This window comes from Acinonyx jubatus, chromosome A1 (genome assembly GCF_027475565.1).
Source record: "Acinonyx jubatus isolate Ajub_Pintada_27869175 chromosome A1, VMU_Ajub_asm_v1.0, whole genome shotgun sequence".
Lineage (NCBI taxonomy): Eukaryota > Metazoa > Chordata > Mammalia > Carnivora > Felidae > Acinonyx > Acinonyx jubatus.
Genome location: NC_069380.1, coordinates 163,083,660 through 163,155,748, shown reverse-complemented (window position 1 = coordinate 163,155,748; position 72,089 = coordinate 163,083,660). Strand labels below are relative to the sequence as shown.

The following is a 72,089-nucleotide window of genomic DNA, read 5'->3' as shown; positions in this document are numbered from 1 at the left end:
AAATCCTTAGTTTTTTGTTTCCTTCAGATGAAATTACCTGGTAACCCATAATCATAATGAACTCAATATATTGCATTTTCCATAGTCACCTCTGTTTGGGTGAGCATTACTTCTGAAAATCACGCATTCAGATTAGGGTCCAAAACATTCAAGACCATTAGGGTTAAACTGACACTCAAAACTTCTCTGCAAATCTATCTTATTTGTCTTTTTTTAAATGTTTATTTATCTTTGAGAGAGAGGCAGAGAATGAGTGGAGGAGGGGCAGAGAGAGAGGGAGACACAGAATTTGCAGCAGGCTCCAGGCTCTGAGCTTTCAGGACAGAGCCCTACTTAGGGCTCGAACTCAAGAACCATGAGATCATGACCTGAGTTAAAGTCAGTTGCTGAACCGACTGAGCTACCCAGGAGCTCCTATCATATTTGACTTTTATTTTTATTTTTTTTTTCTTTAGCAATAGCTATTGTATTTCCTGACAGAATAGAAGCCATCAGACTGGAGAACTCTTACCCTCCTTTCACTCTTTATTAAGGTCTATCTATTCAAAATAAACATATTTTGTTTATATAAAATATATAAATATATTTTGTCTATCTAAACAAAATAAATATATTTTATCAGTACTATTTCAAAAGAAGAAATGTCCCTAGAACTCTCAAAGCCAAAATCTCTAATTGTCCACTGAATCCTATCCTCTTTACCTTAAGCTTTAGATGTCCTTTCTTTCTCCATTTCTAATGTATCAGTTCTATAGATCTAAGAACACATTGTACTATTCAGGTCCTAAAATCAAAACAAAAATCCCAAAATACTCCTACTTGCCTGTCACATCATCAAATTCGTATCTCTACTCTACACAACCATACTTTTTCAAACAATAGTCTATATATACTTTCTCTACCTCTTTATTCCCTCAGTATTCTTAGACATCCTCCAATCTAGGTTATACCTTGATTCAAATTGATCCAGCCAAGGTGACCCACGATTTCATATTGTACAATCCAATAATTTTAACCTCAACTCATTCTATTGGTTGATTTTGATTACTTTAGTTCATTAAGTATTTTCCTCCTTTTCCATCCGTGATAGAATCAAATCTTAAATTTCCCTCTGATATATGATCACCTCATCTCAACCTGTAATGCCTTCTCATACTTTACATGACCAAATGGAAGTATGTATGCCCTCAGAAAACACATGCACAAGTACACGCTCAAACAGATATGTAACCTCACACAGATATGCATATCTCACATACACATTCCCATACACACATTTCATGCATATCCCTGCACATCCATATACATACACAGACACTACTGAAAGATAATCCTATGAATTATGTGTAACCCCCTACACCGTCACTTGTACACTGTCACCCCCTCACCTAAACAGACACACATGCATCTCCCCACACACATTCACATACATGTATACATCCACCACACTTGCTCACTTACATACACAAATGCACATATCCTCCATACAAACATACACACACATGCAAATTTCACATGCAGACACTCATGTACTCTCAAGCATGCACACCATACACACTTCTTTCAGACTTAGAGTGTGTATACTCAAAAAAATGAACTGTGAGGACACAGACTCAAAACTTACAACTTTCAGAAAATGAGTCAGAATCTAAAGTAAGTCTACTCTTTTCTCACAATTGCATCCTCATTTCATCACCTAAAACTCTCCCTTCCTCTAAAAAGTGTACCTAGAATTTGCCTATATATTTCCATTTTGTTTGCCACCCAGCTAGATATACCATCATTGTTTATCTACCTAACATTTTTCAAGTTGCCTATTTTGCCCTGTCTATCCTATATGATTTGAACTGTGTTACTATTTCAGAACATTTGACTGTCTATCAAATTCTATTTTCATTATTAAAATTGGCCTATATTGAATATATAATACTAGAAACAAAATGATAAAATAAATATCATCTATTTTAGGTAACATTTTAAATGGTTTAAAATAGGTATGATAAAACTCATGTAATGTATTTCAAGGTAAAAAAATAGCAATACACCATTTCACATATAATTCCATTTCAGAGACACTATAACAAAATTTTATCAAACACCAAGAAACCATGGACAAAAATACATATTGTGGTATTACTATAATAGGGCTATTCAAAACAACATAAAAATAACACTAAGAAAAAAATAGCACTAGGGGAATAAAGGATGAAGTATCTATTCAACAGGGTATTATATACTCAAGGTATTTTTGAATAGTTTTTTAATGTTTTATTTATTTGAGAGAGAGCAGGAGTGGGAAAGAGGCAGAGAGAGAGGGCAGGACAGAGGATCTGGAGTGGGCTCTGTGCTGACAGCAGTGAGCCAGATGGGAGCCTCAAATTTACAAACTCGTGAGATCATGACCCAATCCAAAGTTGAACACTCAACCGACTGAGCCACTCAGGCACCTCTAGAATAGCTTTTATTTATATAATCAGTGTTCCTAGGAAATTGAAAATGTTTAACTATAAAAGGTATAAAATGGGTTTAAACTTGTACCTACAATCTAATCATAGCTCAATTAAAACTAAAATAAAGAATGCAACTGATTTCTATACATTGATTTCATATACCGCAATTTTGCTGAATTCATGTATCAGTTCTAGTAGACTTTGGGTGGAGTCTATCAAGTTTTCCATGTACAGTATCATGTCATCTGCAAGAAGTGAAAGCTTCACTTCATCTTTGCCAATTTTTATGCCTTTGATTTCCTTTTGTTGTCTGATTGCTGATGCTAGAACTTCCAACACTATGTTAAACAACAGAGGTGAGAGTGGACATCCGTGCTGTGTTCCTGATCTCAGGGGGAAAGCTCCTAGTATTTCCGCACTGAGGATGATATTAGCTGTGGGCTTTTCATAAATGGCTTTTATGATATTTAAGTATGTTCCTTCTATGCCGACTTTCTTGAGGGATTTTATTAAGAAAGGTTGTTTACACTAATAATGAAGCAACAGAAAGACAGATAAAGAAACTGATCCATTCATAATTGCACCAAGAATCATAAGTACCTGGGAATAAACCTAACCAAAGATGTAAAAGATATGTATGCTGAAAACTATAGAAAGCTTATGAAGGAAATTGAAGAAGATATAAAGAAATGAAAAAACATTCCATGCTCATGGATTGGAAGAATAAATATTGTTAAAATGAAAATACTACCCATAGCAATCTACACATTCAATGCAATCCCAATAAAAAGTGCACAAGCATTCTTCTCGAAGCTAGAACAAGCAATCCTAAAATTTGTATGGAACCACAAAAGACCCCAAATAGCCAAAGTAATATAGAAGAAGAAGACCAAGCAGGAGGCATCATAATCCCAGACTTTAGCCTCTACTACAAAGCTGTCATCATCAAGACAGCATGGTATTGGCACAAAAACAGACACATAGACCAATGGAATAGAATAGAGACTCCAGAATTGGACCCACAAAAGTATGGCCAACTAATCTTTGACAAAGCAGGAAAGAATATCCAATGGAAAAAAAGACAGTCTCTTTAACAAATGGTGCTGGGAGAACTGGACAGCAACATGCAGAGGATGAAACTAGACCACTTTCTCACACAATTCACAAAAATAAACTCAAAATGGATAAAGGACCTGAATGTGAGACAGGAAACCATCAAAACCCTAGAAGAGAAAGCAGGGAAAAACCTCTCTGACCTCAGCTGCAGCAATTTCGTAGTTGACACATCTCCAAAGGCAAAGGAATGAAAAGCAAAAATGAACTATTGGAACATCAACAAGATAAAAAGCTTCTGCACTGCAAAGGAAACAATCAACAAAACTAAAAGGCAACCAACGGAATGGGAAAAGATATTTGCAAATGACATATCGGACAAAGGGCTAGTATCCAAAATCTATAAAGAACTCAGCAAACTCCACACCAGAAAAACAAATAATCCAGTGAAGCAATGGGCAGAAAACATGAATAGACACTTCTCTAAAGTAGACAACCAGGTGTCCAGCCACATGAAAAGATGCTCAACGTCACTCCTCATCAGGGAAATACAAATCAAAACCACACTCAGATATCACCTCACGCCAGTCAGAGTGGCCAAAATGAACAAATCAGGAGACTATAGATGCTGGAGAGGATGTGGAGAAACGGGAACCCTCTTGCACTGTTGGTGAGAATGCAAACTGGTGCAGCCGGTCTGGAAAACAGTGTGGAGGTTCCTCAGAAAATTAAAAATAGACCTACCCTATGACCCAGCAATAGCACTGCTAGGAATTTGCCCAAGGGATACAGGAGTGCTGATGCATAGGGACACTTTTACTCCAATATTTATAATAGCACTTTCAACAATAGCCAAATTATGGAAAGAGCCTAAATGTCCATCAACTGATGAATGGATAAAGAAATTGTGGTTTATATACACAATGGAATACTATGTGGCAATGAGAAAGAATGAAATATGGCCTTTTGTAGCAACGTGGATGGAACTGGAGAGTGCTATGGTAAGTGAAATAAGTCATACAGAGAAAGACAGATACCATATGTTTTCACTCTTAGGTGGATCCTGAGAAACTTAACAGAAGACCATGGGGGAGAAGAAGGCAAAAAAAATTAGAGAGAGAGGGAGCCAAACCATTAAAGACTCCTAAAAACTGAGAACATCTCAGGTTTGATGGCAGGTGGGAGGGAGGGGAACATGGGTGATGGGTATTGAGGAGGGCACCTGTAGGGATGAGCACTGGGTGTTGTACGGAAACAAATTTGACAATAAAGTTCATATTAAAAAAAACTAAAACAAAGAAAAATACACAAAAGCACTAATAGAGGTAACAGTTCAGTGATTTAACCATTTTAGCTTACCTCCTCTTTTCTTATCTGCATTTACCATTATGAGAATATATAAAGGAAAAGCCAGTTAACAACAGAATTATTATTTTCCTTTTTCTCTACCCTATGACAAATGGAATAAAAGTAGCTATGGAAATCTCTAGGTCATTAACCTTTTTGTATTCTTTTTGTAAACCTCAGGTTATTAATTTTTACCTAGTCAAGAAAATTAATCTTAGATGCATTATTTATTTATTTCAAAGTGCCTTTTAAATATTGAAAGTATCTTTTATTTATTTATTTGGAAGTGCTTTAATCAACACCCTGACTAGAATGAAAGTTCAAAATCGATGCTATTCAAATGATGGCATAATTAGGATGGATGGCTATTACATAAACTAACTTCAAGGTGTTACTAGAAGTATTAAATGCAAACAGTAAGTATAATACAGCAGCCAAATCCTAAATGCACAATTAAATTAACAATTTTGTTATCCTTCCTTTGTTTCATCATGTAACACGTTATGAGGAAATAACATGGTCATGGTTGGGTTCTTTAGAAGCAGAATGTGATGTTCTAAATTTGGGGGGGCAGACCTAAAGTGCAGTTTTCTCAAAAATACTACCAGTCAGGTGTGAAAAAAGCTTGACCGGACAGAGGAATACTTTGCATTACAGAATATTTGCACCAGCTTCTTGGGCTACCCTAAAAGTGGTTATGGAGCTGGCATGGCTCTTCAGAGTCATCCCCAACTGTGGGAAGGGCACTAACTCTTCATAGCCCTATACTGACCAGTCACTGGCTGTGGGCTACTTCTAAAAAGGGGGGTATAACCTTAGTATAAGTAGCTCTTTTCAACCAGGGTAATTACTAGAAAGGTACAAGATAATAGCCACAACACTCTGAAGAAATAGGAAAAAAAAAAAAGTGCTTCTATCTTCAACAAGGTGTAACAGGTAATAAATAGGAATGTAGTACAGCATGAATTCAAGTTTACTAATTTTACGAGTCTCCTAAAACTGCTATACTAAATATAGTGACTGTTTCCTCAATTCTCTAAGGTTATATTCCTACTTTACAGAAATCACTCCTGTAATAAAGAAAAATTACAAATATATAATGTTATCCTCTCTATTAGTGTTGAGATCATTGAGTATTTTCAAACAATTGTTTTTTGACTTTAGAGGATACAGGAACAACTTACAGAGTATTTGATAAGTAAAAATTCCTTTCACACCACCAGATATTCTGAGTTATATTTTTATAGGTAGTAAGGTAATACATAATTTTAAGTAACATTTTTCTTCTTTGTGTGTTTATTTTTCTTATACTCAAAAAGCATTAATTGCTGGAAAAATAGAGAGGGTATGGTAAAAATTGCACAGAAACAAAGTTGAAAAGTTCTAGAACTACAGTGGCAACAAGCACACCCAGTGACCATGTTTTGGTTTCTATATCCATTATCCAATAAAAGGAAACTGAGCTCCTTGGAAAAAAAGCCCATTTCTATGCAAGGACAGTGAAAACAGAAGATGAGACTAGAGCATCTTGTACCACCAGAAAACAAGAAAATGCTAAATGATGATGATGATGAGGACGATGATGATGATGATGATGGGGATAGTAACGATGATGTTGATGTTGTCATGTTCAAAGAAATGGAAGTCAACATGAAATATTTTCCCAATGTATAAAATTGGAACAATTTAAGCAACAAAATGAATAATGTTGATTGTTGGTTTGGGCCCCAACATTTAAAGAGCTTAGAAGTTCTCATTCTTGTTCTTACAAGGAGAAAAAGCTGAACACTCTACCCATGTATTATTTTTCCTGAAACTATCAGAGAACTGAGGCCATAGGATAGTCATCCCCAAATATGGAGAGAGAGCTTAATACCAAGAATCAAATACCAAGACTCTTAATACCAAGAATCAAAACTTACATCAGCTTATGGATCTGAGAAGGTACAGAAGACATGAACTAGAAGTAACACTTAAATGGCAACTTTTATAAATTGCTGGGGGCTGAGTGTGGATGAGACTGAGAGTAAAAATCTCTAGAAGCCAAAGTCTAGGGAGAGAGGACCACATTTTCAATGGTTTTAACTCTAAAAATCAACCAGATTCTCAAGGTGAAGTGCCAAGAAAGATCCTCTCATGAGTCTAGCAGAGGGGAAAGAAACATAATCCTTGTGAACAATTCCTAGAGTATCCTTCATAACAAAGTCCCACTCTCCAAGGGAGAATTTTCTAGAACCTTACCCCAAATGGAGAAGGGCATTCTTTCTACACCAGCATGCTTTGTCTTCCTACCTCATCTAAAAGAGACAAAAAAAGTTCTGCTGTTGCAATAGCACTTCTGATGGACTCAGCCCTGATGAGGTCCCCACTACAAGACTTAAGATTTAAAGATAAGATTATAGAATGCTTCCTCTACCTAACAACTGAAAAACACACCAAAGGGGCTTCAGTTTAACAGTGAATTATAGCTGAATGAGCAATAAATTGCTCTCTTTGAGGAAGAGGACGTCTATCAAGCAAAGAGCTATAAACAAGGAATCTTCAAATTAGATTAGAGGTTAGAGGTTAGAGACAGCTCCAATAATAATAGATTCCTCTATTTCTCCTTCTATTTCTATTCAGTTTTTAACTTCATCATGTACTGTTCCTGTTTATTCCTGTGAAGTGTCCTTGTTCTGAAGACTTTCTTTTGAAGTACTGCAAATAGGACACAACTACATGCTGTCTACAGGGAACCTCCTTTAAACAAAAAGGATTAGGTAAAAGGAGGGGCGCCTGGGTCTCTCAGTTGGTTAAGTGTCCGACTCTTGATTTCAGCTCACATCATGATCTCATGGTTCATGAGATTGAGCCCCGCGTCAGGCTCCATGATGACAGCTGGGAACCTGCTTAGGATTCTCTCCCTCCCTTTCTCTCTGACCCTCCCCCACTTGTTCTCTCTGTCTCTATCTCAAAATAAATAAACACTTAAAAAAATAATTAGGTAAAAGGAAATAAGGGGGAAATATGTAACATGCTAACACTAATCAAACGCAAGCTGGTATAGCCATATTGATTTTACACAAAGAAAACATCAAAACAAGGAAAAGTATTAAGAATAAAGAGTGTCATTAAATGATGAGAATCAAAAACCATCTTGAGAGTCAAAAACAATGATAGAATTAAAAGGAGAACTAGAGGGATCCACTAATTGTTGTGGGAGATGCCACAGCCCTCTTTCCGTTATAAATAAAGCAGGCAGAAAATCTGGAAGGATACTTTTGACACAAATGGCATCATCAATAAGCTTTATATAAATGACATTCACATAGTACTACAAGAATATCTGAACACTCCTCACAAGCTCTCATGGAATCCTCACCAACATGGACACCACTCTTGGCCATGAGACATGTTTTTAGAAAAGCATAGAAATCAAATAAAAAATGTTCTTAAACATGATAATTAAACTAGTACTATGGTCAAAATGTTTGTTTCCCTCCATAATATATAGGTTGAAATTTTAATCCTTGGTGTAATAGTAATGGGAAGTGGGCCTTTGAGAGTTGCTTAGGTCATGATGATGAAGCGCTCATGAATGGGATTAGTGCTCTTACACAAAAGACTAAAGGTGACCAACTCTTAGTACTTCTCACCATGTGAAAACACAAGAAGTTACTGTCTATGAATCAGGAAGTGGGTCCTCCATATCAAAACAGCTGGCACCATCATCTTGGACTTCCCAGGCTCCAGAATTGTGAGAAGTTAATTTGGTGTTTATAAATCACTAAGCCTCTTTTATTTTGCTATAGCAGCCCAAATGGAAAAAGACAACTAGAAATCACTAACAGAAAGATAGCTAGAAAAATCTCAAATATGTGAATATTCAGCAACATACTTCTAGACAACACATAGGTAAAATCTGAGATAAACTGCAAGTATCTGAAAATAAATGAACAAAATGAACATGAAAATACAATTTACCTAAATTTATAGGATGTAACAAATAGAGTGTTGAGGAAAAATTACAGGATTCAACATATATATTTTAGAAAGAATGTATATCTGACACCAATAACTTAAATTTCTGCCACAGGAAAGTAGAGAAAGAAGAGCAATATAAACCTAAAACAAGCAGAAGAAAACAAATTAAAAATTAGAGAAGTCAGTAAAATTGAAAAAAAGGAGAATAACAGAAAATCAACAAACCCAAAAGCTAGGTCATTTGAAAAAAACAATGAGGAGTTGGATTGCTGAATTGTTAAGCATCTGACTTCAGCTCAGGTCATGATCTTAGGTCATGAGCCTGCATCAGCCTCTCTGTTGTCAGCACAGAGCCCACCTCAGATCCTCTGTCTGCTTCCTCTCTCTGCCCCTCCCCTGCTTTCTTTCTCTAAAATAAATAAACACTTAAAAAATCTTCTTAGAAAGAAAATAACAATGAGATTAATAATTTCTTGCCATGCTAAGAAAAGAGAGAGGACACAAATTACTAAATCATGAAATGAAATCCTCACTACTGATGTCATGGACGTTAGAGAAATAAAGAAAAACTATGAACAAGTCTATGCTCCAAAATTTGATAACTTAGATGAAATGGACCAATTTCTTGAAGATGAAAAACACCAAGATGCACACAATGATAAAAGGATAATTTGAATGGACCTATGTCTTATTAACCTGAATCAATTGAATCAATAATTAATTATCTTCCCCAACAGTAAACAGCAAACCCAGATGGTTTCATGGTGAATTCTACAAAACATTTAAAGGAAATATTATAACAATTCAAGAACAATATTTTAGTTAACTTTTCATTATTCTTTCTTAGAATTAAATTACTTGATCAAGCAGTGTATCATTTGAAATTTATTTGTTTTTGGAAAATGTGTTTTAAAGAAACCATTTACTTCCAATAATATCACTAACAACTTAGAATAACTTTTATATTTTCCTTTTCTAACAATTAATAGCACTGGTCAAAATGGTAACAGAAGCAATATTGCATCCACTTCTCCAAATGCAGGGGTAAACAAGGTGTGCAGCTGTAATCAAATCTCTTTTTACAGAAAATATCTAAATGTTCATGACAAGTTATTTTTACATTTTCTGTTTGTTAAGCTATGATGGAACTAAGTTTTGACTTACTCTAAGTTTTACTGTTATGATAGCACTTAATAAATTATTCCTAATAAATGATTCCTAATTAGGATCAGATTTTAACATTTAGAGTTTAAAGCTGTAATTTTATTTCCTTAAAAAATTTTATCATCATGGTAACAGATTAGGGCCCACCATCCAGTGAAAAATCAGATTTATCACTAGGGTCAAGTTTGGAGACCATACCATGGCAAGAGTGGATGGAAATGGCAGAACTCTAAGAAAAAAAAAATAGAAAGAAAGAAAGAAAGAAAGAAAGAAAGAAAGAAAGAAAGAAAGAAAGAAAGAAAGAAGGAAAGAAGGAAAGAAAGAAAGAAAAAGAAACGTTCAATAATGTAATCTATAATGCTTCAAACCACGGACCAATATTAATAATTATAACCATAATTACATTTTACTGGAATTAAGGGCAAACTATGTTCCTTTTGAGCAAAATTGTGTGAAGGGCTAAGCATTGTTGGTGATTCTAAAATGAGTGGCAGCTCCTGGAACTAGCAGGACAATTGCTCCTAGGAGGAGAGGCATAGTATGCTTGTGTGTGTGAAGAATTTTTGTACCATTCTACCAAATATTTTGCTCCCAATTTACAGATTCTGTATCAATACAAATGTGATTACTTAGTACAAATATATCATACAGAGATTTATCAAGATCTTAAGAAGGCCTTAGTGGCCTAGTCGGTTAAGCTTCTGACTCTTGATCGTGACTCAGGTCATGGTCTTGCAGTTTGTGGGTTCTAGGCCCTACTCAAGAACCTGCTTGAGATTCTGTCTCTCCCTCTCTTGGACCTTCCCCACCCATGATCTCTCTTTCTCAAAATAAATAAATAATCTTAAAAAAAAATAAAGAAAATCTTGGAAACATTCTACTGATGGTAATGTACAATGTAACAAAAACAATCCTCATTCAATGAAAATCTTCCAAAGGGAATTTTCCTTGGATCATTCACACATCCCAAATGATTTAATTATTGTACATTTATTAACTCCAATCACAAATTTCCACTGTATTGTAACTGCCTGCTTTAAGGATCCTTAATATAGGCAATAAGTGCATGTGATATGTTATTTTATACTAGTAGTTTTAGTTTCATTTATTGAAATTATACTATTTTAACATTGTCATTGATTCATCATGTGAAAATCATTTTATCCTGTATCTCTCATGTTTTCCAGGTTGTAAATCCAAACTATAGTCTTTACTCTTCTACCAGAGAAGAGTATTTTCTTCTAATATAACCACCAAATAATTATGTATAGACAATGTTTATATTAATGAGTTCTTTCTCTATCAATCTTTAGCAAGCACCTTTGGAAAAAGAAGAAACATTATTTAAACATTTACATTAAAAACCTTGAGATACCTAACTATCCAGGGGCCCTGGTTGGCTCGGTCAGTTAAACTTCCCTACCTTGGCTCAGGTTGTGATCTCACCACTCAGCTAGTGAGTTGAAGCCCCATCTCGGACTCTGTGCTGACAGCTCAGAGCCTGGAGCCTGCTTGGGATTCTGTGTGTCTGTCTTTCTCTGTCTCTCCCCCACTCATGCTATCTCTTTCTCTCTCTCTCTCTCTCTCAGAAATAATAAACATTAATTTTTTTTAAATCTGTCCATTTTCAATTTATATTTTTACTAATTAGTATTTATTTTATTAAAGGGAATTTGGCAAGATGTTTTCACTTATAACAACATGAATAGTTTATCTATATTGAAGTCTTTTCAGAATGCTTACTTTTGAAAATGACAGTTACAGGAAAGAAAAAAAAAACATTTGTCTTAGAAAGCAGTACCAAATTTGGTGAGTAGAGGGAAAAAGGGACATAGTGGGGTCACAAAAAATTAATTTGATTAGGATAAAAATATTCATTTTTCTAATTATATATTCTTAAATCCTACGTACGAATTTCATTCCAGCCCATTTATAAACAATTGTAGAAGTAAATTTTACTTTTCTTGAAATGGTTGAGATAAACATACAAATGTGTGCAGTAAAGGACAACAGAAATCCCATAAAACTGATCAAAGTGTTTTCCCAAAATATAATACCTCTAGCACAGTTAGTTGCAAATAGCATGAATCAGCAATAATTATTGGGTTCATCTGGGATTTGATTTTGTCTCTAAGCATAATACTAATTCTAGTTATTTAAATGAATACTTGACCAATTTTACTTACACGGCATCATAATAACCATGCGTATCATTAAATCTTAGATTAACTTTGTAATTACATTTAATTAAGACCTTAAACTCTATTTAGATATGTCCCACCTTTGTCAAACTTTGGCAGAAACCACAGTGGTAGGCAGGTAGGTGTGGTCAAGATGTTGGGATAGCTCAGGAATAAAAAAAGCAGCACTGATGCTGTGAAGGCTTTGGATCCATCATTGGACACGTACATGGTTGTTTCTTTAAGACAAATACCTCCAAGTGGACTTGCTAAATGCGAAGATATCCAATTTGTAATTTTGACAGAAAATGACGAATCTCCCTCCAGTGCTTTTTTTCCTTACATCCCCAATACCATTTATCACCAATATTTATCAACTTGAAAGATGGAAATGCACCCCTAATTTTAAGATTTTTTTATGCTAAAGGAATGAGCACATGCCTACATGTTTATTGCTTATGTTTCTTATCTTTTGCCAATTTTCTATGCTTTTCTAAATTACCTATTGAGTTTTAAAACCTTATTTGCATTAAGTAGCACAATGCACTAATATGGTAATAGCATTAAACCATACTTACTGTTTTTGTGTACTGAAATGTTTTTTTCAGATTTATAGGTTTTTCAAATTTTTGGTGCAAATATGCCAAACAGATATTTTAAATAACATAATTTACAATCTTTGCTTTTATGGAATTGCTTAAGTTGTATTTCCTAAAAAATGTCTTCTCTTGCACAAATATCCATATATTAAGCATAAAAGGCAAAATCCAAATTTATCCTTTAACTTTATATTTATATTAATATAAACCATTAAATCCAAATTGCAGAGAAAGATGTAAAGCAGGAGGATTCTGAGCTCTCACTTCCTCTCATAAACACACCAAGGCTGCAAATGCATTTATTTGCAATATATACTATTATATTATGTGTGTATATATATATATATATATATATGCATAAATATGTTATACATTATATGTACAATGCCCAAAGTACATTCAAAAATGATCTCAAGACTAGCAGAACACCTTTCACACTGCTATGGAAATAAACAAAAAGCCATACAGGACAGGAGGGGCAGGCATGCAGTTAGTAACCAAACCCCTGATGGAATGACCCACAGAAGCGAGTGGTATCACAGGCATAGAGATATTCCTTGAGGAGCAACGAGGTCAGGTCTTGAAGTGGGCAACTTAGCCCTAGGAATCTGCCCAGGAAGACACCCCCCATAACATCTGGCTTTAAAAATCTGCAGAGCTTAACTCCAGGGGAGACACAGGGCTATAGGAAACTGAAACCCTTCTCTTAAAGGCTCATGAATGTCAAGATGCAGCATTAAATCATAAACCCATTAACTAACTGTAATATAAACTGTACCACTGTAATAGTTTTGTAGCCACTGCCTGTTGCTATTGTGATGAGCTCATGTGTTGCTAGTATCCATTTAAAACACCAGGTGATGCTAATCATCTCCACAGTACAATTTGTCTCTCCAATAACTGTATCACAGTAAAAAGAGACATCTCACAGTTCTTATATATTTTTCACTGAGTTTAGTACAATGCATAAAAGTTTAATAACACCATGGGACCCACGTGAAATGTAACTAGTGATGTTGGAAATGCTCCCCAAAGTAGAAAGAGGTCATGACATTACAACAAAAGGTTGAAATGCTGGATGTGAACGATATATTGAGGTCTGCAGCTGTGGTTGCCCGCCATTTCAGGATAAACGAATCCAGCATAGGGACCATTGTCAAAAAAAAAAAAAAAAAAAAAAAAAAGGAAATTTGTTAGGCTCTCCCTACAGCTACCCTAACAGGCATAAAAACGTTGTTCTTTTTGCAAAATTTGCAAAATACCTTTTTATCTCCTGTTGAAAATGTAGCTTTTATGTGGGTACAGGATTGCTATAAGAAAGGTATATACAGACTCTAACTGGTTTTGGAGAAAAAAGCCAAGTCATTACACGACAACGTAAAGCAAAAGGAAGGTGAAGCATCTAAAGATGGAGAACTTAATGCCAGCAAAGGATGGTTTGATAATTTTGTAAAGAGTATTGGCCATGACAAAACAGATACTAGACGATGTAGCCAAACGGTTCCGATAATTCACAAGCTTTTGACTTCTTTGATGACATGGAAACACACTGAGAACAAAGGAAGAGGTGGAATGATGAGTATAATGTAGAAACCTTCTTAGAGAAAGAAAAAATGAAACAGACAGAAATTACAATGTATTTCTGTCAAGTTATCTAGTGTGCCTGCTGCTCTGCCTCCCGTTTCCACTGCCTCCACCATCACTTTGACAGGCCAACCATCCCTCATCCTCCTCAGCTACTCAAGGTGACAACGTGGTTGAAGACCTTTAGGATGATCCCCTTCCACTTAATAATTATGCTTTACAGTTAATAAACTTATGTGATTGTCTTCATGTCAAATTGAGTTATTGTACAAGAACTGGAAGAGACTTTTTTGGGTCATCACCACCTCAGTTTCCATTGTGTATGACATCATGTGCAAGACTTGTATGGAAGTCAGTAGCCTATCTTAGGCGTTGAGATAATTAATATACAATTAATGTTAGTTTTCTTACTGTTTTTAACTTTGCTTTGAGAAGAATGACATTACCGTATAGTACACCTCTCTATAAAGAAACTACATACCAGTCTTTCATGTGTCAGTGGTGTTTTTTTTTAATTAACAATGTTTCTAACACTGTATTGTGAGTATGACAATAACACTCCGTCATAAAAATTTTATAATTTTATATTTATTCATTAGTGTATATTTATAATTTTATATTTATTCTTTAGTGTATAGGCAAGGCTACTGTCAAATAATCTAATTGATTGCCTTAGGCTACCATAGAATATCATAGTGGAATTTCTTCATTATCAGTGCATGACTCATTATACCTACACATTTCTTTTTCATATTACCTTTTCATTTTTTTATATATAGTGTTAATAATCTTGATAAGTTCTTTAGCGTTTTTATCCTGTGAGACATATTGACTTAGTGACAGATAATTCATCTTATCAAGAGAGGATAGAATACTTACATTGTCAATGAATAAGTACCGTAAATGTGCTTTCTTTATAATTTTATTAATATTTTCTTTGTCTAGCTTTACTGTAAAAATATACTATATAGTATATATAACATACAAAATATATTTTAATCAACTGGTTTTGTTATCAGTAATGCTCTGACCACTAGTAGGCTATCAGTAGTTAAGTTGTGGATGAGTCAAATTTCTATGTGGATTTTCTACTGCATGAGAAGTTGGTGTTCCTAACCTCCATGTTGTTCAAGTGTTAAGTGTACAGCCAAAAATACTGTAGTAACTTTGTGTGTTTACAGATAATAACTACGCATATCATGGTGAACATTTCACATATGTATCATTGCCAAATTATTCTGTTGTATACCTGAAACTAATAAAATATTGTAAGTGAATTATACTTCAATTAAACATAAAATTTTAAAGTATTATTCATCCTTCACTATGAAACAAAATACCATCTACATAGAAGTTTTTCTTAACTTTTTTTAATGTTTATATTTTGAGAGAGAGAAAGAAAGAAAGAGAGAGAGAGAGAGAGAGAGAGAGAGAGAGCGTGCGCTAACATGAGCAGGAGACAGGCAGAGAGAGACAGAGACACAGAATCTGAAGCAGGCTCCAGGCTCTAAGCTGTCAGCATTGAGCCAGACACGGGGCTTGAACCCATGGACACAAGATCATGACCTGAGCTGAAGTTGGACATTCAGCCGAATGAGCCACCCAGGCTCCTGTAAAGCTACATGTTATTTTATAACATATTCTTATTTTTATATAAAACACTTTATGTATTAACATCATACATGAAGTAAAAATACATTAAGTAATGTATAATACTGAAAATTAGTATTTGGTTTGATGCCACATTTAGACACATGATAATTATTTAAAATTTAAAAGTGCAACAGTCTTCTATTTAGAGAAACATACTGGACCTTCAGAGTCTTCAAATTTTATTCATCCCTACTGCTGAATATATGTGAAATACAGTATTCAACTAGTCCAACACTTTCATTTAACCATGAAGAAATTGGAAGAAATTGCATCCAAGGGAGCTTATTGGACATATCGGAGACCTCACAGATAACAGTGGAAGAATGAACAAGATTTAGGATCTGCTTATATTCTTTATGTCAGCTCATCACGATATGTACTGTCATCTCCTTACAATAGTAATTGGTATGACTAGTAGGATGTCAAGGAAATGAACAATGAATTAAATAGATTTGAATTAAATGCTTTCATATTTTCCCCCCAAATGCCTCTTTAGAATCCCTGAGCAACACCTGTGATGCTATCCTGGAAATATATATGAATTTCATTTCGAAATAAAGAGATAAAGTTTATTTTACTATTAAACATGTTCTCTTGAATTGATTTACATATATCTAGAGATCCAGTAAAACTCAATACAATATTTTAAGATCTTTTAGAGGTAAAGAATTATGAAAATTAAAGATGCTGGAGTTTAAAAGAACTAATTCATAAAAAAGACGACTTACGCTTGTGAATATAGAGAGCATCAGGCTTACCTTCTCAAAGCTTTTAAATATTACACTTAATGCTACATGACTTCATGAAAATTTTACAATGAAACACATTCTAAAATCTGAGATTAAATGCACCCTTTTTATATTCACAGTTATTCATAGTTCATGGTTTATCAGTGTTATTATGGAAGTTTGTCCTAATAGGCATCCTTTTTATTGAAAACTATAAAAAACGAATCAACATAGAAAGGCATTTTAAGGCACAAACATGTTTCTGTATGAAATGATCCTTAAAAAACAAACTCTGGAAGGAGAATACTTAAATTGGATTACAAAATAAATTGATTCATGCCTTCATATGTAAGACATAAATGCATCTAAATCTACAGTAAAGTTAATTAGATATTTCTATTTCTTATATAAAGTAGTTGTATACAGTTATTATATAGGTTATAATGACTGATTTAATGCCTAAGAATGATTTTAAAGAGAAATGTATGTTGTATTTAGAAAATTTCAAGCCATCGCTCATTAAATGAGTTAAATATAATTGAAATATATTTTGATTCATGTAGTCAAACCATATTCACAGCAAAACTGTGTAAAGAAAATATTTTCTTCAAGTCCTCTTTCTTCTTCCTCTCAAAGTCTAAGATTTACCAACCACTCTTCAATTTCAGCTCATATTATGTCTATACCCATTTACAAAGTCTGACAAAAAAATAGTTTGGAAAAATCAGAGTTTCTTTGGATATAAACAGTATTTCCATTTTCTAATTAGAAGTCATTACATTTCTGTTCTATAGCCTGTCCTCTGAATATAATGTAGTGTTCTTTTTTCACTTCTGTCAGATATAGGTATAAATACTCCTGATTTATAAATATAGAGAATCTGGGGGGGGTGGTGAGTGGGACTTGGGAAGAAGCACATACTATCATTTCTATTTCACTCCTTCATTTTCCCTTACAAGAACTTTTTACCTATATGCTTCAGTGGAGATTTACACACATTATAAGCAGATTTAATTGATAAACATTCAAATTTGCTTACAGATTTTTAATAGAAATCAGTAAAAGAATGAATCATTGTGCCTATTTGATTGAAGAGGGCCCAAATTTGAGAGACAATCAAGTTTAGTGCTCATAATTAAATAGCATGAAATTATTTTTTTTAAAGTGTAATAAAACAAAAACTCAGTATAGTAAGAAAAAGTAGTCTCAGAGGATCAACTGTAGTTTGTTCCTAAAGGGTCTCCCAATGCCAAGGACAGTTTTATTGAAAGAAGCCTGTTCTTTACTTTTTAATAACATGTTTACTGTAGTCTACAGTTTAATAAAAGTTTTTGGAGTTTCAAATCCTTTAAGCATGCTTAACGGTGTCTCAAGAACAAGGTGCACTGGTGGCTAAGATAACTTTTGATACAAAAATAACACTTCATAGATCTTTTTATTTAGTTATTGACCCACTCCACACCTGCACATTTTTTTGTTGCCACAAGGTTAAAGACCCAAGCTATTCAATATATACAACAATTGAAATTGGCAATTTTTGTACCTGCTGAAAAATTATTTATTTTGCAAATACTCTTCTTAAATTTCATAGATTGTATTTTCCTTAACTGTGCCCAAATTCATACATAATTTTTGTTAATATCATACTGGCAAAGCTTTTGCAGTGAAATTCAAGCTCTCAAATTTTGCTTGATACTTATCCTGTACTCAAGTATCTTGCTTATGAAATATTATAGATATCAACATTCATTTTTTAAATTTTATTTATTTATTTTGAGAGAGAGGGAGAGAGAAGAGAGAATGAGTAGGGAAGGGGCAGAGAAAGGGAGAGAGAATCCAAGCAGGCTCCATGCAGTCAGCACAGAGCCCGATGTGGAGCTTGAACTCACTATGAGATCATGACCTGAGCCTAAATCAAGAGCTGGATGCTTAACCAACTAAGCCACCCAGGCGCTCTGATAGTAACATTCATTTTTAATAGCATTTTTTTCTCATGTTTCAGTTTTGCTGCACATTTAATTGTTCATTTTCATTGGGAGTTGGGTTCAAGCCTATGATACTACAGCAGCAATTTATTAAGAACTGGCACTTTTAAGGTTCTGTATTGAAAGATTAACAGTGAATTATAGTACTGACTGAACATTAAACTACCATCTTGTGCAACAAATGTTACAGATAATCTGCTACCTGAAATATTGGTATTTTACGGCTTTGGAGATTACATTAATTACAGTCACTTTAATAATGCAATAATTAGAATGTTTTATGGTAGTCACTAAGGTCAGTTTATACAAGTAATTATTCACCTGCTACAAAGCTTTGTGAAAGCATTAAGTAAGCAAAAATATATACATATATTCTCTTTGTGTGGGGCTCTCACGAGTTGTGATGTTTAGGAAGTGTAATACTAGTGAATGGTGTTTCTGTGACAAAAAAAAAGCATTTGAAATAAAAATGGGTAATCTCTGGCATTACATTTAAGAAATAAGATATAATGCCTACACATTAAAGTCTGTATTAACTAATAGTATTTTACTATGTATTAATAAACTATGCTGACAGAAAAATTTTTCATCAAAAATTTCTGGAAAATAACCCATTTTTACTAACAAAAAGGGTAAGGTACTATAATATTTATCTCAATAACTTACCCATCAATTGTATAGAAAAATACCAGTATTAATTTTGGCATAATTCACGTATATTACATTTCTAATTTTATGTTTATCAAAAAACTAACATGGGATACATGGGAGCACTATATATTTAAAAAAGAAAGATACATTGAATGAATATAATAAGCATTATAGATGGGAAATATAACATTAAATAAGAAATATTGCTACTGATAGGTGTTACAAACATTTAAAGCTTGAGCTACAATCACTGTTAAGAAAATGACCCAGGTGTACAGTATTATAACAGTGAACAAACCTAAATTCTCAAAATATTTTCAACTGCCATGGTTCTACTATACTTTATGTAGTCTGACTACAGCTTTTGAGCCATTATCACTAGGAGTTCAAGAGAACATTTAGGTCTTAGAACCTCATCCGTCAATTAACAAATTAGTAAGCACGTATGGTATGTCAGGACCTAGACAAAGCGTTTAAAATACACACAAGAAAAATGTAAACACATATTTTCCACACAAACTTTTCTGTCCCCACTTTCTATTTCCTCGCTTTCAAGAATTTGGCCCCCACTTTCTACTTCCTCCCTATGTTTAATGTTTCAACATAGTATTCCATCATTAGAATATACTCCAGGTACTGGATGTTTAAATTACCCATTCCCTCACCAACAGAAACGTGTATTGTTCTTAACTAGGCCGAAGAATCGGAAATAGAAAACCATTATCTAAACTTAGTTTTTCCTTGTAATTTACCTTCTCTAATAGTTCTAATGTATTGTAGGAAAGAATGACGGTATCCCCAGTTCATACAATTTTTTTCAGGAATCACATTATGTTCCTCTTCAGGCCTCTTCTGTCCATAATGAACACTGACATGTTTACTGAATAATTTTTCTGCTCCAGGATTTTTTGGTAATATGTGTATCAAATTAGTATTTCCTCAAATTATGCTAATACCAAATGTTTGTATCTTTGAAGACAAAGACTCCATGATAAAAGACCACACTGTTTAACACATAGAAGATAGTACTAAAATATTCACAGTTCTAATAGCAAGGTATGTTGACAGAAAACAAATTACATATGATTGTTGTCATTTACTTGGAAAATTCAAATGGCTCCTTCCATTCTAAAAGAAGTAACCTCGAAGTAACTACAATCAGTGCAAAATTAAGCAAAAGAATTGGTATAAATAGGAAATGGAGGCTATTCTTACATTCAGTAAGAACATAACTGACCAAGGAGGGTAACATGAATGTTGTGCAGAAAGCAAAGAGAAAAGATAAATAAAAGAAATACCATGTCATGAAAGGCTGCAGACATTTTCTGAGAAGGTAAAAATCACTTTTATGGAAAGATTTGTGATTAAAATATGAATTGGTTGATTTAGGCTAAAAGTTCTACATACAAGTAATTTGTAGCACTGTATTTAACTATTTGGTAAAGGAATTTTTATTGAATGAAGTTGTAATTATTTTTTTTCTCTTCATGTAGAGATGCCTAACTATAAAAATCTTACAATGGAAAAAAGACTTTTCATATGTGTGAATACTTTGATCACTTAAATTTTTTGTTTACTGAGTCAAAAGTTGTCCCTAAACTCATTCCAGTTCGCAACCTTTCCATTATATGGTTGTTTTCAGAAATGATTGTGGAGAATTTCAGATGAAAAGAGGAAACATTTTTCTATCAACACTGTAACAGTCTGATAAGTTAAAGGAAATAGGATCTTACTTTTAAAAGAAATGCTTTAAGGACACTATAATTATAACAGATTATCATACATACCTCAAGTTTAAAATGTTTGAATGACTTATTACTGCAAGATCTTTCACAGACGCTATAATTAGGCCCATGGATGGAGGTCTTAGGGAGCATAGTATTAACTATAGACAGCTGCATTAAAACAAATGCTCATGTGTTGTTGGATATATCACATGGCTTGTATCATCCAGTTCAAGTATTTTTTTTTGATATAAACTTAACTGGCCTTTAGTTTCATATTTAACAGCTTATCATTACAGCTGTGTACTTTGTACTTAAGAATATACCCAACACCTCTAACAGGCTTTTTGGCTTTCAGTCATTTTTCTCTAATCAATTCTACAGTTTTTCGTAAGCCTTCTTCCAGAAGTACAATTAGATCACATTAATCCCTAGCTCAGAACACAATCAATAATGCCCCATTGCCTACAGTATTAAACCCTTACACCTGAGTATCAGATCCCCTTATAATCTGGTCTAAACTTCAATTTCCAAAAGCATGCCCCATCTCTCTTTTGCTCCTGCTGTGTTCTCTAGCAGCATATTTAAATAGGAAAATGTTCACATCTGATAAATGATAAATTGTTCAGCTTGGTAAAGCAGGGTTTTTTTCTTTTTCAACCTGCATTTTGAAGAAAATTAATAATTACTTCTCACTAGAAGGGAGTCGGTTTTGGAGGGGAGGTGAATATTAGGAATAATGGAGAGGACACCTGACAGCGATCCACATCTCCTTTTGGTCCATGCTCTCACAGTGTTTTTCTTTTCATGTATCCCTACTTCCACATTTGTACAGTTTTTTATATTTTATTTATAACACTAACTGCCAACCTTAGGTATGTGGTTATTTGCATATAAAATGTGTCTCTTTTATAGAGGAGAGAAAATGTGTTAACTTTTGGATCTGTTTCTTGAAATCTTCAATAGTTTCTCTCTACAAGTGGGTGAGAGCTAGAGATTCATCGCCTGGCTTGACCAACTTAAGAACACAAGAATCTCTCCTCTCTATCAGACTTCAGGCTAGAAACTATCTTCCCATTGCTTAAAAACGAGAGTTTCCTCCCTGCTCAGGTAAAGCTATGATTAAACAATCAACCAAATGCAATCTCAACCTGAGGCCGCACAAAACATCTGCATGCAATAACCACTTATCTTATTAAAGGAGCATGAAAACCTGAAAAGTAAGAAACTAATGTAACTGAAATGGTTGATAGCCAGAGAAGTGGGCAGTACAAACATGAAACTACCCAAATCACCACATGAGTATGCTTTAAAGCCCAAAACACACAGGCATGCCATAGTAACCAACACTTTAAATAAATAAGCTGGGCCTTGTTTCAGGGTTAGAAACAGGGTTTTGGAAGCCACCACTCAATCTCTACAACAAGCAAAACAAAACAAAACAAAAAAACTGAAAAACCAACAGCTCTTCTTGGATCCATAAGAGGAGGGAATACACAGGACAAACCGCTGTCTCCAAATTTGGATAGTCAGGTGAATAGAGGGAGTCACCACTTACCAGAATGAACATTCCTTTGCAGAAATTAGTGCCAGCGTAGCAAAACTTGAACTGTAGTTGATGATTTACTGGAGGCTCATTGTGGACATATCTAGGAGTTAAAAACTCCACAGGGATCCAGGTATAGAGGGGCCACCACACTACTCACACTTCTTTGAGTTTTACCTCCAGGAGGTGGACTAGGTTTTCAGAGTAAACACCGGAGAAAAAACCTCTTTATGCTCTGACAGGGGTAGAAGAAGAGGAACCATTTTAAATACTCCAGAGCACCTGGTTCTTCTTAACAAGGCCTGCCCTCAGGAGAAACTATTTAACTAGAGCCTAAACTGCTGTGGTTTAATCAAACCCATATTGGCCTTTGGGAAACAAAATATCCAACTCCAGCCACACTTAGCCTTTCACTTGGGAAAAGGGAAATGCCCAACTGCAGCTCACTTTAACCATTCTGTTAAATTCCTCCAATTCAAAGGGGGAGATGAGAGAACTGGGAGGCATGTGTGAAGTTCACAGTCCAAAGGTACAGGCTCACTAAAACACTGAGTCCTGACTATAGGCCTATGGAATTCTTCCCATTCCCCCAACCAATTTACCCCAGATCACTAAAGGCCTGTTTACAACACATGTTTTTACCTACGACATCTTATCTGGATATCCAGAAAAACTTACAAGAAATACCGAAAGGCAGCAAACACAATTAGAGGAGACGGGGCAAGCATAAGAAGCAGACATGATAAGGATGTTGGAATTACCTGACTGGCAGTTGAAAACAAGTCTGATGAACATGCTAAGGGCTCCAATGGATAAAGTAGATGGCATTTAAGAAAAGATGGGCCATATTTCCTTTGCTGTGCAGAAGCTTTTTATCTTGATGAGGTCCCAAAAGTTCATTTTTGCTTTTGTTTTCCTTGCCTCTGGAGACATGCTAAGTAAGAAGTTGCTGTGGCTGAGGTCAAAGAGGTTGCTGCCTGTTTTCTCCTGTAGGGTTTTGATGGTTTCCTGTCTCACATTTCACCCATTTTGAATTTATTTTGGTATAGGGTTCAAGAAAGTGGTCCAGGTTCATTCTTGTGCATGTCGCTGTCCAGTTCTCCCAGCACCACTTGCTGAAGAGACTGTCTCTTCTCCATTGGATACTCTTTCCTACTTAGTCAAAGATTACTTGGCCACATATTTGTGGGTCCATTTCTCGGTTCTCTATTCTGTTGCATGATCCAGGTGTCTGTTTTTGTCCCAGTACCATACTGTCTTGATGATTACAGCTTTGCAATACAGCTTGACGTCCAGAATTGTGACGCCTCCAGCACTGGTTCTCTTTTTCAGTGTTACTTTGGCTATTTGGGGCCTTTTCTGGTTCCATACAATTTTAGGATTGTTTGTTCTAGCTCTGTGAAGAATGCTGGTGTTATTTTTATAGGGATTGCATTGAATGTGTAGATTGCTTTGGGTAGTATAGACATTTTAACATTTGTTCTTCCAACACACATCGTATGGTGTTTGATGCAATTTTGGATGGGATTGATTCCTTGGTATCTCTGCTGCTTCATTAATGGTCTATAGAAATGCAACCAATTTCTGTATGTTGATTTTATATCCTGTGACTTTGATGAATTAATGTATCAGGTCTAGAAATTTTGTTGGTGGAATCTTTCAGATTTTCCACATAGAGTATTATATCATGCAAAGAGTAAAACAACAAAACTTAAAGAATGGGAAAAGTTATTTGCAAATGATATATCAGATAAAGTGTTAGACTCCAAAATGTATAAAGAACTTATCAAACTCAACACTCAAAAAATAAAAAATCCAGTGAAGAAATAGGCAAAACACATGAATAGACACTTTACCAAAGAAGATATCCACAGGCATAACGGGTACATGACTCATCACTCATTATTAGGGAAATACAAATTAAAGTCACAATGAGATATCACCTCACACTTGCCAAAATGGCTAAAATTAAGAATTCAGGAAACAACAGATGTTGGCAAGGATGTGGAGAAAGGGGAACACTTTTCACAGCTGGTGGGAATGCAAACTGGTTTAGCCACTCTGGAAAACAGTATGGAGGTTATTCAAAAAATTTAAAAATAAAATTATCCTATGATCCAGCAATTACACTACTTGGTATTTATCCAAAGGATACAAAAATGCTAATTCAAAGGGGCACATGTCCCCCATTGTTTACAGCAGTGCTATCAACAATAGCCAAAATATGGAAACAGCCCAAATTCCTCTACTGATGAATAGATAAAGAAGATGTGGTGTATTTATATTATATTATATTATATTATATTATATTATATTATATTATATATATAACATATATAATACTACATATATATTGCAACAATGTGGATGGAACTAGAATGTATTATGCTAAGCAAAATAAGTCAGAAAAAGATAAGTATCATATGATTTCACTCATATGTGGAATTTAAGAAACACAACAGATGAACATAGGGGAAGGGAAGGAAAAATAATATAAAAACAGAGAGGGAGGCAAACTATAAGAGACTCTTAAATACAGAGAACAAATTGAGTGTTGCTGGAGGGGATTTAGGTGGGGAGATAGGCTAAATGAGCGTTGGCATTAAGGAGGGCACTTGTTGGGAGGAGCATTCAGTGTTATATGTAAGTGATGAATCACTGGGCTCTACTCCAGAAACCAATACTACACTGTATGTTAACTAAATTGCAGTAAGTTAGATAAAGTAAAAAAAAAAAAAAAAGTTGGCCAATGTAAGCAGAAATATGGAAATCTTTTGAAATAACCAAAAAGAAATGCCAGAGATCAAAAACTGTAACAGAAATGAAGAATGCCTATGACAAAGTTATTAGTTGACTAGATTTGGCTGGGGAAATAATCTCTGAGCTAGGGCACATGTCAATCAATAGAAACCTCCACTATGGAAAAGCAAAAAGAACAAGATTGAAAGAAAAAAAAAGGCAGAACAGAACAGAATATCCAAGGACTGTGGGACAACTACAAAAGCTGTAACATACACATAATAAGAATACTAAAAGGAAAAGAGAGAAGGGAACAGAAGAAATATCTTAAAAAATATTGACTGAGAATTTATCCAAATTAATGTCAGAAAGCAAATCATAGATCCAAGAAGCTCAGAGAATACCAAATGGAATATATGCAAACAAAATAAAACAAAACAAAAACCCCACTATGTTGGCATATCATTATCAAATACAGAAATAAAAAAATAAACAAAAATTCCCGAGGAAGCCAGAGAGCAGAAAACATCTTACCTGTAGAGAAGCAGAAATAAGAATTGCATCTGACTTTTTTTTTTCCAGAAACTGTTTATTTTCCATCTGTTTATTTGCCTCTGTAGAAGAGCAGCTTAAGACCACTCAGTGGTTGTTCCTACCCAATCAGTGGCCTAAGTAGAGCGAGCTGCAGACGAGTCTTCAGTGGCAGGCTGAGTGCTCCAATATTCAGTAGGGAACTGCTGAAAGGCACAGAGGGCACCTGCACACCTTCAGAACCAGTCTGCGACTTCAGGTTGAGTAGCGATTAGCTCAGGAGCTGCAGCAGTCCATTCACCCTGAAATTCCTCTTTGGTCACGGCCTTTTCAGCAGCAGTCTGCTCTTCCTTTTCAATCTCTTCAGGATCTCTGTAGACAGATTAGGCATGACTTCCCCTGGGTGTTCACAGGAAATGGTGCAGAACTTCCCAGGCCATCATCCACCACATTAGACCCACTGCATGAGCAACTGTGTTGTTGAAAGGATGGCAATGTCCACACAGTGCAGAGGAGAGTCTGTATTACACAGAGCAATGGTAGGCAGGTTTATATAAGACATCAGGCTGGTGGTCAGCCCTAGGATCAGTAACCACCAGAAGCCTTGGCTCCCAGAAGGATACCTGGATCTGGTTAGTGAAGATGCCAGGAGTGAAGTGGTCAGCAATAGTGGTGGCTCCAGTAGCAGCAGCAAACTTGGGCACAGCTCACTGGCCAGTATTCCTGGATGATAAGACATTGACATCAGCTGAGTTTTCAATGGCAACAATGGCACGAGCTACCAACTGAAGCTTCTCCCAGCTTCTCTTCAGATTTCTGATAGAGATACCATCACTTTTCCTTTTGTAGATGTACTGTTTTATTTAGAGGTCAAGTGGGTTCCTGCTACAAGAAATTTGAGGACATCCTCCTCCTTCATTTGCTGGACATCAAGGGCTTCAGACACTGTGAAAATTTCCCTTTAAGTTACGATGAAAATGCAAAACAACTGTATGGACCCCCCGACTGGAAAAGCAAGAACTGCATATGACTTCTTAAACCCTGTACAGGCCAGAAGAGAATGGGATGAAAATATTTAAAGAGTAGACATAAAAAAACCAACAAGCTGGAATTCTGTACCCTGAATAATTATCCTTCCAAAATGAAGTAGAAATAGACTTTTTCAAACAAAAATTGAGGGAATCTCCTGTCAGCAGATAGTGTTGGGAGACATGTTAGAAATTCTTTAGAGAGAAGATAAATAATATAGGTCAGAAACTCAGATTAAGAGGAAGACTACTGAAGAAAGAATACCGAAGGTAAAATAAAACTTTTTTTTTAATTTTTAATTGCTCTAACAGATAAGCTTGTTCAAGACAATGATAGCCACAATGTATTCAATTATGTAATCTTTTGTATATATCTTATGTGTATATATGTATGCTTACTTGTAAGTGAGATAACTGAGCAAGTGGGAAGGTTAAATCAGGATTATTTGCTTGGTATAAGGTACTCACACTACCTATGAAGGTATTTTGTTTAGCTAAAGAAAAACAAACAAAAAGGTCATGACCAGAGTTTGAAAACTTCATGAGTTTGTAATCCCTTTGAGAGAGAGTTTAGAAGATGGAATGAAGTGGAGAATTTATACTCCACTAGTTAAAAATAACATTATAGGGGTGCCTGTGTGGCTCAATTGGTTAAGTATATAGGGCACTGGCAAATCTCTGAGATTAAAGTAAGAACAGAGATATGGTTGGAGAAGGACCCTGAGATCTGGGATAAGAAGAATATCTGCATTGACATTTGGTACAACTTTCTGGCCTATAGTATTGAACACAGAAAAAAATGGATGAATAAAAAAAATGTATCTGGAATTATAGAACCTTTAAGCCCATGGAGCTGAATCTAATATTCTTAAAGTGTATTGCAGAAAAATTAGATCAAATGCACGTCGATGTCATACCTGGAATCACACTACCATAATTATAAAATAGAGATTAGTGAGCAATTTAGATTTTATTGATCCTGTGTTTTAAAATAGTCTTCCACTCAAGATGCTGAAAGTTAATCTTCATAGGTTTATTGAAATTATTACTACAATGTCCTTGTAAGAGCCCTGCTCTGTGTAGAAATTCTAGAGTGATACATATTGAGAGACATTTGTTTTGACTATTAAAACTCTGTGTGACACATGCAGGAGTACTCACATGCATGAGTACACTAAATGACCTGGGATTTGAATGGAGTACAGGGCATGGAGCAGTTATGCTCCCCAGAGCCAATCACCTCTCTTGACTCTGAACTTTGCCAGATGACCTCTACTTTGGAAATGACGCAAAGTGCTGACTGAGACTGTATGCCAAAATCACTGCCATTGGTCAATGCATGGCTGCTCTCTCCAGGATACATAATGTTAGTCATGTTGCTTCTATGGGATCATTCAGGAAGGCATTCATATTGTGGAGAAATTCAAACTTGTAAGCTCACTTAAATTAGTTCTATTATATCAGGCCTCATGTACTTAAAATTTAAGAAAAATGACTTTATAACCTACATTAAGAGAAAATTACATCGTGAGGAGAAAGTGGATTTTGTTTAGCTTTTTACAATTTAGAATTGCAGACTATCTGATCATAATTTGCAGTTTATTTCCTCTCACTTCTTCACTTTCCTTATGCAGCTACAGCTTAAACAATGGATTTTATTTTGAGGAATAAAAGTAATAAAATTGGAAATATTGGTTCACCTGGGTAACCTTATAACTGCTATAGGCCAAAGTATTGTGGTTGTCAATTTTAAATAATACTATGATTTTTAAAAAATGTTTGTTTATTTTTGCAAGTGTGAGCTTGAGCGGGGGAGGGGCAGGGAGCAGGACGGATGAGGATCCAAAACAGACTCCAGGCTGATGTGGGGCTTAAGCTCACGAAATGTGAAACTCTTGAACCATGAACTCACTAGCCATGTGATTATGACCTGAGCCAAAGTCAGATGCTCAACTGACTGGGCCACCTAGGTGCCCCAACTGATGCTATGATTTAACCCTTTAGGATAGGCAGTGTTAGAAAGAGTATCAGTCATCTGGTTTGCTTTCTACCTCCACCACTTAAAGTATCTGTGACTTTAAATAACTGCTTTGTAATCTCTGATTAGCAAGTATTTTTCTTTAAAACATCTATAAGAATGTCTACTTCCCATAAATTCTGTCAGCGTTTATTAAGATAACTATGTAAAAATACTCCTTTGCTTATAGTGGTGCTAAATGAATATGGCATATATACACAAATATTCTCTGCCTCGCTTTTCATGTAATGGGGCAGTGATCTATATAACTGGACATTCTAAGTTTATTGATTCTTAAATGAAACTATATGTAACCATAAAGGACAATCTATAAATAATATCAATTTATATGTATGATTTATCAGTGTGTTTTATATATGTATATACATGTAATGCATATAATACACAATATATGTGTGTGTTGTATATATAGGCATGTGTGTACATTTTGCAAGATGAACCATTGGACGAAGGATTGTTTTGTTCCATGAATGATCTGGGGATCATTGAATATCTATATACCAAAAAAAGTGTTTTATATACACTTCACAGCATATACAAAAATAAACTCAAAATGTTTTGTAATTCCAAACATTTTACAAAATGTTTTGTAAAATTTCTAGAAGAAAACATAGGAGAAGACCTTTGTAATCTATTAAATGACATCAATTTCTGCAACACCAAAAGCACAGTCCATAAAAAAAGAAGTTGACAAATTTGTTTTCATCAAAATTAAAATGTATGTTGTCCAAAAACAAAACAAAACAAAACAAAACAACAACAACAACAACAACAAAACCACCAAGGGAATGGAAAGACAAAACAGGGATTGGGAGAAAATATTTGTAAATTGTGTATATCCAAAATATCTCAAGTCTACTCAAAACTTAACAAGGAAACAACAACAAAAAATTAAAATTGGAAAAATACTTTAACATTTTATCAAATAATATATATAGATAGGAAATAAGCATGTGAAAAGATGCGACAGATCCTCAGTCATTTGGGAAGTACAAATTAAAACAATGAGAGAATACTATATATCTATTAGAATGGATACATTTAAACCATATCAAGTGCTGGAAAAGATATGAAGCAAGTCTTTTACATTTCTGGAAGGAATTCACAGTGGTAGACCACTTAGAAAAAATGTCAACTGCCTTAAAAAATGAACTGTACACCTACCATGAACTATTTACTCAAGAAAACTGAATGCATATAGAAATATTCATATAAATACTTCAAAGAACAAATACAACCCAACACCCAAAAAACTAAACCAATTTAAAAATGGGCAGAAGACATGAACAGACATTTCTCCAAAGAAGACTTACAGATATCCAAAAGACACATGAAAAGATGCTCAACAAATGAAAACTACAATGATAGAGCACCTTGCACCTGTCAGTATGGCTAAAATCCACAACACAAGACATTAGACATCTTAATGAAGATACAGTAAAAAAGAAACCTCTCTCTTGCATTGTTGGTGGGAATGAAAACTGGTGCAGCCACTGTGGAAAACAGTATGAAGAACATTCTTCAAATAGTTAAAAACAGAACCACCTTATGATCCAACAATTGCACTACTAGATATTTACCCAAAAAATAGAAAATTCAAAGGGATACACACACCCCTATGTTTATAGCAGCATTATTTACAATAGCCAAGATATGAAAGCAGCCCAAGTGTCTACTGACAAATGAATAAAGAAGACACACACACACGCACACACACGCACACACACGCACACACACGCACACACACACACACACACACACACATAATGGGGTATTATTCAGCCATAAAAAATGATTTCTTGTCATTTGCAACAACATGGATGGAGCTAGAGAGTATAATGCTAAGCAAAATAAGTCAACTAGAGAAAAACAAATACCATATGATCTCATTCATATGTAGAATTTTAGAAACAAAACAAACAAGCAAAGAGAGACAGAGAGAGAGAGAGAAAGAGAGAGAGAAACCCAAAAAACAGATTATTAGCTCTAGAACAAACTGATGGTTACCAGAAGAGGGGGTGGGTCAGAAGGTGAGTTAAACAGGTGATGGGGACTAAAGAGTACCATTATCATGTAGGAAAAAAATAATAAAATAAAAACAAGTAAATAAAGTATAAACTGACTATAAAACAAGAAAATAAAATATTACCTAGAAATCAGGAAATAAACCTCGTTAATTCTGTTAGTTATTACTAGTTATGTTGCAATGGATAATACTTTGGTGTAACCAAATAGTGCTTCATTAAGAGTGCATTTCTACTCTACAAACATTTGAATTCTCTTGTTTCTTACAAGCTTTATACCTCTCAAAACACCTCCACTATACAAATCTATGAGTGGTTGCTTTGGTACAACATCTTAATGTGTTTAGCTATGAAGAGTTCAAATATAGATTTAAAATGAGTTATAAATATGACTTGGTTCATTTCATTGTTGTGTTAATAATTTGGGTGTTCTTAACAGTATATATGTATATTAAAGATTATAAAAGTCCAAATATTTCATAATATCATTGGAGAATGTAAATTTCTCCGTTACCTAACAAGATGGGTTATATAATACAACTTACTTTTGGGATAAATGCATGTTTTTAACCTCACCAGAAAAACACAAATCTGTATGTGGCTTTTATGAGTTACATGGAATGTACAGAAAATGTACCCCCCCTTTTTTATGCTTCCTTTATAAAGTGACATAATGACTTAATTTGAGGATTTGAAAGGTACCTCCACCCCTCTCTTTAAGAAAATGAGTGAGTGATGGAATTAGAAGCTAACTGGAAAGGCTGTGCAGAAGTTGGAACCTGGTCTTTGTATTTCTGAGGTATGCATTCCAAAGAGGTACCTTATCCCTCAACTAAGAAAGTGAACAGTCTCGACCACTGCAGGTCAGAAGTTTAAAGTGAAAGGAAAATGTCTGGAACTGGACTCATGCATATAACAAAATCTGAACCCAAAAGAAAGCCAATTGCATAGTTTGACAGTGACCCTGGAGGAGGCAAATCCAATTAATTGGGAAAAGGATTAGTTTGAAGAGACCCCTCAAGTGGAGCTTGCCAGAAACGATCTATCTCAGTAGCACATTTGAAGAACAGCCATCAAGTCAGGTGGATTATCAGTGCCCCTGTGCTAATCCCCAGTCAGAAATTGAGATAGTTCATCTGCATTTTTTAGAAGCTGTCTTCCAATTAAAAGCTGATTTGTAAAAACAATGCCTTGTGTACTCTTAAGCCCAAAATACCCTGAGAAACCAATAGCAAAAAAAAAAACAAAAACCCAAAACAAAATACAAGGAATATTAGCTACAAGTTACTTTCACCAGCAGAAGGAGCTTATGTACCAATACTATGGGGATGGTCTAAAGCAAATTAATGCAGGCTCAGCTATAAAAAGAGCAGACGGAGCCCTCTGTTAAATAAAATTTAAATTCCAAAGATAACATTTCATAAGAAGGAGAAAGCAATGAAAGCATTCTTAAGCTAAAAATAAGATTTTTCATTTGTTTGAAGAAGAAAAAGAAATTCACAGTGGTTTAGTTTACCAAGAAATAGAATTATTAACCTTAGTCTTCTGCTTTTGAGATTGTCATTAATGCAATGAAGACATTACATTACCTTCCTTCGAAGGTACATAAATGGAAATCACATTTTGAATCCATCAAAAAGATATAAGGTTAATTGTTTGTACTTTGGGCTTCGCTTTTCACTTATAATATTTATTTAACAATTAAATGTACCAGACATTGTGTTAGATTTCATGAATTCACGAGTTAATAAGAGCTAACCGTTCTCAATAAACTTATCTTAGAAGTTTAATTGGGTGAAGGAAAGAACACTAACAAAATAATTAGCAGTAGGTACTGAAGAGATGTATCTGTAACTGTTAATATCATTTTAACTTTTTAGAAGGAGAAGTTTTAAAATCATAGAATATGTGTTGCTTATGATACGGGTAATAAAATTTTATAATCCAATTTTTTTAAGTCATCTGTGTAATTTCCTTCTGATTCTTGATCCTATCAACTATACTCATCAAAAGCCTTTTGTGAAATACTAGGACCAGTCATGTCACTAGTCAAGGTCAGTGTAAGGAATATTAGATATATGACTGTATGACAAACCGTAATACAAGCACTAGTGATTTTTTAAAGGTATTAATTTCTCAAATAATTATTTAGTGTTATGAATTGAACAGCATTATTATTATAGAGATATAATAGTGAGAGAGTTGCTAAGTCCTTCTAATGGAAACTGATACTTTCCTGAAGAAGACACATAATAAATAAATGAATATATAAACAGGTAAACGGATACTGTCATATGATACAGTAACAAATTATGTGAGGCAAAGTTAAGCTTTTGCTTAAAAGTCAAAATTAAAAGTAAGAAATAAAGATTGATGGGAAGGAGGGGTATTGTGGATAGGTGGCAAAAAAACAAAAAACAAAAAGCCAATCTGAGAAGTCTTCATTAAACAGAGAATTGGAGTGAGGAAGATACTGAGTGGAAGAATATCAAAAGCATCTAATTTGAACTGTCAGCCCAGAGCCTGACTCGGGGGCTTGAAATCATGAACCACGAGATAATAAATGACCTGAGCTGAAGTTGGACGCCTGACGGACTGAGCCACCCAGGCGCCCTGATAATTTGACGTTAAATTCACAAAAACAATTATGGTTTGCTACATTTAAACTTGACTCATTAGACTCTAGGAATTACCTAAGTGCTTGAGAGAGTTCATTTGGTTATTCAGACAATTTAAGGACTTAAAAAGAACATGAATTATTAAAATTATAAATGCCGGTATCATTTAAACATGTTAAGTGACAAAATTATAAGTCTTTTCAATAGTGATAATTAAATTGTACTAGTTTATAAGATATCATATATGCTCAATCTGTTTTTTTTTCATATATTAAGTCAACAAATTAAATTAGCAATTTAAAAAATCAAATTGCTCCAAATGAGGTGGTTTTTTTGGTTTACAAAGATCACCACAAGTATACCATAGAACTTTGAGAATACATATTACTTTCTCAAGAAATATTTATTAAATAATCAATGAATAATTGGCTTTTCAGTACTTTTAGGATCATTTCCTTTATTAACCACGTTTTAGAATCATCTATGATAATTGTTAAACAATACAGACTTGCAGAGTTTCCCCCACTTATAACTACTGATTGAGTAGGTATTGGTGTAGTCTAGAAATCTGTTTTTCACTAATGTCTCTTTTGACTCTCAGCAATAGGCAAAGTTGTACTACACTGCCCTAAAGCACATTTCTAATTTGCTTCCTATCCAGTCTAGGCAGTTTTTTGACTAAGTCCCATGTCTGATGCCATCAACCTTTCTGATACAAACTTTCTCTGCATGGATGTGTATCAGTGCAAGTTATGGCTCCTCTTTACTAGCTGGGATGCCTACCTGCCTCCAGATCACATGTATCCTGGGCTAAGAATCCTGGATAATGTGTTCTGATCCATCAGCAAGCTGCTTACTAATCTCATTTCATAATAATTCTTTTCACTTTATGACAGCCTGCTCATGTCAGAAATAGGCATGAAAATAGCAAATTTGGATGGCAACGCACAGTAGAGCTTAACTACTTTTATGTTCCTTTCAGAAAAGCAACTCAGTTATTATGAATGTTTATTTGAATATGTTAAGATTACACTAAGGCTCTTGAGTGACACTTTTCTTTCTTCCTTTCTTTTTTGACATTATCCTAAAAATGACTCAGTTTTTGCTATTTGTAATAAAATCAAATATGTTATTCAATTGCAAATGCAGAAAATAACCTTCCAGTTTGATCTATTCCTAGGATGTACTATTTGAACATTAATAATTCCTTTTATAATTCATGGATCCTTAGCTTGCTATGAAATGATACTCTTTCCTGTGTAAAATCACGGTAAACATGCTCATTCAATAACTACCAACCATAGAGTTTACTCAGACAATGGAAGATTGGTTCTTAAAGTTATTGAAATCTATGCCATTTTCTACTGTCACTTTATATTCAAAATACTTCATCTGAATAAGATCTGTGATTATTGAGGACTGTCTCTTACATCCTATTGTCTGCCAGCAGAATTACTTGGGCTGAGATGAATTTTTTCAGTCTACTGCATTTTTTCTAAAAAAAATAATGCATAAACCTATCATCTAAGTAAGGTACATGAGTTATCTAGTTCCCATTGGATAAAAAAGAAAAAAAACAAAAACAAAAACATTGCTACCCATGCAATCTTACAATGACAAAAACGTGGCAGCATACTATGTTACAAATCACCCTAAATTAAATTCACTCATATTTATCCTTATTTTCACTTTCTTTTTTTTTGTAAATTGAAAGCACAATTCAGTCTTTTTCATACTAAAAATAAGAATACCTTTTGTTAGTCATGTCATTTCTTAATTGCAGACAGAGAGATCAAGAAAGTGGTGTTTTGCAGGATCACTGTAGCTGCAAATTTGTAGCACAGTAATTGCCCAGCATGTGCTAACAAACTGTTCAGCTCATCCAGGCACACTCAGTCAAAGAGTGCAAGCAGGTAAAGAGAAGAAAGATAATCAATGGTAATCATTTCTGTATTTTTTCACTTCCCTTCAAATGCCATTGTCATCTCATTTATGTGAGAAAAACAAAAAGCAATTTAGAAAGTTACCAAAATTAAAAGGAGAAAAGTGCAATTTAGAGACAGGAAATATCCATGTGAATTGAAAGAAGGCTGGGTTCCTTCAACATTGAATGAGTACACTTTTGCAACAAAAAAAAGGATAACAGTATGTTGTTGTTCTAGTGATAACAGCCATCACGAGGAAAATCCAGAAGTATTGCATGATGAATTGAATTATGCTGTGCATATCAACAGGAGATAAGTAGATAAATGAATTACTGATTTTAGTGACATACAGTGTGGTCCACAGTATTTTAGATTTTGAACATAATCAATGAAAAATGAGTACCCCAGTACTCTAAATGTATAGTTAACTGTCAATAGTTCCTATACAAATATGGCTGATCATATTCATAAACTACCTGGCATACTTTTCTAGTGTGCAGATTTGTAGTGACCATTGTTATGGCAAGAAAAAAACGAGCTCTAAGTCTTTATCATTCCATATCTTTCCATATTCATTTGCATATATGTATATTTTCAGGCCTAGCCTCAATCTGAATAAAGACATGCATTTAAAGTGATTTAAAATTGACATTTCACTCAAAATGCCTGAAACATGTTCAAATTACAAAATTTGATTTTGTGATATCCTTATATCACCTAGGCATAATAAGAAACTCAAATGGATGCACTAATATATTTCAATTTCAATACTTGGATGTCTTTCCTTGTTTGGGGTTAAATAAGTTTTAAGTAAGTGTCTGATTTAAAATATTTGCAGAAAGTATGATTATTCAGATTTTTATTTCTCTGGTTCAGGGTTTTCTTGCTCATAATTCATGATGAATATCAAATCTTATATTTACATTTGGTGGGAGATCATCAAGTCACGTTTTACACCTACTAACGTTTACTTTATGGTGATAAGCTTAGAATCACTCTGCTGTTATGATAGTTCTTATTCCTAATTTCAGGTTTAATGGCAGGAGGAATGGGGGTAAAGAGCAACACATCTAAAGAAAATGACCCAATTGTTTCCCGTTTTTTAAAAAATATTTTTAAATTTAAATCCAAGTTAGTTAACATACACTGTAATAATGACTTCAGGAATAGAATTTAATGATTCATCACTTACATTTAACACCCAGTGCTCATCCCGACAAGAGTCCTCTTCAATGCCCCTCGCCCATTTAGCCCATCCCCCAACTCAACACCCCACCAGCAACCCTCAGTGTGTTCTATATATTTAAGAGTCTTTAATGGTTTGTCTCCCTCTCTGTTTTTTATCTTATTTTTCCTTCCCTTCCCTTCCCTTCATCTGTTTTGTTTCTTAAATTCCCCATTATGAGTGAAATCATATGACATTTGTCTTTCTCTGATTTATTTTGCTTAGCATAATACACTCTAGTTCCATGCACATTGTTGCAAATGGCAAGATTTCATTCTTTTTGATCACCAAGTAATATTCCATTGTGTGTGTGTGTGTGTGTGTGTGTGTGTGTGTGTACATCTTTTTTATACATTCACCTGTCTATGGACATTTGGGCTCTTTCCATACTTTGGCTATTTTCAATAGTGCTGCTATAAACATTGGGGTGCATGTGCCCCTTTGAATCAGCATTCCTGTATTCTTTGGATAAATACCTACTAGTGCAATTGCTGGGTTGTAGGGTAGTTCTATTTTTAATTTTCTGAGGAATCTCCATACTTTTTTCCAGAGTTGCTGTACCACTTTGTATTCCCATCGACGGTGTAAAAGGGTTCCTCTTTCTCCACATCTTTGCCAAAATCTGTTGTTTCCTGAGTTGTAGTTTTAGCAATTTTGACAGATGTGAGGTGGTATCTCATTGTGGTTTTGGTATGGATTTCCCTGATGATGAGTGATGTTAAGCATTTTTTCATGTGTCTGCTAGGCATCTGGATGTCTTCTTTGGAAAAGTGTTTATTCATGTCTTTGCCCATTTCTTTACTGGATTATTTGTGTTTGGGTTGTTGAGTTTGATAAATTCGTTATAGCTTTTTGATACTAACCTTTTATCCGATAAGTCATTTACAAATATCTTCTCCATTCTGTTGGATGCCTCTTAGTTTTGCTGATTGTTTCCTTCACTGTGCAGAAGCTGTTTATCTTGATGAGGTCTGAATAGTTCATTTTTTGCTTTTGTTTCCCTTGCCTCCAGAGACATATGAAATAAGAAGTTGCTGTGGCTGAGGTCAAAGAGGTTGTTGCCTGTTTTCTCCTCTAGGATTTTGATGGCTTCCTGTCTTATGTTTAGGTCTTTCATCCTTTTTGAGTTTATTTTTGTGTATGGTGTAAGAAAGTCTGACCCTGTTCTTAACTAACCTTAGGATTTACATCTCACTTGCTGCCTTTTATTTAATTTACAAAGTTATTTGCCTTCTCATACAAGCCCCATATTTAAGCCTATCAATCTGGATAACGTCTACAAAACGTTTTCAGATGTCCTGCTCACATATACAGTTATCACCAGGATTACTGGGTAACTAGTTTTCTAAAGTTAAAACTACTTTTTAGCAAACATTTTCGTGATTGATTACAACTCATGAGTAATCATAATTCAGTATGTTTACCACTTAGATAATATAACCCACCATGAATCTGCAGCAAATTATGAGTCAATCAGGCAGGAATCTATTTTATATTGCTGAAATTATCACATGTGGTCTATTCCCTGTCCTTTTAGGTCAATTCTGCAGATGAGAGTTACAACTTATTTCCTTAAAGCTATAAGAGTGCCTGTGTATCAGGCTGTCTTTAATTTTGTCCAAAACACTTGTATCATTTCTGTATATGCCCCCCTCCTGTTGAAGTGAAATATAAGTCTTTACCTCTATAACTATCTCTTTCTGTTTCTAGCATCTTGCAGTTTTAAGCTCTGGATTCTGTGGTGACAACACTTATTTTTATTTTTAATAAAAGCTTTATTCCAGAATAGTTTTAGATTTACAGAAAAGTTAAAATAGTAGCATGCCCCACATGTACCCACAAGTGCCATATCCATCAAGCCCAGATTTTCCTATTATTAACATCTTACATTACTACAATATGTTTGTCACAATTAATAAATGTTGAAACATTATTATCAACAAAAGTTCATAATATTTCCAGATTTCCTTACTTTATACCTAATGTTCTTTTTTCTGTTCCAGAATCCCACCCAGGGAACATTACATTAATCTTCATGTAATCTTCATTAGGTTCCTCCTTCTGTAAAAGTTTATCAGACCTCCTCTGTATTCAATAATCTTGAAAATTTTTTTCAGACAGGTAAGAATAGATATTTATTCCATGAAAGAAAATATATTAAAATAGGAACGGAGAACTAGAAACCCTCTGAGAAAATAGAAATATGGTATCAAACCTTTTTTAATTTTTAAATTTTATTTAAATCCAAGTTAGTTAACATATAGTACAATAATAATTTCAGGTATGGAATTTAGTGATCATCACTTACCTATAACACCAGTGCTCATCACAACAAGTGCCCTCCTTAGTACCCATTACCCATTTAGCCCAGGCCCATATACAACACCCCTCTAGCAACCCTCAATACTAGTCAGATAATTTATAGAACACCCCTTAATTGGAATTTATCTAATATTCTTCTTTTGATAAGGTTGTGGTTATGGGCTTTTTGGGGGAAGAACACAGAGGAGGGCATTTTCACACATCCATATCTAGGGTATATGATATCAACATTACTCATCACTGTTGCTATTAATTTTGCTCATTTGGCTGAGGTAGTGTTTGTCAGGATTCTTCACTGTAAAGTCAATCTTGTTTTGCTTTTCTCATACTGTACTCTTTGGAGGGAAGTGACTATGCAGAGCTCACTTACAGTGTAAGGACTTATGCTCCATCCCCTTGAAGGATATTTGGACATAAAACATTACACTCCTAAATAATACATGAGCCAAAGGATAAACTCAAAAGAAATTAAGAAATATTTTGAACTAAATTAAAGTGGAAACACAATTTACCAAAATTTTGGGGATAAAGCAAAAGCAGTGTGTAGAGATAAGTTTATAGTATTGAACACATATTAGAAAAAAAAAATCTAAAATCAATAATCTAAGTTTTTAGATCTAAAAATCTTTTTCTAAAGGACTGGAAAAAGAAGAGCAAACTAAATCCCGGCAAACAGAAGAAAAAAATAAGAATTAGAACAGAAAATAAACTAGAAAACAGGAAAAATATGCAGAAATTAATGAAACCAAAAGCTGTTTAAAAAAAAATCAATAAAAGCAATAAGCCTTAGCCAGGAAACTAAGAAAAAAAAAGAGAGAGAGAGAGAGAGAGAAAGGACACAAACTACTAACATTAGAAATGAAAGAGGAGACATCACTACAAATCCAATGAACATTAAAAGTATAATACAGGCATGTTATGAACAATTCTATATCCACAAATTTGAGAACCTAGATGAATGAATATCAACTCCTTGAAAGACAAAAGCTGCCACAACTCATAGGAGAAGAAATAGACAATCCTAATAGGCTTATGTAGATTAAAGAAACTGGAAGAGTTTGGGTATCATGATGATATTTTAGATACCAAAGATGCAACCCGTGAAAAAAAAATAATTGATAAGCTGGACTTAATTAAAATTACAAACTTCAGGGGCATCTGGGTGACTCAGTCGGTTGAGCATCAGACTCTTGGTTGCAGCTCAGGTCATGATCCCAGGGTCTTAGGATAGAGCCCTGTGTTGGGCTCTGTGCTGAGCCTGGAGACTGCTTAAGATTCTCTCTCCCTCTTCCTCTGCCCCTCTCCCCATTACTTACTCTCTCTCTCTCTCTCTCTCAGATAAACAAAACAAAATAAAACAAGAAAACCCACTTTTGCTCTGCAAAAGACCCTGACAGAGAATGAAAAGATAAGCTACAGACTGGGAGAAAATATTTGCAAAAGACACATACAATAAAAAAAAAAAGAAAATCCTGCGATCCAAAATATACAAAGAATAAGAAAACAAACAAACCAATTTAAAAATATTTCCAAAAGCTGGGGTGCCTGGGTGGCTCAGTCGATTAAGCGTCCGACTTCAGCTCAGGTCATGATCTCACGGTCCGTGAGTTCGAGCCCCGCATCGGGCTCTGTGCTGACAGCTCAGAGCCTGGAGTCTGTTTCAGATTCTGTGTCTCCCTCTCTCTCTGCCCCTCTCCTGTTGATGCTCTGTCTCTCTCTGTCTTAAAAATAAATAAACGTTAAAAAAATTAAAAAAATATATATTTCCAAAAGCCAGAACACTGGGTGCCTGGGTGGCTCTGTGGGTTAAGTGTCCAACTATTGGTTTCAGGTCAGGTCATGATCTCACAGTTTGTGAGTTCAAGCCCACATCAGGCTCTGAGCTGACAGTGCAGGGCTTGCTTGGGATTCTCTCTCTTCCTCTCTCTCTCCCTCTCTCTCTCTCTGCCCTTCCCCCACTCACTGTCTCTGCCTCTCTCTCAAAAATAAAGAAATAAACTAAAAAAAATTTTTTTAAATGCCCAAAAGCCAGAACAGACACATTACCAAAGAGGACATATAGATGGCAAATTAGCATATGAAAAGATGCTCAACATCATTTTGTCAATAGGCAAATGCAAATTAAAACAACACTGAAATGCTACTTATTAGAATGGGCAAAATCCAGAACACTCACAACTCCAAATGGTAACAAGAATGTGGTAAAGGTGTAGAGTAATAGGAACTCTCCTTCATTACCAGTGGGAATGGAAATGGCATAGATATGGCACTTTGGCACTTTGGAAGATGGCTTGGTGGTTTCTTACAAAACTAGACATACTCTTACCATATGATCCAGCAATTATATTCCTTGGTGTTTATCAAAGGAGTTCAAAGCTAATGCCCATCCAAAACCTGCACTAAGATATATAGCAGTGTTATCTATAATGCCAAAACTTGGAATCACTGAAGATGTCCTTCAGTAGGTGAATGGATACATAAACTGTGGTACCTCCAGACAATGGAATATTATTCAATGCTAAAAAGAGATGAGCTATCAAGACAGGAAAAGACATAAGAGAAACTTAAATGCATATTACAAAGTGAAATAAGCCAATCTGAAAGGACTATATATTGTGGTGATTTAACAATATGGCATGCTAGAAAAGGCAAAATTGGAAATCAGAAACTATTAGTGGGGTGACAATCAATACGTGTAATGATTTTTAGGGCATCAAAAATACCTTGTATGATACTATGATGATGGATACATGACATTATACATTTTTGCAAATCTACAGAAGAGAAAACCCCAAGAGTGGACTCTGATGTAAACTTTGGATGATTATGATGTGTTAATGTAGGTTTATCAGTTATAACAAATGTACCACTCTAGCGGAAGATGTTGACAATGAAGGAGGCAATGCACGTGTTGGGGCCAGGGTATGTAGGAAATCTCTGTATTTTCCTCTCAATTTTGCTGTAAAACTAAAACTGCTTTAAAAAATAGAGTCTAAAAAATTTTCCATTAGAGTCTTCAAAGCTTTTGCTGAGACTTTTCAATCATTTGTTTGTTTCAAATGTTTTGTAATTGCTTCTTGAAGCATTTTATGATTATGAGTTAAAATCCTTGTCAGATAATTCTATAATCTGTGCCATTTCAATTTTGGCATATGCCGCCTTTTTTTTATTCACCTTGAGCTTTTCCTGATTTTTTGCAACAGAGAAAAGGAGGCGACACCAATTATTTACTTCCAAATGGGATTGTAAGTCTAGCTTTCCCACTCAGCTTCTGTTGATACCTAGTGGGGAGGTTTTCCTGCTTTCTCAGGGCACGAGTGGGAATAATGGCTACCCAATAAGGTCTTCATTTACAGCACATTGGCTGAGAAGGTGATTCCTACTTGGCCTCTGTGGGAGTACTTTCCTTCTAATAGGAAATGGTCAAAGTCCTGACTCTCCCCTAGGTCCCTCTGATGCCATCTCAACATAGATGGAAAGGGAGCTTCATCTCTGGGTAGGAGTGGAAATTCAGGCTTTCTGTATGGTCACTGATAGGGGTGGGTAGGTTGTGGCTCAGTACCGCAGGACAGTGATGAAGGTACCTACTCAATATCATGTCTTGTTTGACACCTCATCAGCAGGGGTTGGTGTGGAATTAGGTCTCCTGATTACAAGCTGGTGCAACTGAAGTCTAGACAGCTGTCAGTGGTAGAGATTTGACAGCATTTTTTCTGTGGTTTTTCTTTCCTGTGGAGTAGTATGATCATTGTTTAAAAGATTGCTGTCTTGCCAGCTGTCCCTTTTCTGGTCTGTTGTCTTAAGGGAGTAAGTTTTTTAAGGCCTTTTTTGGTCTGTATCTGTTGGTGTTTCCAGGTTGCCAGCCTCTCCAGGCTTTGTCTGTATATATAAAGCAAAAAGAAAACCGAGGAAATTCACCTTTCATTGAGCCCTGAGGGCCCAAGCTTGTTTGCGTTCTTGCTGCCTTTCAGAGTATTATTTTTGTAACATTTATGTTTAGATGATCAGTTTCCCACTGGGAGGGTGGAACAGGAAGAAGTACATATATTCTACCTCTTTGGAGTTCTAGGCTTATTGAAGCTTTTTATATATGAAAATGGTATGATTAGGCTTACACTTTAAAGAGAAGAATCTTCTGTGGGGACATAGTTACAAGGTACAGAAACACAAGGCAAGAAATGATGTAAAGAAGAACTGAACACTGGCTGTACCATTAGAAGAGGGAACACAAATACAAAAATAAAGAAATGAAGAGGCTAAGATTGTGGTTGTTTGTGATGAGTTGTTTGATAGAAAACATCACCCAGTAAACGTTTAAAATGTATAATATTGATGATACCTCTAGAAACTTATTCCCCATACATTAAACACTCTATGGTTCTGAAGACTTTTTTTTCATTTACAGAACTCTAATTGATATTTTAATATATAAAGAAAGAACCACATTCTAAAACATGGGGAATTATAAGGAAAAATATGTTTTAATCAAGGGCAAGAAAGTGCATGGTAGAGCAGAATAACATATTTATAGTAGCTACATTCCTTACTACATACAATGACTTACTGGAGAGTAAGGTTATATAATAAGAAACATCAGAAATTTTATAATCCTATGTTTGAATACTAGAAAACACTAAAAACAAGATTCTAGTGAAAATGATTCTTCAAATTAACACTTTAAATGGTAAAAATATTATATAACTCCTATTAAGAATGAAATATATCAAAAAGAAAAGAATCAGATTAAAAATTAAATTTTTAAAGCAAATCATTAAAGACTGGTAGTAAACATGTTAAGCTTATATATTCATATATTGGGAATATGTATGTGCATACACTCACACATATATGCACACACATACACATGTATACATACAAACACACAAATGCAAACTAGTTGTAAAATCTCAGAACCCTTCTTCTTTATTTTTTAAACATGTTTGTAATACAGGTTTTGATTTTAAAAAGGATAGCAATGGTTTCACATCTGGAAAAAAAATAAATTCATTAGGAAATCTGAAGTTAAAATGACTTCAATGAATACAAAATCTCAAAACTATGTGTTCAATATTGCTGATGAAACTTCACAACCTGACTTTTATTATATATTTAGCACTTTTGACAAGTTTTTTCAGGTCCTAAATATCCTTATAAATTTTACGAACAAAATTTAATACAGCAGTCATATAAAGCCAAGCGATTGTTTATCTATCTTTCTTCTCAGAAACATTATCATTTTGACTTTATAAGATGCTCATCATGATAATAAAGTGATATAAATAGCTAATATTTACTGACACTTAACCCTGAATCAGGCATTATAATAAATGCTTTATGTGCAATCTCATTATAGTTAACAGATTCATCTGGGTAGTTGTTCAAAATTATACCAAGTAAGGAGCAAGAGCAATATTCAAACTCAAAACTTCTCTATAGGATGTGTACTTAATCCCCATTACATTATCCTGAATTTGTATATAATTACATTTTCTTTTACAATGAAAGCTGGTGCAGCCACTCTGGAAAACAGTATGGAAGTTCCTCAAAAAAACTAAAAATATAACTACCCTATGACCCAGCAATTGCACTACTAGGCATTTATCCATGGGATACAGGTGTGCTGTTTTGAAGGGACACATGCACCCCCATGTTTATAGCAGCACTATCAACAATAGACAAAGTATGGGAATAGCCCAAATGTCCACCGATGGATGAATGGATAAAGAAGATGTGGTATATATATATATATATATATATATATATATATATATATATATATATACAATGGAGTATTAATCAGCAGTCAAAAAGAATGAAATCTCACCATTTGCAACTACGTGGATGGAACTGGAGGGTATTATGCTAAGTGAAATTAGTCAGAGAAAGACAAAAATCATATGACTTCACTCATATGAGGACTTTAAGAGACAAAACAGATGAACATAAGGGAAGGGAAACAAAAATAATATAAAAACAGGGAGGGGGACAAAACAGAAAAGACTCATATATATGGAGAACAAACTGAGGGTTACTGGAGGGATTGTGGGAGGGGGATGGGCTAAATGGGTAAGGGGCATTAAGGAATCTACTCCTGAAATCATTGTTTCACTCTAGGCTAACTAATTTGGATGTAATTTTTTTTAAATAAAAAAATTAAATTAAAATCTTTGTGGGTAAGGGGAGAGTAAACAAAATATGTTACCCAAAATAATTGTACCAATGTGAAATTTTTGACATCTAAAAAAGATAAAATTACCATAAGCGTAAGGCAAAAATCCTTTAGCTTGCAATTGAAAAAAATAATACTTTAGCTAATAGTTGGACAAAAAGTAATCTGCTGTTCCAGATATAAACAACATACCATTTATCTTTAGAAGGCCAAGGAAAATTTACAAATACCTCAACCATAATATATTTACTAAGATCTATTAGTATCTTTATAGATTTTGCTGAGCCTGTGGAGGACATCAGTTACTACCCTATTTTTACCACCCCTTTAAGCCACTCACAGAGATTACATTCTAAAAAGATTAAGGGGCACATGGGTGGTCCAGTGGGTTAAGTGTCTAACTCTTGATTTCAGCTCAGGTTATGATCTCATGGTTGTGAGATCCAGCCCGGCATCAGGCTCTGCACTGAGGAGGGAGCCTGCTTGGGATTTTCTCTTTCCTTCTCTCTCTGCCCCTCCCTACTCACACTCTCTCAAAATAAATAAACATTTAAAAAAAACCCAGAAAATAAAAAAATAAAAATATTGAAAGACTCTCTAATACAACATAACAATTCTTATTTTTAATACTAGTAGTTAGCACATAGTGGGTTTTTTAATCCTCAATTTTGATTACTTGAATAGCATACCGTCAGGCTCAGCCTCATGTGTAGCACCTGCAGCTTTGCTCAGTTGACTTTGAACTGTGCATCCAGGAACATACAACTGAGATTTATCATAGATAAAGGACGTTTACCAATAGAGAATGAAATGGTCAAGCTTTTCCACAAGGAAGGATAAAACAAGTTGTACTTTTAACAGTTTTCATATATAACCTCAAATCCTGTTTATCCTTTTACCTGTAGCTGATTTCACAATCAATTTTAATTCTAAAGATCAAATGAAGAATAAAAAGGAGAATATATTTTATATTTTGAAAATCAATTCTGAAAAGCAACTCTGCACCAGCTTTCAAAACTTTGCTTAAGAATTAGTTGAGTAGCATTCTGACAGCTACCAAGCCACTCTCATGGCCAGTGGTCTCTGCAGCCCATCAGGCTGGTAAGAGTCACCAGGTGCTAGGTCGGGCAGGCACACAGGGATCATGCATGCAGGTATGCATAGGGTTCATGGACATATCAGCTGCTGCATCAACTGCAACATAAAAGGCCCCACATGGAGGGCTATGTAATCACCCTGATGGAATCTGAGCAAGTGGCTTGGAGGCTGTGCTGAGCCTACAGCATCCTAGATGTCTGAGTTGATGACCACTTGGTCCATATGCATGATTTGCAACTATTAAAAAGTGTATATACTGTATTTCAAAAATAAAAAAAAAATTATTTGAGTAAAATAAACACCTATATTCTGAAATAATATTTCCCAGAACGGGCAGTACACTTTTAAGGATTATTTCATGTGTATTGACTTCCTATTTGGCAGTCAATAAATTGACAAAGAGAAAGATGTTAAATACAACTTACTCAAGTAGTCCCAAATATGTGTATTGAGCAAAAGTACTTAAAACTGTATAAATTCCAGTTCTTTGCAAAGTCATTCAACACACACACACACACACACACACACACCCCTAGACTGCTACACTTGGAACAGTACCTGAACTAACACTGAAAACAAATAATTTTCTACATAGTACACTTTTGTGGATTTTGACAGCAGACAAGGAAAATAAATGTTTCATCCCCAAACCCTCCAGCTTTAAGTCAATGTTGTACCTTCTTGTTTTCCCCCACCTTTAATGCTTTCTAACACCCCAGGTGAAAGATGAAGGGTTATCTGTAACCTCAGGTTCTATCATTTTGAAGTGGAGTGATTGCAAACTCTCAAAATCAGGAAAATTGAACATTTTAAACGTGAGCTTTCAGCTTCATTCCTGAGTTTTTGATCCTATACAGTTAATTTTGTATGATATTGGGGATAAGTAAGCTACTAATGTCACTGGAGGTGTAATGATGTTAAGCAGACATCACATCACAGTCACAGATGTCAGGATAAAATTAGCTTATTCTATCAGAAGACATCAAACCTCAATTTTCATAAATAGAATACATGGATGGCACTGATTAAAGCAAAACAATAATTACAGTTAAAGGAAAGAAAACTATAGCTTCACAGAGTCACAGCCAATGTTTTTCTAAGCATTTTAGATGGAATCAAAGCCAATCCTAAAAACAATTGACTAAGCCTGCATAAAGATTGTTCTTTAGGCAAATTAATAAACAATGACTAAATCTTAGTAATGATAGTCCTGAAGCAAAATGCACATATCTATGTATAATCTCCCATTATAGAGTATAGAATATATTAAAGGGAGACAAAAAGAACCATGATTGTCCATGACTGTATTTAGATAGTTGGATTCAAAGAATTCTTTTTAATCATTACCTAGGAGATTATATTTGGAAAGAAAAAGTTAGTCTCATTTAAAGATATATTCCTCAATTAGATTCTGTGGTAAGGAGAATTCTAGATGACCCTGAAGGTTCAAATGCACCAGTATACATGTCTCTACAAACTCTCCCTCTGACTATTGGAAGAACTCCTGAATACGATGTGATATAAAGCCAGGTATTTTACATGACAAAATATTTTCAGATGTAATTAAAGCCCTTAATCAGTTGTGTTTGACTTAATAAAGGGGAGGTTACCCTAGAGGACTTGATCTAATCAGGTAAAAGAAAGACTAGAGCCTTCATGGAGATCAGATATGTTCTCCTGCTGGCTGCTTTGAAAACATGAACCAAAAAGTCAAAGTGTCAAGGCAGAGCAAAGGGCAAAGAACTGAACCTAGTGTTAGTCTCCAACAGCTAGCAAGAAAAGGGGACCTAAGGCGGACTTGGGTGGCTCAGTCAGTTGAGCGTCTGACTTTGGTTCAGGTCTTCATCTCACAGCTTGTGAGTTCAAGTTCCCTCTGTACTTACATCTCAGAGCCTGGAGCCTGTTTTGGATTCTGTGTCTCCATCTCTCTCTGCCCCTCTCCTGCTGGCACTCTGTCTTTCTTTCTCTCAAAAATAAATAAACATTAAAAAAGAAAAAAAAAAAAAGAAGGAAAATGGGACCTTCATCATATAGCCGCAAGGAACTGAACTCTACTAAAAACCATAGGCTTTGGAAGAGGGCCTCAAGCAGCAGAAAGGAACACAACGTGGAAACCATTTTGATTTCATCCTTGTGAGAGACCCTGAGAGGAGAATCCAGTGAAGACATGCCCAGATCCCTGACACATGGAAACTGTGAGACCATACATGTATGTTGTTTTACATGGTTTAGTTTTTGGTAACTTGTTACATAGTCACAGAAAGTGACTCTTAACCTCAGAGTAAACTCTAGTTCCTACCAAGAGAACCAACATAAGCTTCATCTATTTTTATTATAATCACATATTGCTTAATTCAAGTCAAATCACATTTTTCCAAAAAAAATTATATATTTTTTGTCAAGAATATATTTCACACACAAATACCCCATATATTCCTCAGGGACTATATTTTCTTCATTTATACATAGGTATAATTTGAAAGAATTAAGTTCTACTTTTTACTCTCAAGCAGGCCCAAACTATTCATATTTCACTGATTAAAGCATGTTTAATTGTGGAACCCTAAATTAACCCTCAGAATTGAAAACATAAATGCCTTATGATGCATGTGGCTGCAAAACTTATAGAGCATATTGATCCAATACATAGAGTTGCAGAAATATGTAATCATGTACAAGTATAGCTATTTGAGGAAGAAATTAATTGCTGAGGTAAGTTTTAGTTTGCTGTGTTTTGTAATGACACACAAAATAAGTAGTATTTTTAGTAAAAAGCAAAATATATTGTTATCTTTAATATTCATCACATTTGCTTGTAAAGGTTATTTGGCCAACAGTCATGAATGTACCAACTATTCACAAAGCATTCTCCAATGTGCTCCTAGGGATGCCTAGATTGCTATCTGCTCACAGAGGACTTAGACTTAAGACTCTTAGTTGATGCTAATGTTTTCCCTTCTCAGAAATAGTTAACTCCTGATTCAAAATGTTTATCAGTAAGGATAGATCATTAGAATAATTCTATAACATGGATTTTTATCTGTTTTTACATTGTGGGAAATCATGACACTTCAAAAAAAGTAACCATTCTTCATATGCTGTCACTCTGTATGACTAGAAAAGGGTATGATGGACTATTCCCGACCCCCTGCTAATAAATCTTCCCAAATAACTTTAACAACTTATTAAATGATTGCAATGGGTAAGCCTGCTGTGCAGTATCTTGCATTTCTTATAGAACACCTAAAAGATTTTAACCCTAAATGCAAAGGCTAAAGCTTAGCAACTTACTCTGAGGTCACAGCCAATGGAAGCCAAGCAGAGATGCTAACCATCTATCTCATTCCGGAGCCACTTTTCTTTCCCAATTCAAATGACTCTCCATCTTGTCTATATCTATCCTATCACTAGCCACCAAATAAATTGGTTTCCCCTCCTTGACTTCCTCAAAGAGCATCCTAAGCTTCATTGCTCTGAATCACCCAATTCTGAAGCCACAGTAAACAAGGAGAAAAAACAAGATGGAGAATATTAAAAAGGATCATGTTCTTCCTTTTATAGGCTTCCATTCTGAGGCTGGTAAAATGACTGAACACAGAGGCAACTTAGAGTTTGTATTCGTCTATGGGACTAAACAATCTTATTTCTGAATCGCTGAAATTAAAGGGGATTTCTGGACGGTTTATATAATATGCAGTAAAATCACCATCCTGCTAGAATTTTCATCTGGGTCAGGGAAATTTACACTGAATGAATAAAATTTAAGGGAGCAGTGGAAGATAAGTTGTGCTTGCTCCCAGCTAAAGTTGGAGCATTTTCTTACCCCTATTTGCTTTAATACTGCTCTCACTCAAATAGATTTAGCTTTTATAATTAACTATTTTGGTGACAGAAAAATCAGTGCAAACTGGCTTACAACAATGGAATATACTGACTCATAAGCACAAACCCCAATGATGGCACTGGCTTGTGCTATCTTTCTACATTCTTCAATTGGTTAACTTCATTCTGTGGCCGTGCATATTGGCAAGATATGTGGATACAATAGACACCTCCTTGTTAAAGTCCAGTGGAAAGGAGATCTTTTCTGAAGTGATCTGAAAAGCCTGGAGAGTCACTCTGATCAGAGTGGCTTGGATTATGTGCTCACCCTAATTGAATTATGTGGTCAGGAATTGTTACCCAAGGATGGGTGTAGGCTTGGTTCATAGGCCCCTTACTTATTGCTAGAGTGAAGCCTGTTTCAGGCCACACAGACTGGGATTAAGGGAAGGATAGAACTGCAAATGAAGAGCCAGGGCTGTCACAAGAAGAAAGAGTGGACACCGGGCAAGCAAGTAACCATCTACTGAGAATAATCTTTGTAAAAGTTCTGTTCCAGGAGGATTTATTTATTTCTGAATATTCCAAGCATTGTACCAGATTTTAAGAACCAGATCCATTTAATTTAAGCCTTTTTTTTCCCACAAACTGCAGTCTTCATACTTTTATACATTAGCTTTTTACATCTTTGACTATTATCCCCATCTGCAGGTGTTCAGCCCTGAGTTAAAATAAGAATCGTTCAGAGCCTGTGTTCCAGAAGCTTGATGACAGTCTTTCTCTCTTGTCCCATTGTCAAAGATGGGTTCAAGTGCTGCTCATAAATGTTTAAGAAGAAGATGAAATGTCTAAATCAGCCAAATGAATAGCCAAGTGTGATTTTCAGTCTGTAGCTTTTACTTGATGCTAAGTTATTGAAATTTTCTCAGAAAGACTCCAGAACTACAATTTTTCTAGAATTTCTTTGTCAGAACCCTCGTTGAGTTTGAAAAGCTGCATTGCAATGATGAAGCCATATAATGGCCTTCAATTCCATAGCCATTTGCTCCCACTTGCACATTTAAATTTGTAGCAGAAATCCAAATGTTTAGCTTAATTGCCCTACTATGAAATACAGAGATTTATGAAAAGATGCTAACAGCCTGTCCCCGTGCCATCATTGAAAAGGCTCACTGGGTATTCAATAATAGGAAAGAAAAAAAGCATAAGTATAAAGAGGCAAAAATTACATTTAAATCAACATGGCAAAAGGTTTCCATGGTACAAAGAAAAATTAAATCAAACAGTGGGGTTCTTTTCAATTGAGGCCTTTAAGGAAACGGGAAAGATGTAATGTTCTTTATTTGTCAGACAAGTGACACAGTTAATCAGTGCTAATTGCCCAGGATTGGCCTCTCAGTTATGTCAGTTAATTAAAGTACATTCTCATATGTACTGACCAAACCCCTGTATGTGGTGGGTAGACAGAGAAATGAAAGGCATAGATAGTGGGTCCCTCTGTCACTTGGAAAAAGAAATCAATACTGATTTAGTTGTAGCAGAATTGAGCTATTTTGTCTGCAGTCTTTTTATCTTCAAGGCCCCCTGGCCATCAGTGTGGGAAAACATTCATGGAACGAATGCATTTAGCAGGAGTAATCATCATCATCGTGAAGTGCTTATCAGAAATGAAGACAAAATGCAATTAGGCTAGATTTACAGTTGGACCAATAATTACCACTCAGATGTTTCAGCTGAATGGAAAATACATGATTCCCAACCATGACATTTGTGTTCGATTGCTTTCTCCTCCTTTCTCTTGTGATCTCTAACCCTCCTCCATTTTCTTTTCTTCTTTATTTTTTCACTTATAAAATATGTCAGTCATGATGTAGCACAGCTGAATAATTGTCATAGAGTCAAATGCTTGCAGGTGGTTAATGGAAACAGAAAATTAAATGAACAGCAGTAAAGAAACTCATACAAAATTAAAGAACTCTATTGCAAATTTAAAGGGTCATTTGGTTTCATCAAAAATCAAATAATATGAATATGTTATCCTCTGCATGAAAAAGACTATGTTAAATTGTTTTGAGAGCTGAAAAATGAGCAATCAATGGTGTGCTAATGAAATTTGTGAAAAAATCATGCACTATTGAAATATGCTGTAAATTGTCATTTAGTCCCTGCAGATGAAGGCCTACTTTGAGGGATCAATTTTTTTTTCTTGAACTTATTGTTTACCTAAATTATTGAATTGAAGATATGACTTAAAAAAAGTTAAGACTGTTACTAAAAAGAAATCAGAGTAGGATTAAACTAAGCAGACCTTTCTATCTTTCTTAGATGCACAAAAACAAAACAAAACAAAAAAATAAAATAAAATAAATCCACCAAACTAGTTACTCCTTCAAAAATGTCTTGTCTGAGACCTTTTCTCTTCATGTGACAGAAACCCAGCAATTCATAACACATTCACGATATGTCCAAAGAACTGAATCAATGGCCCCATTGACCTGCAAGGACTTAAGATGGTTTAGATCAACTAAGCTCTCATCTGCCTGGCAGTTTTGAAATATATAATTGATAAAACTTTTGTGAAAAGAAAAGCTGTCTTTCTGGTGAAGAATTAGATATGATGTTGTATGGTGTCATTCAGAAGTGGATTTCAGTTACAGATTCTTCAAGAATAGATTTCAAGATTACAAAGCATTACATTCTTTATTCACTCCTTTTTATTTTTCATTATGCTCTTCATTCTCTGGGAAACCCAGAAGTCAATATGAAATGTCTTTTGTCCATCATAGAAATGATTTTCTTCTTTGCTGGTTGCTCATATCAAAGGGAAAGAAAAATGAAGACATATAATTGAGTCTTCATTGAAAATAACTCAGACATTTGTGACATTGCCTTGAATGGCTATCTCGTAGCTGAATATTTTTAACGACTAACAAAATCTTAGAGGGTGTTTGAAAGTGAATCAGTTTTTCACATAAAAAAACAAGACTTAAAAATAAATATTCTTAAAAGAACAGCTTTAAAAAGGTTGAAATAAAGCATGTTTTTTAAACAATATAAATCCCTTAAGATGATTCATAGCCTTTTCAAATGCAAAACAAAATGTATCTTATCGTGTGCTAATGAGAAAGAAATAATATAAACACACAGTTATTTTCTTTTCAATTATCCTTGTTGATTTAAACCATTAAAAGTATCTTTGATAGTTTTTTCCCCCTCTGTCAAACTTATGAGTTGTCAGTGGATTATATATATAAAAGTGATGCACAGGTGAAAATATTGATTCAACCTTTTTCTGAATGAGTATCAAATACTTTTATTTTAATAATACCTAGCAAAGGTAAAGTTTAGTTGCTTGTTATTTCATGTTAAAGTAATATAAAAACCAAAATACCTCAAAGAATCTGACTAGTTTGCATGAAAAATATAATGAAATGCCCAATTTTTTGAGTTAAAGCATTTTTTCTTTATATTTTTCAAACATTACTTCAATTTTAAAATTGTTCTGCCCTTTTTCTTTTTTTAAATGTTTTATTTATTTATTTATTTATTTATGTATGTATGTATGTATGTATGTATGTATTTATTTAGAGACAGAGACAGAGTGCAAGTGGAGGAGGGGCAGAGAGAGAGAGAGGGAGACACAGAATCAGAAGCAGGCTCCAGACTCTGAGCTGTCAGTGCAGAGTTCGATATGGAGCTCCTAGCCATGAACCAAACCATGAGATTATGACCTGAGCTGAAGTCAGATGCTTAACTTGACTGAGCCACCCAGGCACCCCTGAAATTTTTCTGCCCTTTTTCTAACTGAAGCCCTTTAAAGCCCCCATATTTATATAACAGTAATATTGTTGTCATTTAAATCCAGCCATCTAAATACTAAGTGTAGAAACATTACAATTTTCAAAATGGTACTCTTTGAAGACTCACTACTATGAAAAAAATGACAGATGAAATTCATAGCAGGGACATTGCCATTATTCCCATTTAACATCATCACTTTTCTGCTGTCACAGACTAGAAGTCTGGAGTTCTCTCTTGTCCAGCAAGAGACCAGACACAGAATTGAATACAAGAGAGGCTATGTCCAGGTGGAGACAAGAGCTCCGAACAGGGGTTTCTTCTCTGTATTTATTGAGCTCACAAGATATTACCCACATGATGAATGTGAAGAAAATAAGATCTTACACAGATGAACATGGAGAAAACAATCAGACTGTAATCATTAACTTGTGTGTGTAAGAAGCAAATGGTCTGAGGGGCATGTGGTGTTTGTGATCAAGGTACGTTGGCACCAGACGGAAAGTAATTTCCTGTAGGTGATATAACCAGTTACTTGTGATCCTATTAAAATATCTGGCTAGCTAACTTCAGGCGCTTTGCTTCCTGGTGGCGGCTTTCTGCCCTAAGCTTTTTCCTAATCCATGTATGTAAGTGGAACCATTTTCCCACATTCTGCCTTTCTTAAAGGCAGAATTAAAATTAAATTAAAATTTTAACTTTTTTTTTACCTTTCAAATAAAATGTAGGAAAATTTTATGCCAGAGACAAACATCTTTATTTTCATGTATTACACTGAAATTTTTATATATATCCCAGCCCCACTAAAGACCTGTATTCAAGATTTCCGTTCAGTACAAAGGACATTTCATACAGATAGAATACAGTGTATAGATGAGTCTGAAACATTATATATCTTGATAAATACATTCCCTTTTGATAATTCTATTCCGTTAAATTAATACATATCAAGGCTAGAAGTTTGAGCGGAAAATATAAAACATCTATGCTAGTATTAAGAGTGCCTAAGTTCAGGATGGCACTAGAGGCTAGGAAAGATGTTTTCTCAGCAGTCTGAGATTCTGTGGATGAGACTAGTCTAACAAATATGAAATAAATACAAAAATAAGTTTAAGTTCATTGTAATTTTCTAGAGCTGTCAAGGTAAAAAAAAAAAAATTAAGGAAAACCAGAGTGGAAAGTGTTAACCCTGCTCAGGCCCACCTTCATAAATAGGGCGCTCATTATCCCAGCCACCAAGAATGTTTGCCACTGACAGCCCAGAGCTGAGTTCCTCTCCTGGAACTACACCTCACCTACTGCTACTGCCTTGAAAACTTGCTTGCCTTCACTTCATTCTGCATCTGGTGATTTATGTCAGTACAAAGGTTGCACCCTTGCCTCAATTCCACACATGTCTAAAAGGCCACTCTTTTCAACAATCCCCATGGGATCAGATAAAACCATTGTTATTACCTCCTTAATTTGTGCAGTACTGCTTCCCTTATATCATCGTCATTGTGGGTTTCTTCAGAGCAAGCCTCAAGAAACTTTTGCACACAGATCTTCATCTCGGAATTGGGTTTCCAGTAACACAAAGAGAGAGACCTTCATTTGTCCTTGAGTGATAGGAAGCATTTGGATAATTGGAGAGATGAAGGGAAAGCATCATAGCCTGGTGTGGTATGGAACACACAAACTGGGGTGAAAAGTGCAAATGACTCACTATGATCCTAAGATGGTGAAGAGCCCCTGGTCTGACGATCTGAGAGATTTTCAGGGAATTACTTAAAATGAGAAGGGAGAAGATAGGTGTTGGTAGAATGTGAAAGATATTAAACGTCATGTAAAGGATTTGGATTTTATTGAGTAGATGTTTGCAAGTCACTCTAAGACTAGAGTTAAAGTGCAATGCTTAAGGAAGCTTGGTTAAGGAAGGATATGCAGGATGGAATAGAATCAGGAATGGCAGCACAAGTCCATGTCTTAGAGAGTAAAAGCCTGCAGAGGGACAACAGAAAGAATAAACAAATTTCTCTTTCCACTTTCTGTCTCTCTCTCTCTCTCTCTCTCTCTCTGTGTGTGTGTGTGTGTGTGTGTGTGTGTGTGTTGTGTTGAAAAAGAGAAAAAAAAAAATCTGACATATACTTTCTAAGGAAACCCTGGAAGGAATAAATAGGTCTTTTGATGAATCCTTTTACGAACTGTTACTTCCAAATCTACCATCAGAGAGAAATAACCTGGTATATTTTTCCTTCCATTATGTGTTTCCTATTTCTGTTTTGTAGAGATACTCATGAAAACTAAAACAAACATGGAAGAAAGCCAGAAGAAGAAGGGGGATAATCAAAGGATCTGGATAATGGTACATAAACTAAATAATTGCCTTCTGGCATACCTGAAAATTGTTTTTCTTTAACTCAGCCTGCACTCTGTGTTCAAATCATCTCCCTAGGATACAAGGTGAATGATAAAAGACCTGAAGGAAATAGTCAAATTTCTTAAAATTTAATTACATTTTTGTCAACCTTGGATAAGGCACTAGGTGCTCATCACACACCTTGTTGTCCAGTACCGTTTTCGATATTGTTCTTTCCCTTTCAGAGCACTTTGAATTTGTCTTTGAACATGACAACATCTATCATCCTTCAGTGAATTAGCAAGTATATCAGTAGGTTATCATTAATATCCAAATAAAGATCCTAAATGCAAATTCCTGGCAGTCTTATCATTACTCTCAAGTACTCATGCTATTTCTATTATTTATTTCTAATTTTTTCACAATTAAGAAGATGTCCAATTTAGATTATCTTGCAATATCTCCTCACACACAGATGAATAAACAATTAAGAAGGTAAATATTATTTCAGGTAATAACTATTACACTTGTTCCTTAGAAAAAACTGAGGCTACCGTAACAGATTCATAGAGCATTTTGCTGACTCTAGCCTAGGAGCCCTTGGAATAAAAACAAATACTATATTGCTATGGGTTCCTCTAAATTTCTGTCTTCCTAAGAAAGGAGTTATCCAAATTTGTTGGTTTAAAGACTTCAGTATAATAGTATTTGAATCTAAATGGTTCCCCTTCATTTTGATTTTACATTCTTAAATAATCAAATATAGGCCCAACATCTAAATTCCTCCAAGTAATGGTGAGGAAAAGGAGGCTAGAATAGGATACCTACTTTAAACTTCAACCACACATTAAATTTCCATCAAATTAACTTAGTAGTTCTAATTTTCTATTTTCTAGATTTCTATTTTCTAGAAATTCCTCCTTGCCTGATTATGGAAAGTTGAGTTCTGACAAAAATCCTTTATTTAAAAAATTCAAAAGGACAAGATTTTTTTTCACAGGTCACTGACTCTTATAAATATTGCCAAATAGCAGTGATATTTTGCCATGCTTAGCAAAACATAGGCATTTAATACTGAACAATAATGTACTTTGTTGTTCTTTCTGCCTAGTTTTTTAAGAGTGTACTTTGACTTGATTTTGTAATGAAGCAGAGGGAACTGTATCTATGTTTTTCTCTTCTATTTCTATTTTGTCATAATAGTCCAAATTATCTTGAATAAAATGACAATAGGACATCTTATAACATCTTGAATTTGTTCATATAATTCTGGTATTGCTCTGGCCACACTAAAGCTGAAACTGCATTTTGGCATACATTGCTAATTGAAGATTCAAGTTTGACTATCAGAATTCAAGGTGGGCAACCAGTGCCTGAAAATCTCTGGAATCCTACAGAACTCTCTTAATACCAGTCCCTGCATCACCACTATTGATGTAGACAGAGGTTATGCAGGAAGGGCGAAGGGAATTAGCAAACTTTTTAAAGTCACTTGCCAACAAAGTGAGGGGAAAGAGTTCTTGGAATCTAAGTCAAAGGAAACGAGGTTTATCAAATGGAATAGGTGACAGTGATTTTCTTCAATTTACATCATTTTGATTGTGCTACTGAATGTCACAGATAGCTTAGCAAGAAAACAGTAGTAACATTTCCAGAAGTATTTTTGTTTCACGTAATTAAGGACTTGTATACTCAAAAAGTAATTAAATAATGGAACAAAATTATGTGGAGCTGTGGACATTTAATAATATAATGAAGGGTTAGGGACCCAAACTGTTTGCTTACTTAGATGATTACAGCAGATGATTTACATTGAGAATCAATCAGTGTTTTTCAGGTGTTTCAAATTATTCCAATCAAAGTGTCATCTGCTTAATTTTGCAAACAAAGTTTTTATCTTATTTTTTCTACTTGTGATTGGACTAAAATGTTCAAGACTACTGAAAGTTAAGTGAATAACTTCATAATTGGCTAATTTTTACTTGGGAATTAAAATGCAGACAAAATACAGGTCCAACAATTGTTTGGGGGCATTTTAGGCTATGGCAATTTAATAATGAGAATAAATAATAACAGCAATGAAAATTATCATTCACAGGGAAATTTCTATGTTCAAGGCACAGTTTGAATCATATTTTACATTATATCAACTCATTCACTCATTTAATATAATCTCAAGTAGCCCTACATGTCTTAGATCTTTTTAGCCATGCCTCAATTTCCCTTCTTACAGACATTTTCTTGAGTTCTGCAATAAAGTTATGGAAATATTCTATAAATTTCTTATTTAATTCTAACCATGACTTTGTGGAAGAGATTCTGTACTTGACATTTATAGCAAACAGAAAGTTCTGTCTTTGGCTGTTCATGATTCAGCAGATACTTGCCAAATGGAGTTATGGCAAATTACAGATTTTGAGTATGATAGCAAGTTTAGCATTAAGGTAGCTTGTAGTTTAGAAGTTTTATGTTCTAAATCTTGGAACATACGACCTTCGATCATTAATAATAGCTCTGGGAAGATGTAATTCAAGACAAGTGAGTTTCCCTGAACTTTTAGGGAAAGGATTTCAAAAGATAGCAGAGACTCTGGGTGGTGAGTGATGCCTCAATGTCAGAAAACACATCCCATTAGCTTGCAAATGAAAGCAAAGGACAATTCTGTGGGAAAGAGTGCCAGAGAAAAATATCTAACACTTCTGCCAACGTCGTGTATGGACAGGTTGGTAGGCACCTGAAACCAGAGCAACACAACTTTCAAGTTGTCTTTCCGTAGGGAGCCCCTGGTCACTAACTGTAGCCTTGCTGCCATCTCAACAGCACTAGTTCTACTCCCCTGCCATCTCAATTCAAACAAGTAATAAATGGCTCTCCAGATACAGAAAGTATTTCTAGGGCAACCCCATCTTAAGGCAACTGCAATTATTAGCAGCCATCAAAATATGTCACAGTTTGGATTTAGAAATCTAAAATATTAGTGACGGAACATAATTACCATGAATCTCAAAAACCAGTATTTGCTTGATCTCCTAAGAGAGAAAAATGTTGTCCATAAACACGAACCTGTGGATATATTTAATTTAACTTACAAACTCTTAAAACCTATCTCTTTATGGCTAAGGCAACCTATTGTGTACCACAAAATTTCCTTCACAAAAATACAGCTGCCAAAGTGTCAGGGCTTAAAGTCATCGTGTGGTGTGGTGGTTTCCCCAATTCAAGTTGGGAGATATCTTTAGTTAAAATTGTTTCTTGAAATAAGTCCTCAACACAAAGGATTGTTCATATCAATTCTTTTTGAAGATTTCTTTGACTAGTCTTATTTGTTTCATCATACTGGCAAATTGTAGGCAGATCTATGAGTTTTCCAATACCAAGTCTACTGAAACTTCAGATTTAAATTTCTTTACACACTAGTATTGCAATATGTTTAAAAATAAGCCCTAAAAATGCCTTAAGGGTACCTAAATATTATTTACTCAGAATATAGTAGATGATAGAAATAACTTTAGGCTACATTCCAGGGAAATCTTCTTCACTATCTGTCATTAAGGAGCTTGAATGCATTGAAGAAGAGTCTAATAGTTCTTTAGAAGGGCTATCCACTGAAGATGCAATAGAGAATATGTTTTAAAGGGACAAAAAAATTTCTGTAGTGTTGGATGTTTTTACAGACCTAGTGTAAAGTTTTACAAGTCTTTATGTTTTTCATAGTTTTTTTATGAATAAGAAACTGACCAGCATTCGAGACAGAGGGGAAAACAACTTTTCATCTTGAATTAACTGCTTGTTAAAGTGAAAACTAGTACAATATATTTACTACGTAAGCTCAAGGAGTACAAAAATGTCTTGAGTTATTTTATTATAAACAAAGACATATTATCAACATTCTTGTCCTACATACTAGAAGAAATGCTACACTGAAAAGATTTATCTTACCACTTTCAACTGACATCTGACTGCCTGAAATTGGTCATGCATGTGTCATTTTTATGGAATCCAAGGAACTTACAAATTGTAAAGAAATATAAAATGAACTTTAAAAAATCCCATATTGTAGCATGAATCTACATCCATGCAAAATTCTATTGACTGATAACTATACAAAATATAACCTAAATCTATGAATTTGTTTATCTAAGGAATAGAAAACATAATTATTAAATAGTCCTATAACTAATTACTGTGAAATAATACAGTGGGTATCTATTGTTTTCTACTGCTCAGCTAATTATTATCTTCCACACTAGCATCCAGATTTCCGGTTATAAAACCACCCCTTCTTCTCGATCAGTAATTCTCTGTATGTGAGGTTGACCCTAACTTGTCATTCTTTGAGTGGGCATGAGTATCATATCACCCTGGCCATAAAGACTGCTCGGGGATGGGCAGATTACTTATATTCAGTTTACTGAATGAAAAGAGCAATTGGCTGTATACATTTTACTATAAATTTCAGAATGAAAAAAATCTCCTTTTGCACTGGGATCATCAAGCTGGAGCTCTGGCAACTATTTGATTATCAATTTCGAGAAAACTACCTGAGAATAAAAACAAACACAAGGAAGTGCAACTAAGATAAAAAAGGAATGGATTTCTGATGATGTCATCTGAGAGCCAATATCCTTTCATGTTTGATGCTAGATTGAACACTTAGTATCTTTTTGCCAGAGCCAGCTTCTACTGGGTTTCTGTAATGTAAGATTTACAGAGTCCTGACCCACATAATTACACTCATAATTAGAGAGATGAAATAATCTTAATGTATTAATAAAAAAATCAGCAAACTCTTCAGATATGTGAATCTGTGGTCTTAAGGCATGATACACATGGCTGACTGACTCACTCTATCCTTTCCAACCCATTTGCAGATGAGTTACTTTCTCAATCTCAATCTGTTTACGAATTCTAATGGGAATCTTGTTAAAATGCAGATGGTGAGTCAATAGGTTTGGGATGAGACTTGAGAGTCTGCATTTCCAATTAGTTCCCAGATGATTAGAGACCACTGTAGTGGAAGGAACTTGAAGAAATAAAAAGTCACTGCATGCTAGAAGTTGGAAATCCAAAGAATACACTCCTCAGCTTTCTTTAGCTTGGATTTGGATTGTGGCTCCGTTCCTACTAAGCAGACATACAGCAGGAGATTTAGAGGAAATTTATGGGGTGGAGAATGTTCCTATTCTTCAGCTGATCCTCGTGTTGGGAAGGTCTACCATGGCACGGGATATCCTTTTTGCTGATAAAGATTATGGCTAAAGTAGTGTGGGCCTGGATGTAATAGTTTTGGAAGTAGCTTTCTGGTCCTCAGGTAACAACCAGGGCCATGTGGTTCACAAGCTAGCAGTTACAGCAGCAAGTTCCTGGCTCTTTAGGTTTCTAACCATAGTGCAGCTCCCTCAGGAGCAAGTTCTGGTTGTGCTTTTTCTAGGAGGCAGAGCCTAGGGTCTTCTCAAGTCCTTACCTAACCTGGATAACCAGTAATTCACCATGTTCAATCCCTTTCACTAAAAACTAACAAAAATATTTTTTATATGCTGAAGTTAAAAAGTATAAATTAGGAGCACCTGGGTGGCTCAGTCTGGTTAAGCCTCTGACTTTGGCTAAGGTCTTGATCTCATGATTCCTGAGTTCAAACACTGCATCAGCCTCTGTGCTGACAGCTCAGAGCCTGGAGCCTGCTGCAGATTCTGTGTCTCCCTGTCTCTCTGCCCCTCTCCCACTCTCTCTCTCTCTCTCTCTCTCTCTCTCTCTCTCTCAAAAATAAATAACAATAAAAAATGTAATATTTTTTAAAGTACAAATTAAATACCTTCTTAGGGTATAAAAAAAAGGGGAAAAATGTATGATGAAATGGAAGGATAAAAGGAATACTTCTAATAGCAAAGCAGTGACATGACCTCCTGAGGAAACTGAGCATTCTCCTTCTTGTGAGCTTTCTATATCTTACCAAAGAGTTTGTCTGGGCCACATCACATGAGGCAACATGATGGCAGCATGGCTAGAGTGGTTATATGGTGTTCAAAAATCTGGATGCTTTTACGGGTTTAACAGTGACAAATGTCTGTGAGGAGCAGGAAGGTGGCACAAGTGATGGAAACATATTGGGTACATTTTAAATAGGTAGAGACCATGTAATCTTTTGCAAGTATGGATATCAATCCAGGCAGATCGAACAATTAGTGTTCAAAATATTACAAACTAATATTATCCTGATTTTTAAATATATATAATTACTGTTTTATCAAATGCTATGTTGGCTAAATAGCATATATTTCCTAGGATATGTTCACAATCATTTAGAAACTTCATTGCTATTCCTTTCAATTATTATTTCACAAACTTGAGGCTTAGTATATTTCTGTATATGTATCATGTAAATAAAGCTTGGTGTACAGTAAGAAATCAATAAAGCATTTCTATTACTATTCTTAGCTGTCTTTGTACTTCATAGAAATATGGAAAACCATGAAAATAAGAAGCACATGACTTACAATTAGTTAGGTTATATAAATGTGCAGCATTAGTTTAGACAAAAATTCTGTTTTATAAGAAAATTAAATGTCAATAACACTGTAAAGCAGGTTACAGAACTACTCAAAATAGGTGTGTATTGACTTTGATATATGGAACAAAGACTCAAAACTCTCCTCTGATGAGTAGAAAGTACGTTCTATATTTTTAATTGATTTATTTTCACTCTCACATGATCAACAGCAAGTCATAAATAATATACCCCAATATAAACTATGGGTCTATACTGTATACTCAGTAGAGGATACACATTTCAGGAACTAAAAGCTCATCTATCTGCAGGCTTCTGGTTATGGAATGAATAAGTCACAGGAATAAAAGGCACAGCATAAGGAATACAGTAAATGATATTGTACCAGGACACATGGTAGCTGCACTTACAGGGAGCATAGCGTAAAATATGAATTTGTTGAATCACTATATTGTACACCTGAAACTAATGTAACATTGTATATCAACCATACTCAGATTATAAAAAATTAATTAATTAACTAATTAATTAAAAATTTATCTATGAATGATGCACCTACTTGACTCATTATAGATTAATTATTGATAAAAAATTAGTTCAGCACGTGCTTCCTTTAATTAGATTATAAAATTCATGGCAATGGTGAGACTAATCTAAGCCCCCCAAAATGGAATATGCATTAATCAGTGAGATTAAGGATTGGGAGATTGGATTTTAAAATATTTTTCCAAAATGAGTCATTTAAGTTTTATTTCAATAATATCAATCATATAAATTTTAAAAACTAAAATAGAGACAGCATATATGGATTTGAATGCACATCTCCAATCTTAAAATAAAAATCAACTTGCTAATGAATTTTTTGACAAAAACAGGGACTTTCTGTTTTATTTTCCTCTTATGTTTACTTCAGCTTCTCCCTAATAAATGATGTAGAATTCGACTAGTTCATCATTCCTTAACAAATATGATATTTTCAAATTTGATGCCTTTTAAATCCTTTTTAATAATTTGACTATTACTTTTTGAGATGTATTATACCAAAGTTTGGGTATTTATTTTGTAATTAATTATATATATGTACTTACATACTTGCATATATACACTCTATGAACATGTACATTCTATATATCACATATATAACACTTTTGAGCCTTAAAATGTTAGCTGCCACAGTAAACTTCTTTTATTTATGTATTTATTAATTAAGAAATACAACTTATTTTCCAAAAAGATCTGAAATTTATATATATATGCTTTTGTTGTTTCAATCTACAGGCACTACAGTGTTTGAACAGAGAATAGAAAATTATTTACCATAGAAATAACTATACCAAGGATCTGGAATACATTGTAAAGCACAGTGGAATGTGAAGTGAAATTTGCTTTGAAGGATGATTACTGTTCTGTTTCAAATCGGGGTTGGGGGGAAAGACACAGAGAATACTACTTCTTCTACAGTACAGAAGCAATAAACAGTACAGAAGCAAAGAGCAGGGATTTACGCAGCAAATGTAAGAAAACCTAGGTGTTTGATGGAACTGGAACACAAGTTATACAAGAGTGTGTGAGGGGTTTTAGAGATGGTACAAAAGTCAGACCTCAAAATTCAAGGAGTATATGAGAGATGAGGAAAACAGAGCAAAACCTTGGTACTGGGAGTATGAGTGTGTGAATGTGGGGAATAGATGCCTGGGTGGGAAGTGTCCAGGACTAAGGATAGTATTTGGTTTGTTTATTTTAATGTCACTGTCTGTGTGTGTATTTGTCTGCTGATAAGAATGCACTATTAAGTGAGACTGGAAAGTTGAAAAAGAAGACACTATAACAAGACTTCATGGCAATAAAATAAGAGGACCTACCCATAAGTGGTTAAGAAATGCATGCAATACAGTGTTATATGCTTTTCATATGCACCTCTGAAGGCTAAAATCTGTATAGAATGTAAATAGGAATGCACTGTATATAGAAGAGAGAATGTGTGCAATATAAACCATTGCTATATGTCTGTTACACAAATGAGAGAATATATTTAAACATGAAGAAAACGTATATTAATATGATCAATTCACATACATAGGGCATGTGAGTCTCTTGTGAATCTCTGCTCAGCTAATAGTGATGTTATAGATTGATTACTCTGTGGAGGTATGGACATCAGGGTATATATAGGCCTTGGGAAATAGAACTCTGTTTCGGTGAAAAACTGCCATTAGATCAAGGGTATCAGTGGGAATTCTGTGCATTTTTGGAAGTACAGAATTTCATGGTTGCAATCTGTCATATTCTATGAAAGAAGATAAGTGCCCTTTAAAAGATTTTGACAAATCATCAAGTGTTATTAAAACAATAAATCACCAACCCATAGTCTTTGAACATTTCCTTTAACTCTATACTCTGGCTATTCCCTTTCTCATAACTTTCTTGGCTATTTATCTTCATGGTGCACCAAAGACCCATATCAGAATCATGTACGCATTGCCATGTGATGACTGTATCCACCAAATACTTCACTGTCACTGCAATATTCTCAATGGGAATTCAAGTTCGGCCTTTCTGTTGACTAAAAGAATACTTTTACTGTAGCAAATACATTCAGAGGTGATTAGAAAAACCTTTTAAAACAATGTACATCATTTTGAAAGAGAATAATGCCCATAATTCATTAAAGCACATTTAAATGTTTATAGAACACAATTAGAACATAAAGTAGGTATTCTAACACAAAACTGTGACTTGCTTAGACTGTGAATTTCTTTCACAATAAGATTCCTAAAATAAACTGCTTTGTAGCCCTAAACCATGATTTTAGTCAGAATAATTGCTGGTTCTAGCTTCTGGAAAATTTAATTTAATGTATAAGATCTTGTTCTATTTTTCTCTTCATAACTTCATTTGATGAAGTCTAGTGTTTTGTTTTTTTTGTTTTTGGTTTTTTTTGTTTGTTTTTGCTTTGAGCCCCTTTTGCTCTCCTGTCAATTTTAAGTTCATTTTCCCTAAGCTTCCTCTTCTTCAAGAGAACTATATTGTGCACAATTACTCTTCAAAATAGGGTCAACTATTGTTTCACTTGTTATCATGCGTTATGAATGCTGATAACTGACTTCTCTCATTGTTGCCACCAAACTATGTGCCTAAGGAAATCTCACTCCTATAATGGATTGTGAAAGACTTGTAGTTCAAACCTCATAGCTACACTTGCTTTAGAAGTGAATGTTTTTATAGGAATGAATTAACTCTTATATACTTAAAACCAATAGCAGATATACTATTGCAGATTCTGTGGCTTAGCAGATACTTAAAACCAATAGCAGATATATGTGGCTTAGATGCAACAAGGCAATATTAAACAATTGTTGACATGGTTGCCAGATAGAGAGTAGAATAAGGTGAATAATAACAACACTCTGCTTGAAACTATTTGGAACAATCCACTCTAGTCCTGGACACCTTGATTTATAAGGATTTAAGAGAGACATTGACACGGGCACCTGGATGGCGCAGTTGGTTAAGCGTCCGACTTCACCCAGGTCAGGATCTCGCGGTCCGTGAGTTCGAGCCCCGCGTCAGGCTCTGGGCTGATGACTCGGAGCCTGTTTCCGATTCTGTGTCTCCCTCTCTCTCTGCCCCTACCCCATTCATGCTCTGTCTCTCTCTGTCCCAAAAATAAATAAACGTTGAAAAAAAATTAAAATAAAAGAGAGACATTGACAAACATTGGTTTGTTTTTTAAAAATAATTAGAATGGTGATTTGGAACCATATCATGTGAGATATGTTTCAAAGGAATTGGGATATTTAGCCTGCATTGAACTAGATGCAAGAAGAACGAATCTTTAAGTATTTGAAACGATGTTATTAGAAAAAACGACTGAAGATACCTTGTATATTGCCAAGGATTAGATTTAGAAATGAAAGAGCAGAAGAGTTACAAAGATATTTTAAACTCCATTTAAGGAAGTATATTCTAACCATCAGAATTTTACCTACATATAATTTCACATATATGATCTTATCTATCTGTGCATCTATCCATCTATATAATTATGAGCTAATAAATGACAGGTACTCTTCTAGACCCTAAAAGTAAATCAATAAATAAAACAAAATGTCCTTCTTTTCTTAGAGTGCATAGAAAAATTCAGAAATTCAGTGGTAATAGTATGAAACTACGAGTTCTAAGAAAGAACAAATATATCCAAAAATGGAAAATCATCATTCCATATATTCAAACAGACTAAAAAATCCCTCTGGATATTATTTTCTATATGCACTGAATTGCTGGTTATTAACCCAGCTTCATCACTGCCAACTTTTAAGGACTCTTTTCAGTTACAGAGGTGTTGGGATCTATATCCGCCGTGATTTTCTTCCTTTTATGGTCCTAGCTTAAAGTCTTTCAAGAAGAAGCCATTATTTTCCAGAGATAATGACGGCCACACTTGTGGGACAACCAAAGGCATTTGCTTCTTCGGGTTAAGCCCTCGTGAATAACTTGCTTTGCCGCTGCAGACTGATACATTTGTCAAAGATTCTCAGCTTTGAGATTCCACTAACAAGCTGATATTCTCATTGATAATATTTTCATAACCTCACTCCTCCAGCAATAACCTCACTCCTCTTTCAATAACTGCATAAACACATATTCAAAAATATTAAAATCTTCAGCATTTTTAATTAATACAACATTTTCTCTATTCCTAAATTAACACTGACTGATACATATGTGGCTACCAGAAATTATTTCAGGGGGAAAAATCTTCAAAAATGACAACCTAAAATTGGCTCTCTATTCTGATTTATCTGAAGTCAATAAAGTCCTCTTTAACACTGGAATGAGATAGTCATGAACCCATATTCAGTTCCCAGATATAAGCCAATTCCAGACCCAGATCTTCATGAGAGAGGCAAGGACCACTTCAGCAAGCTGCTTGAAATGCTGCCACAATTACCTAATATAACACTTCTCCCAGTCTTTCTCAAGGGAACCTGAACCCATTTGCCAGAGTGAATTTGGAGGGGGGGGGGTGGGGAATGGGGAGAGAGGAAAAATCAAAAACTTTTCATGGACTACTTGGCACTATCTCTGAACTGAAGTTAATTCCTTGGGACCAGAAACACTCCTCTGGCTTACCAGTAAAAACAAGGGCTATTAGTAGTGAGATGATAGAGATTTTGTCGTGGTCCATTGCACAATGTACCTGGTGGGTCACATAACTTACTCTGTGGGTTTTTTTTTTTTGCCAGTTCTCAGACATACAATATGAACAGATAAATTCCACACTGTCAGAATTCCCACATTAGTCCCATGATAAATGAAGTGTGGACTATCAGGATGGAAAAGGTTAAGCACAAGTCTCTGGGACTCCTTCTTCTTACCAAAAGAATAAACCAAAAGTTATATACCACATCCTGGAAGACTGAAGAGATTAATATCATAATCAAATACCTGAAAGATGCAGTGGTGGATATCACATTTACATTCCCAAACTCCTGTTTGGCCTGTGCAAAAGAAAAACTCATCTTGGAGAATTAAAGTGGGTTTCCAGAAACTTCCTACAATTGCAGCTGAATTCCAGATGTGGTTACTTAATAGGAGCAAATTAATACCTCTAGTAATGTTTTATATGTTTCCATTAATCTTGAGAGTGCTGTTTTTTTTTTATCTTAGAGCAGAAGTACCTTAGCTCCCTACCTCTATCATCACCTAGTCCTTACAGACCTTGATTATCTTTCCATTACTCAAGATCTCATTCTGATCCTATATGGTATGACCTCATCTGTATTGATGACCTCATGCTCATTGGATTTGGTGATCAAGAAAAATAAAATACCTTAGAAACCCCATTAATATTTATGTTTGCCAGAGAATGGTCAATATAGTCGAGTCTCCCAAGGTTTAAGGGACTATCATCACCTCAGTGAAGTTTATAAGTCTAGTGGTTTGCATCATGTTGAGATATATATGACAGTGAAAGACAATTATGTTGCAATTTGTACCCTCTAACATTAAAAACGGGAAGTGAGTCTTTTCAGATCCTAAAATCAACTTGTCCCACACATACTACATTTGAGTATGTCACTTTATTCATTAACTGATCAACCTATATAGAGAAATAAGTGTCATGAACGAAAGTCCACATTGCCACAGAAGGTCCTTTATTCATTGGTCATATAATTGTGCATACCCAATAGTGTTTAAAATGTTTATGACTAATAGAGATGACGTACAAGATTTCTACATTCTCCAATACTGTATTTCTACATTCTCCAAACCGTATGCTCCTTAAGAGATCTGGAAAATAGCCATGCTCTCTTCACAATACAACTTCTCCTCCTCCTCACCTTCTTTCTTCTTTCTTCTTCTTCTTCTTCTTCTTCTTCTTCTTCTTCTTCTTCTTCTTCTCCTTCTCCTTCTCCTTCTCCTTCTCCTTCTCCTTCTCCTTCTCCTTCTCCTTCTCCTTCAACTTCATCTTCTTCTTTTAACTTTTATTTATTTATTTATTTATTTATTTATTTATTCATTCATTTTTTTGATAACAGCCTATAAAAGACAATGAATCCTTTACTAACTTACATCAAGGTATGATGCATCCTAAGATATTCTTTACCTTGTCTAACCTACGAAACCATAAAGTTGGACATACAAAAAAGTACTTATCATGTGCAAATAATCAACATAGCTTTAGAACAGATTCTATAGTCACAAGTAATTTGCATGAGACATAGCTCAAATTTCACTCATACCACTCCTGTTTCCACACCCCTACCCACAGCCACATGGGCAATTGTCTATGTCCAATGGACTTGGAAAGACAATACTTGGAGCTGTTTTCAGACAATTCCACATGACATTTTGACACCATTCAAGAGATGATGGCTCAGGAAGTGTAACTTCTCAGTAGGAAAGGAATATATTCCCAGTGAAAATGATTTAAAATAGTGCATCTGGTTATTCACTTTGTTTGGAGGCAGAATGATCAGGGATATGGATCTATCCTAATTCAAGAGCAGTTAATAATGGTTTGATTGATTTTTCAGGGACTTGAAGGAGCATAATTGGAAAAGTGGATATCTGGGTTAAAAATATGTGTAGTTTCCCTTAGAAGACATAGTATAATTATATCCACATCTCATGTAAACATTCACCAAAGAAAATCCACCATAGAGGAAACTTTCAATAATCACATGGACAAAAATTACATTTTATGTGGATGTCATTCAGTCTCTCCCTCTAACATCCAGTTATTGAATAATGAGCTTATGGATTGCAGCAAAGGTGAATGTTATATGTAATCATACCGGTATGCTTTTATTCTCACCACATATATTTCAGCTGCAACTATTATTGAGTTTAAAAAACACACAAACAAATTGCCAACAGTAGAAATCAGTGCTAAACTTTTTATATGGCAAATTTTCCAAGGAACAGTAGTCAGCCTCCTTGGGGAATGGAGCCATATAAAGAGTTTAGCCAGTAATCATATGGCTAGACTATAGGGACTACAGTTTTCTTTTAATTTTAATTTGATAAAAAAGTACTAAAAGACACCCCAGAATGTGCCCTATGCACACACAGATAGAACCGATATTTTGGGTACATGATTGAAGATCCAATAGAGGCAGATCTTACTGATTCGGACCCTTCTGGGTACCCCACTAGGTAAATAATGCTGATGCTGAGGGGTGCCTGGGTGGCTCAGTCTGTTGAGCACTGACTCTTGTTTTGAGGTCAGGTTATGCTTCCAGGGTCGTGGGATCCAGCCCTGCATTGGGCTCTGCGCTGAGCATGGAGCCTGCTTAAGATCCTTTCTCTCTCTCTCTCTCAATCTCTCTCTCTCTCTCTCTCTCTCTCTCTCTCCTTCTGACCCTCTCACCTGCTTGTGTGCTCTTTCCCTTCCTCCCTCTCTCTCTAAGAACAAAACAAAAACAAAAAATGCAGATGTTGGAACCAATGAGATGATTGAACAAATGATGATAAAAGGAAAATATAAGTCCAAACATAATCACACATTGCAGAATCTAATCAGTAATAGCCATGACTATTTTCTTACTTCTTTGACAAGAATGTATTTGTATATAATCAACTGATATTTCCCTTCCCCATTGCCCTCCTACCTAATATCAAAGTGGATTAATAGTGGCTACATTATAATCCAGTTTACATTAAAATGTTAAGGGAGACTGTGATTAAACTACAAAAATGATTTAGAACTCAGAAATCATAAAGGTGCATTTTGGGGCAAAGAAGATTGGTCTATGGTTGTACTAAGGATAGTTACAGAAAATTAGGAATAACACTGCTTAGTCTTAAAAGATTAGATAGAATTTAAAGGGAAGATATATGGATGCTAAATTGGCAAAGGGTGGACTATGCTGGTTTGTATGGCTTAAGTAACATCTCTTCTGTATCACAAGAGGAGGAGACAGAACAATATATTCCAGAATCCCCTTCTATTTGTGGTTTCCAGGTTCAAGCTGGTAATAAGAAGCACTCTCATAGGTGCCTAGACTAATATATTTGATAAATACACACTTGAATAGGTTTTCAAGCCTTTTAATAATTCATGCATATCATAAAATACACACTGTTTATGGTGTTTTAGATTTCCATAAAAGCTATTTTTGCAAGCTCTCTGATGTAGTCCCTTATCTCCAAACTATTTTTACATCTGTCTTGTTGAGGTATGTATATCTAGTTTGTTGCTTCTTACTGCTACATAGTAATCTATAGTATATATCTAGCATATATTGCTTTCCTTTTCCTCTATAGATGAGACTTAGATACGTTCCAACTCACTGTTATCACAAAGAATCCCATAATAAATATCCTTACACAACTTACCTGGAGAAAAATGTAAATATATTTCTTTAGGACATTTACAAAAAATACTGTGTCCTATGGCATAGCTCAAAGTCCATTTCACCTTCCTTCTCTTAAACTTCACCATAGAGTCTAGAAGCCACAGACTATGTGTCCCAGAATCCCATGCAGTTAGAGTTTTAAATATGTATTAAGTTCTGACAGTTGCAATCACTCATCTGTATGGTATGACAAAGTCAGAAGGTAACTTTCTGCCTCTTTTGTCTGTTTTCTACAGACACACTATACAAGTCATTTCCAGTTTGTGCTTCTACTTTATTAATGAAGGAAAGTAGTAAGCTACACATTATCATGCATTCTTCTCTTCTAAATTTTCCCCTTCTTGTAATGTAAAAGTGGATCATTTTTTTTTTTTTTACAGTGTGAAAAGATTTTGTATAGTAAGTTTGGAATCCATGT

General features: G+C 34.8%; 1 pseudogene; it reads right to left on the bottom strand.

Annotated features, from left to right (window-relative positions):
* Positions 1-25,995: 25,995 nt before the first annotated feature.
* On the bottom strand, positions 25,996-55,514 carry LOC106982271 (40S ribosomal protein SA-like; annotated as a pseudogene).
* Between the last annotated feature and the right edge of the window lie 16,575 nt (positions 55,515-72,089).